Source organism: Hyperoodon ampullatus (assembly GCF_949752795.1).
Source record: "Hyperoodon ampullatus genome assembly, chromosome: 16".
In the NCBI taxonomy this organism is placed as follows: Eukaryota; Metazoa; Chordata; class Mammalia; order Artiodactyla; family Ziphiidae; genus Hyperoodon; species Hyperoodon ampullatus.
The window spans coordinates 51,962,978-52,035,066 of NC_136929.1; the positions used below are offsets into that span (position 1 = coordinate 51,962,978).

Consider the following 72,089-nt stretch of genomic DNA (forward strand, 5'->3'; position numbering starts at 1 on the left):
CCAGCACATCTCGGGACCCCGCCTCTATGAATGGACTAACTCAGACCCACTGATTGTTGTAGGCATCAGACGCTGATCTTGGATAGTCCAGCAGCTCTCATTAGATGGCTCCTGGCTAATCCCTCATTCCCAGATCTAATGAAAGGTCCTCTCCCAGGGCCAACTCACTCCCACCCCTCATGGCTTCAGTTGCTGCCTAAGCTGCCCCAAACACTTGGCTTCAGGACTTACCCTATTTTCAACTGTTCCCACCTGAACAGGCTTCAATGTCCCTACCACCACTTGAGTTGTCCTTACTCTCAGTGTCACTACAAGAGTGAAGGGAAATGATTGTGTGCCCTCTCTTCGGGCAGCCTGCCATCAGTCAAATAGCCCATTATTAATTAGAGCCATTCACAGTGACCCTATAGTAACCAGGTCAGTTTCACCTGGTCACTCTGATTAAATATCAGATGGGGCTCTAGTTCAGGTATTCAGAGGTGTATTTGGAAATATCTAAGCAATGACCAATTTCTTCATGGTTTAATTTCAGTGATTGCCTCCACAGAAACACAGCAAGAGGCCCAGCCAAGACCACTCAGGTGTGGAAGTCCAGCAATGGTCTCCTCAAGCCACAGGACCCTGTACCTCAGGTACTGGAAGGCATCCACCCAACCCCCACTGATATGCACAGAGAGGTGCTGCCCCATCAGCAGCTCAGCTTTTGAAGCTAAAGAAAACATGAACCGTAGAAATGACATGATTTCTCTAGCAATTTCATCCTCTGCTAGGATAAAAACCAGCACCACCAAAAAGGAGATTTTTCAGCCTCTGTAAGCCTCAAAGACAGGAACCTGATTGCTTACACGACTCACTGGGGCTGACTTGCAGATGCGTGGTGGCACTTGATCCTAACAGCCTCCTTCCCAAGTCACAGGCTGCCTCCTAATGAGTGATACCAAGTGTACTGTTAACTATATCACTTTGTTAATTGTTCAGTCTAAATTAATCATATGTTCGGAAATTTCTCTTGTTTTTCCAAAGGCTCTTGTTACAGCCGACGTAAAAGAATCAGGGTCTCTCTTAATGAGGCCATAACAGTATTCCGTTTTTATGTACTGCCCTACCGCCTACTAGCTCAGAAGCTTACTCTGTCCGCACAGGCAGAGGGAAGTACAGGGTGAAGCAATTGCCTGTAAATATAATTGCTGTAGCGATTTAACCTGGTTCAACTGGCTGAAGGAATATTTTCCACAAATAGCAATTTAAAATCTGAATTATATTCATAATGACCTTGGCTCTCAGTGCTTTCCTGGTTTCATTAGATCTCAGCACCTCAGAATAATAATGCCAACGGACCATATGCTTCTTTCTAAAAGTCCTTTTGCTGCCTCTGTGCCAGCCAAAATCAAATCTCCAGGAAAACTTCTTCTCCCAAAGGGTGCCAAAAGGAACCATCTGAAGCCAGGGACGGTCTTCCAGATTTAGGCAATGCCTGGGACTGGATTTCAGGATAAGCCAAACAGGTGACCCTTCGCTGCATGTGATGTGAAGGAGGCCAGATGAGAAACCCCAACGAAAATATCACTTCCCTTAATTTAATGTGATGCTGAAATTATAGAATTACTTGAAGGTGTTTTAGTCTCCAGGACAAAGAACACAGGGGGGAAAACCTGGGGTGAGGAATCAAGAAACCTTGATTGAAGTCCCATCTCTGTCCCTTACTAGCTGTGTGACATTGGCAAGTTGCTTCACCAAGCTGAGCCTTGATTCCTTATATGTCAATAGCAATAGTACCAACTCCATGTTAACCCTGTTGCAAGCATTAAATGGAATTGCCCTTGTATTCATGGAACATCAGAAGCAACTCAGAAATGTTAACTCTCTTGTTTTTTGATGACAATGGCATCAATATTGTTATTACAAATTAGTCAAGGCAGGGTAAGCAGTTAATCTTGACTGCCAACTCATAGGTGAGGAGATTAGCAATAAGGAACTAGACCAATGAGATTTTATAAGCCTAGTACCCTGGACAGCTGCCTTGGTGGCAGACAGGTCAGGTCCAGAGGATGAAGAGTACTATCTCCAAATATCTCCCAACCCTAAGATTTTGCCTAAGGTCTGAACTCTCAGTACCGTTTCAGGGACAGAGTTGAACTATTTCTACCCCAGGTCACTTGTACTAACCACTCCCCTCTTCCTGTGGCCTACTCCAAGACAGCAACAATAAAAACAACACAATCAACGGAGGGGAGGCTCTGGTGGATGGAGGATCAGAGATCTGGGGGCAGTGGGGGAGCAGTAATCCAGAGGGATGGTGGGCCTTGCACAGCTTCTGAGGAGTTTGCAGTGGCCCCACTGCAGAGCTGCAGGTGAAAAGTCAAAGGTATAACCCCATCAGGCTGTGGATCATTGGTGCATATCTCGGTTGCTGACCTTCTCCCGTCAGTGCTCTCTCATTTTGGCCAACTTAGAGAACAGAAGCCCAAAGGGGGGAAAAGGCAGAACAGAAGTGAAAGGAATCCAGATTCCAGATTCATTAAGTACTCGGTTCTATCACTCATGTTATTTTTAAAATATGGCATTTATTATTAGTTGTACACTGGAACCAAATGTTAAAGATACAAGAAATTGTCACATAGAGAGACATACCAGAAAAGGCAATTACAATACAGTGTTTAAATACTGATAAGATAACACAAGGTGCTTGGGAGCATAAAGGAGGGACAGACAAAACAATCAAGAAAAATGTTCCTGTAAAAGCAATGTCTCAGCCAGCACCTAAATGATGGTAGGAGATAGCAGGAGAAGCTGGAGGATCAGAGGGCGCCAGGGAGATAGAACATGTATTTGAAGGACCAATAAAGTGCTCACTGCCAGAAGCACCAAAAGAATTTCACTATTCAAAAGCAGAGAAAAAAACTCTAAAAAAATAATAAAGGCCACATGATGTAGAACCTTGTAAAGTGGAAGTATATCATTGCTTTCTCAGCCTATGGAAAACAAATCAGAATGCAATTCCCAGGCATCAATCAGAAGAGTCCAGGTTTTGCAGTGGCAACAAATAATCTCCAAAGCTCAGTAGCTTGGTACACAAACATTTACTTCTTACTTCTACCAAATGCCCAGCTTGGAATTAACAGACACATGATTGGGGAGGGGGCTTTCTCATTGTGATCACTTTAGGGACTCAAGCTGATGAAAGTTCCACCGCCAAAAATTCTTCAGAGTGACTTAGGTAAGGGGAACAGAACATAGCCATTCAGATCAGGTTCTTAAAGCTTCAGCCTAAAAGTGACATTCATGTTTCTTTGGCCAACACAAATCATATGGCCACATCCAACTTGAAGAGGGCAGAAAAGAGCACCCTACCATAGGCTGAAAGGGAAAAGGACCGGATATGCACGGTGAACTGCACTAATGACATCTATGCCCCCTTGATCCTTCCTCATGGGTAATTATAAGCTAATACTTCCTTACATTGGGTAGAGTAAATAGTTCTTGCCAAAATGCTCTCATAAAACTACTTGAACCACACCGATAGTGAATGCCATAGGCTAACTCAGCCAGCTGCCTGGAGGACAGAAATAGTTTCCAAACAATTCAAGGAAACTCACAGAACATCAATTCCAATGGATCGGTTTGGCTATGATGGACCAATACAGATAATGGACTTCACACTTCACAAGTTAGAGGCCACCAAAGCACTTCCCGAGTCCTTGCTCTCTTCTTTGATCACAGAGCCTCTTTGTGGAGAAGCAGTTCCAAATACCATAAAGGAAGAATATGCATAACTCAACCCAGAATACCATGTACTGTAGAATGGCCCACTTTCTCTTGAGCACCAAAGTTCATTCTCATCACTCTGTTATTATAACTCCAAACTATTAAAAAACCTGCTGTAGTGATGACTAACTTCACAAAAGAAATAAGTAACCCAAAAGATTGTGTTTGGTAGGTACATAAACTCATGCATAAATGACTGGGCATTTGAAATGTTAGAAAAAGAAACGAGTGCTCTAACATGATTTTCCCAGGAAGAAATTAGGCTGTGACAAACACCAAAACCTCCCCCTGCTTTCCCTCTTGCCAAGATTTCAGACGGTAAATCCAAGTTCAAGTCCAGCAATTCTTCCTGAATAAAACTGGAATCCAGAATCTTAGCCTAGACCCAAACACTTCACTGAGGTTTCCATTTACCAACTGGCCCTGATCTCAAGCTGTGAGTCAGAAAAAAAAGAAGAAAAAGTGCTCTCAGCCAGTGGCCTGCCCTCTGAAACCTCATGGGTGGCTTGGAGCAGTCTTCATTTCCTGCTTTCTTCCCAGGGTGATTTAGCCTTTGGTATTTCTAAAGGTTTGGGAACAGAGATAAAAATTATCTCTCTTCCTGCCCATTTCTCCATCAGTTCGGAGCTATATATCTGGGGTCCAAGACGTGTGTGTCCTCATTCTAGATATTGAATTCTGTGTTCACCTGATATATCACTTGCTTGCTGCATTTCCTCACCATTTTTTTTCTTTCTCTCTTCCTCCTTTTTTTTTTTTTTTCTCCTCCATTTGAGAGAGGCTGCCAGGCCTTTTTAGAGCACAAAGACAGAAATGAATCTAACTTGAGTATGGAGGCTAATCTCTCTGGAATATTTAAATGAGATAAATGACACCGGTTGGAACAGCAGTTCCCTGACATGTTGGAGTGCCAAGAGCCACGCAGAGCTGTCACTCAGAAGGATGACTTCTCAGCTGCCATCCCGCTGTCCTGCTGTCCTGCCACCCCCCAGTACCGTCTCATGAATGTGTATTTGCTGCAGGAGGTGAAGAGACAAGCCCATCCATACTGCTTGTGACCAAAATCGACTAAGACACAGGTGTTCCCTTCAAAGGAGCTAGCACACTCTAACCCAAGGTTTCAGATGAGGCATCAAAACTGTGGCAGTGTTGTCTTCCACAAAATGGATGTGGCTCTGTATTCACCGTGAATGCTCGCAGTAGCCGGCAAAGCTGCCTCGGGTACACCATCCTTCTAAATTGGACTATTGTATTCAAGCTGTCATTTTTCATTTTTAAAACCAGGATCCCTTCAGGTAATCAGTAACCTTGAAAAGAACTGAACTCTAAAGCACAGGTCTGCCGGATGTCCTCTGGGAGCCTGGAAAAGTTGGTGAAAAATACAAACATCAGTGCCTACACTGGCACTCCTCTGCCAACTCCCTTGCTATCTCCTTCCATCTTCGCCTTGAATGCTTCACAAAGTTTAGACAGGTTTAGGTTATCACTCAAACACTGCGACTCACACTCGGGGAAATTGTTCCTGTAATGGAGTTCTCAATTTACTGGCCAATTTCACCTTGATTGGGTGTCACTGTTTGCTTTGCTAGCCCTTCAGCTTGCATTACATACTCTAAAAATGTGAAACATTTTCAAATGTTTTAAATATCACAGATAATTTTATTCCGCTCATAATCTCCTCCTGGAACAATAAACAAAAATAATTTTTCTAAAAGGCAACATTGTTCTCTGTGCTTGTCTTTTCATAAATAGCTAAAATCTGCCACCTTCTGGATTTTCCAGGACGGCTAAAACGTAAACTAGCCTTATTTTCTGGATCCCCTGCTTAGATATTCTTCAGCTATGTAGTGACACTGCCATCTAGTGGGCATTTCCCAGACTATTCATTCAGCAGAAACATAAAAGAACATGGGTTTTTTAGAGGGATGCAAATATTCATTTAGTGCAATTTAATCAAATTACAATTACTAAAAGAAAATGAATCTCACACAGCATATTGATATTTGAAACTAAAAGTCAGCAGTTATTAAATAAATTTGCAAAAGGAAGATAAAAGGAGGATGTGTATGCTCAAATTAATGCAGCCTTATATGAAAAATGCAATTTTACTTCAAATTGAACAATACACATATTAGAACCATAGTAACTTCATTCATCCTCCACAGTAACCTGAAAGAAGATGGAGAAATTGAGCTATTTCTCAGTCTTTTTATCTCCTTTGTGTGAAGAATAGATTAAAACATACTGGCTGTCTAATAGCCCTAAGATTGTTAAATATGCAGATACTTCTGCATATTTAACAATGTCTAGGCTCTGCACTTGACCTCTTCCTGGAATTTCCTCCATGCCGGAGGAGAAACCATTTTGCAGAGCGCTGGTGACCATGACTCACAACGTGTTCATTACCCCACCTCATCCCCAGGAATCTGGCCGCAGTGAGAGCAGAACGTAGGATCAGATGGGTCCCTGCTTGTGATGTTTCAAGGATGTAATTTCATTGCTCTCTCCTCTCATACGTTTTGAAATCTCCCCAGAGTCCTCCTTTGGTGAGATGAAAAGGTTTGGTTGGGGGGGTTTCCCCCCAGTGTCAGAAACCACCTCTGCAGCTGCAGCTGTGAGTTCCATTTGGGGGGTTGTCAGGAATTTGACAAACTATCTCAGTGGCTGTAAATCTACTTTGTGCTGAAATTCAGTGAAGTGCCAACTGTAGATTCGCCATGTGGTACCAAATTTAGTTTCAGAAAATCAAAACCGGTTTAAAGTTTTCTACCGACTGAAGGGAATGGGAACCACACTATCCCCATCCTTCTTCGTTCCTTCTTTTCCTCCCTTCAAGGCATCTACCCCACCTCCTCTTCCCATGGGCTCCAGTCCTAAACAAGGACCCCGAATCTCTGCTCTTCACTGTGACTATTTGATGCTGGAGGTGAGCAACTGATTTTGATGCTGGAGGTGAGCAACTGATGGGCTTGCCCTTTATAGATGTACAGATAACCTCAGGTCATTGGTCAAGCCCATAAAGGTGGCCCCAGAGAAGGCTTTCCCCTTGGTGTCAAGGGTCTCATTAATCCTTATTTATTTTGTTTGTTGTTTATTGGGGGGGATGAGGGGAGGTGGAAAAGGATTGAGGTTGAACATGAAAAATAAGTTGATCTGATCACCCCAGAGAAAGAAATACCACATCTGAAGCCAGCCTCCAAGTTCACAGCACTTTAAAACTTGGCACTCCAAGCAGCAGAGGCCTGGTCTGGCCCAACTCCCAAGCTGTTTGGGAACCAGAGCAAAGGATTTCAGTAATGCTTCTGGCTAGGATATTATTAGCAAGACCATCTCCAGGCTGATATTGATCACAGAGGAACTACTACAGGGTATTCATTCCTCTCTCTCCTTCCTCTCTCCCCATGGCTATCCCTAGATCAGATTTAAAGGGGGATAAAAGTGCCAGCAGACTGGGCTAGGGGATGAGCAAGGGGGCTCCAGGGCTTGGGTGCCATTCTGACTGCACATGAATGAGGTTTTGAGTGTTAGCTTCTGCCTGCTAGCATCTTCCCTGAGATGGCTTGAGCTTTCTGATCTCCGGGGCCAATGTCTTCACAAAGCTGCTTAGCTTATCAACCCCTCCAAATAGAAAAAGAAAACAGAGGTCCGAATATTATTTCAGTTCACTAAATCTTAGACGCCACTCCAGCTCTTAGCTATCAGATCAATCAGCTGTTACAATAGACATTAGAGACACAAGCTCGAGGCAAGAATGTGTTCTGTGGACAAGAAACCACAAGAGCCCACCCTACAGTGGGCTGAGCTAATGGCAAGGAGATGATTTAGGGCCTTAGAAAGTGCTTTTGCTGGAGACGCCATGAAGCTATAGAAAAACGCATGGCTAATGTATAACATACATACACCCTGATCATTCTTCTACGCCAAACTCTGTGCTAAACACCAAAGATTCAAAAGAGCCAGGAAGGTTCAAAGGGCTCTCAGGCTAGAAGGAGCCACAGCACTTATATAACTAGCTGTGGAGCAACAGGGTAAATAGAAAAAGTCAAATCTATGGGAGTAAAAAGGACAAAGGAATTCACTGTTCTGGGAAGGGTCAGGGAAAACCTTACAGAAAAGGTGACATCTATAGGGGCTTGAGGAACAAGAGACGGGAAGGGAGGTGATGGCAATGCAGGAAAAGGCTCCGAACAAAGGTGGGGAGGCCTGGGCGACCGTGCAGGTCCAGGGAACTGAGCGGAGTCCGTGATATGGGTGTTAGGCCTGCAGCAGTGGGGTGGTCCTTATTGGTTGGAAAGTGTCTTGCCAAGAAGTAGGCAATGGGAAGCTGGCAGAACTCTTTAAGCAAGGAAGCACTGTAGAGATGAACTTTGGCAGTGGTGATAAGAAAGATGAAAGAGGAAAAAAGAGACAGACAGACCAAGTAAGAGGTTATCGCAGTGGTCCAAGTGAGAGATGGTAAGACCCTTAACTGTGGACAAAGAATTAGAAATGAAAAGCAAGACAGAGATTTGGGAGAGAAATCTGAAGCCAAATTTAAAGAATCTATTGGAAATGAGGGAAAAGGGCAAGGTGACTAACTTGGGTAGAACGGGCGGCAGGGGCGGTGATGTCATACCTTAAGAGTCATAATGAATTTGAGTTCAGATGTGATGAGCTTGTAGGGCGTGTGGGACATTCATTGGGAAACTAGAATTAGAATTCTGGAGGCCAGGTGAAGGGTTGATAGTACAGACTTGATCCTAGAAAAACATCATCTAATAAGGGCATGAATCTTTGAGTGTTTTGTTCACCAGTACATTCCACGCCCAGAGCAGTGCTTGACACGTAGTAGGTGCTCAGTAAATATTTGTTGAACAAATGAATGAACTTGATGATCATCAATCTGTGGGGGTAGCTGAGTGCACTGGAAGTGGGTGAAATTTCTGACAGGGTGGAGAGCAAGGATACAGTGCAATCAAGAAGGGCCTAGTAAGTACATGGAGGATAGCTTCAGGAAGCTTGCTGTGAAGAGGAGAGAGAAAGGGCTCTCCCTTGAGGTTTCTTTGAGATAGGCGCCATGTAGGGTTCATTCATCAGTGACCTAGCAACCACAGAATTCCATCAGATAGTTCAAATAAGAGACTTAAGGATAAGGCTGTTTGTAGAGGTCCAGGCACAATAAATGGGACCTTGAGGAGGGGCATGGCACCAAGAGCTGAAGCAGCCGGAAGCCACTGACATCCCCGGATCTGAAGAGGCAACAGGAAGAAATAGCGTCGCCAGAAAAATGGAGCCCTGAAGCAGGAACCATGAGGCTGGAGCTGTAGTGGTGGAAGGATAGAGCCATCACCAGACCGTGGTGCCAAAGCGGAGACTCAGTGGGGGAGAAAAATCCTCATCTACCTTTTCTCCCACCCTCTAATCTCTTGCCAACACTTCCCATTGGCAGAACCCAACTGGTAACCAAAGGGCAAGGGTGGGGTCAGCCTTCTGGGGGGCAGAGCAGGACTGGGAAGAGAAGAAATGGGACCTGGCAGGAGAGGGGGTCATGCCAGGCCTGATGGAGAGTTACCAGCACAGAGACTGAAGAAAAATAGCCAGGAAAGATGGAGAGCTTGTAGGTACCGGAATGCGTGGAGATCCTTGCTGGAGTTCGGGCACCTTCCTATGAGGTGGCAGAATAAGGAGGGCAGGGGGTCAAGATGAGGGAGATTTGATGACCCCAAGCACATGACCCTCCTAAGTGTTCTTCTCCAGACTCCAGAAGTAACTGCTGCACTGAGATCTCCCTCCTGGTGTCCCAGATGACACTGATACTGTGAGGTAAAGGCATTTGGTTCACCCGGCTCGTTCCAGGCTCCCCTCTGGGTGTATTCTAAAAGGCTCTCCCGTCCTCTGATACCACTACTGCCTGCTATCTCTCTAGAGCCCACACAGGCTGTATCTTCAGAGTGAGACAAGGACGAAGCAGGAACCTCCAAAAGCCACTGCAGATCTCAAAGCTGAGGTTCTACTAGCTTTAAGCTAGTCGATCCACAGCAAACATCTGTCTGAAGCCCAGAGTGCCAGATGTGGAAGCAGGTGCCCCGCTTCAGTTGCTTTAGATGTCCTGACAAGAAGGCTAGAAAATCACTGTATCGCCATTCCTCATTTAGGGATGCAGGAACTGAAGCTGAATATTATTAAGAAAGTTTTCCAAGGTCACCCTTGCACAATCTGGCTGCAGAGCCCTTGCTTGGAGCCCTTTCTTTCATGTAACTCATATTCACTGAGCACCTAGAATGTGCCAGGTACAGCTGTGGACACTGGGATATGAAAAACGAACAAGGCAGACATATTTCCCTCCTTCCCAGAGTTCACAGTCTAGGTGGGGCGGACAGACTGCAGCACGAAAGCAAGCATAAATCAATGTGAGCTTCTCCGATAGTGATCAGGCTCTTTTCCCAGAGCCTTGCCGGAGCCCTTGGACACACTCCGACGCCAAACTCCAAATATCCATGATCACAACACAGAACCCTGATTGTTAAGAAGGCAACACACCCACACAGCAGGCCCGTCTGCTGTGTTTGTGCTGCACCTCCCCACCAAGCCCTTGAAATGTGTTAAATCATCACTGCCATTCCACTGCGAGCGCATTTCTCTTTTATTTTAATCCTATTATAGAAGTTTTGATAGCAACCTGCTGTTAGAGTACATCTAACTATGTTAAAGCTCCCCGGGCCCTGAACATGAAAGAACCTCTTCAGAACACACGCTAGGACAGTCTACCTTGTTAGCATGGAAATGAAAATTAAAAGCTGCTCTGGGGCAAAGAGGTGGAGGCAGGTGTCCTGACACCAGCACTGAGGACCATCTCTCCTTGTTCTCGCCTTCACGCTTCGGGTGGTGGAGGCCGGATGGTGAGGATCCTTTTCTGTATTCTGCTCGGTGCCTGGTGCTTGGTTTCGAGCCCTGATGACTAGTAATAAAACTTGCAACCCTTGTAGCTAAAGGTCATCTCTGTTGCTTTTATGCCCCGGTTGCTTTTTGGTGCAAAGGAATCAGTAGCCAGGATAACCTACAGGTTCCCTCCTGAACTTCGGTGGTGTTTCATTAATGAAATGGAAATATATATAATTTAAATATGCAGGCGAACATCTCCCTTTATCCGCAATTATGCAAATGGGAGCAGCCCCGGCGTGGCCCAAGTAACAGCTTCCCAGAGAATATTGCGTTCACAGTCCTTAAATGAAGTTCCACTTGTGGGTTGCCACAGGAATGTGTATTTGGATTAATTATTTCATTCCAGAGAATAACAATACTCAGGTCACCCTTTCTTGGCAGTACAAATTAGAACATATCCAAGGCACCAGAGCCTTCTGGGCCTCAGTGTGCGTGCCCAGGAGAATACAGAATGGATGCTGTAAATAAAATTAATAATTGAAGTCCATCTGAATATAAGATGGATAGACGTATTGGTGGTGGTGGTAGAGGTGACGATCATTGGCCAGCCTTCACGTGTTCTGAAAGGCCAACCCCTGGGAAGATGTTATGTAACAATCAGGTTCTCCTGGAAGGATGATGCCTTTTTTTTAGGATGTTTTGGGCCCGTGGTCCAATGTCAGGTCTCAATGTATGTTCAGGAGTCAATACAAAGAGTTAGAATCATTAACATCTTCTAAATATTGCTTATGGATTCTTTTTATACTAAGAACAAAAGTTGCACCAAGGAGATAAGAACAGATTGTTTTCAACAGAGTTTGGCCAAATCATCTCTATACAAGTGTGTGTGGGTGTGTGTGTGTGCATGCAACCATAAGATTCCTCACTGGTATGGGAGGATACAACTCATCCCCTTAAAGAAAAACATACTGAGTCAATCCCTCAAACCGGGTGTTATATATTTAACAGCCACCCAAGCATGTGGCCTTCAGAAAGGACCCTGGCCTTACCAATATATTTGTCATGAACACAAGACCTGCGTTTGCTCATTCGAGGCTCTCCTGCAGATGGGAGCACCTATTTACTTAATAACAAGCTCTCACTACTAATTGCACTTCAGGGACCCTGGGCTAAGTGTTAGTAATTCCTAGAAGAGAAAGGTATGGCCCCTGCCCTCAAGGAGCTCAGAATGTAGTAGAGGAAACAAAACACATGCAAAACCATAATACACAATAGAAAGCATAACTGCCCTAATAAGCTTATGCACAAAGAGTTACAGCAGTTGAGAAGATGGAGAATTATTTATAGCTGGAGGAAACAGAGAACTCTTCATGGAAGAGGTTGGATTTTAAATGAGGCTTGAAGAATAGATGGGATTTAGACATTGTTATGGACTGAATGTCTGTGTCCCCTGCAAATTCATATGTTGAAGCCTTAACCCGAACCCCCCATGATAGTATTTGCAGGTGGGGCCTTTGGTGGGTAATTAGACGTTGATGAGGTCATGAGCGTGGGGCTGCCGTGACGGGATTCATGTCCTTAGAACAGGAAGAGCCCAGAGCTCTCTCTCTCTCCACCTTAAGAGGACACACAGCAAGAAGGCAGCTGTCTGCAAGGCAGGAACCAAATCTGCCGGACCTTGATCTTGGATTTCTCAGTCTCCAGAATCGCAAGAAGTAAATACCTATTGTTTAAGGCACCCAGTCGATGGTATTTTGTTCCAGCAGCCCTAGCAGACTAAGACAGATGTGGACCATCAGGAAAATGAGCATCCCAGGAGAAGGACCAATGGAAGCAACAACACAGAAATGGGAAATTATGGGGCAGATTCAGAGAGCAGTTCAGCTTGTCTGCATCACAGGACACGTGAAGCCTGGTAATCAAATATGCAACTGGGAAGATAGATTGGGGTCAGATTGTGATAAGCCATGAATGCCAGGGGAAGGCATTTGACCCGACCCTGGAGAACGTGGAGCACAGTCAAAAATTATTTCAGTGAGAGAGTAACATGATCAGAGCTTCAACATCCATCAACTCAACCATATTTTCACCTTACCAGGTAACGGTGGCAGCGAGCTGGCCCCAGAGTGCCAAGCTCAGCTGCGTAAGGTCAGGCAGGGGGTTGCTTGTGTCCCCGCGCCTGAGACGGGAGAACTAACTGCTTATTCAGGCTGTCAGTCACTGAGTCACTCAAAGCACCCTCTGCGTGGGAACGACAGTGAACACTTCTCCTACGTAGTACTTAGCAGCAGGACTTGCCCTGCCCCACAGCTGTCATCCGGGACCAGGACAAAGAAGAAACTTAAGAGGATCTGAGAGAGGAGTCTGTAGACATTCCCATTTTTACTGGCTGTTTCCGTGAGCTTGGCTGACCGTGCTGGTCAATGCTGATTTTTTTCTGCATGAAATAGAAAAGCAGAACTCTGTTGATTTTGTGTTTTATGGCTGATCGATGGGGTTCAGAGTGAGGGCTTTGAGACATGCCGAGGGGGAGGAACCGTGCTGCTTTTGATGGCCTCATTTGTGTCGCGTCTTCTTCTGGGAAAGAGGAAGGTCAAGGTGAATCCCTCTTTCAGACTCAGATGACTCCGGCGACGTCACCCCTGGGCAGAAGAGGCAATGGTGCGGGCGTTTCCAGCCGGGCCGAGCGAGGCGAGGTGACATTTAAGGGCTTTGAAGAAAAGCTGCACTTTTAGCAGAGGGACCCCAAACTGCACCTGCGTTTCTGCAGGCTCTTCACTTGCTTTTTATATCCTTGCAGGCTGTCTCTGGAATTGCTGAAAGGTGGAAAATCTGCACATTCCTTAGGCATTTGGAAAGACAGCCAGGGCGGGGAAGAAAGTGGTGAGAACGAGGCTCTCCAGGAAGCAGGCCGTCAGCCAATCCTCATCATCTTGATTTCTGTAATACCATCACTAATAATAATAGCTGTTAAACAGCCTCTGTGCTAAATGCTTTACTTATGCCCAATCGCATTTGATCCCCGCAAGAACCTCTGAGGAAGTAATGATTGCTTCTATTTTATGGAAGAAATCAAAGCTCTGACAGGTTAAGGAGCTGGTCCAAGGTCACACAGAAATAAGCCACAGAACGAACGTGAGCCCAAACCCTACGCTCTTAGTAACTGACCATGCTGTCTCCTCCGCCTTACTCTTCTCACCTGTGTTATGGGGCTAACCATGATAAGGATCAAAACCAAACTCAGAAAAAAAAAAATACTCAGCCACAATGTGCGTCGACAGGCCTTGCCAACCATGAAGCCTGGCAAATATACACCACCACTGCCCTTGAGTCACTCTGCTCTCTTCTGTCAGGGACATGGAGGATTTAGATGTGAATGTGCTTCCAAAAGCCAAAGGGTGTTACCAACTGAAGTGTTAATATCATGAACATTTCAAGAGTTGGGGAGCTTGTCCGCTCTATGATATGCAGGAGTCAGGGAAGCAGAAGAGAGGAGGGCCTACCCTGGGATCCCCAGAAAACATTTGACTAGGGAAGGAGGCTAAACGGCCTCATAAGCAAAAGCAAGAGGGAAGAGACACATGCAGAGATCCATCTGCTGCATTTAACAGACGGAGCAGAGACAGATGCGTCCCTAACCCAGCATCGCCCTTCCCTTCCGCCAATGGAAGCTTTCTCCATTGTTCTGCCCCCTGCACGGTTTGCATGGAAAAGCAGCACAGCGTGGACATCATTAAAAGTATCATGACTGGAGGCTGAAATGAGGCACTGATCGTCCAATTAGGCAACAGATTTCATAAACAAATGCAATTCATTCTGCCTGCAGCCTGACATCGCTGTCTGAGGACCACTGCTGAAAATAATGTGTCTGCCTGTGTTCTGCTTAAGCTTTCGGATGCCGGAGAGCCCCACTAAGTCACGGGGAAAGAGGTCTGCAGATGGCTTGCTGCAGCCAAGCAGCAGTGAATGAGCCCCCGCCCCAAGCATCAGCCCCCTCCCTGCCCCCAGAAAGCCTCTGAATGTCCCAGTTGCTGTTAAACCGCCATGGCTACAAAGCCACCGGTGCAGCCAACCGGAGCAATGGCCTCCCGAAAAATGACAGATTTAAAGCAAGAAATACCGCGCACTTGCTGGAGGCGAGTTATTTTAATATAATGCCGAGATGACAGCTCTCCACATTTAATCATCAGACTCCAGACTTTTTTGCCACGACATTAGAATCTTTCACAATTTGGGAGAAGGCTTCTTTTCCACCCATGCCTGACAGTTGCGTGTTGGCAAGAAATGTCTGTAAACTTCTCCAATTATTTTTAATAAAATGTAAATGATTGCCTGCATAAGCCCTCTCTTTCCCAGCTGCTCCCGCCCACAGCCAAGGGTAGCAGTTGGCCATGCCTTCCGGGCAAGGCCTCTGTGGCTTTGTAGTTTTCCTCGCGGTACTAACTTGCCACTCAGAAGGCTTGCCTCTCTCTTTGTCACCTGCTATTATGACCATTTCTTTTTTAATGGTGTCTGTGATCAGCATCTGTCAGAGAGACTGTGCATTTGATTATCTGCTCCTAAGTGGACTGAAGCAGCCGGATGCCTCCCAATCACAAGCTCAGCTTCGTCTCAAGGTCTGGCAGCCATCGAGAGGGACATTTGCATAAGTCTCGAATTTGCTAATTCTTACAAGGTCCCCTAAGGTAGGTCTGTACCGTTCTCACACCCGTTTCTTCCTAACAGATGAGAAGCAGGAAGGGTGACACATTATATCTTAATTAAAGATACACAGCATGCTAGGAGAACAGCCAGGACTCATACCCAGTGCAGAAGCGACTGTGCATTTCTTCTTTCCCAAAACTTTCAGTGGGTGTCTACCATCTGGAGGCCCTGAGGATGCAACAATAAATAAGACCCAGGTCCTTCTCTAGAGGAATTAACAAGGTAATAGAGCAGACAGACAGGTGAATAGATAACGTGAGCACATGTGAAAGGCAACACAATCCAGGTAAGCTCAAAGCACCACGGAAACGCTTCCACGACTTAGTGTGCCTGTGGGATTGGGTGTGGACTCACAGAGACGACAGCTGAGCCATGCCCTGCAGGATGCTCAGGTAGGGAGGGGAGGAAGTCTTCTGCCTGCTGACAGATAGAACCACACAAGCTAAAGCAGGAGACATGAAATAGCCTGGAGTGTTTCAAAAGCAGGGCATCACAGGAATAAAGACGCAGATGTAGAGAACAGACTTGAGGACATGGGGAGGGGCAAGGGTAAGCTGGGACGAAGTGAGAGAGTGGCATGGACATATATATACTACCAAATGTAAAATAGATAGCTAGCGGGAAGCAGCCGCATAGCACAGGGAGATCAGCTCGGTGCTTTGTGACCACCTAGAGGGGTGGGATAGGGAGGGTGGGAGGGAGACGCAGGAGGGAGGGGATATGGGGATATATGTATAGGTACAGCTGATTCACTTTGTTATAAAGCAGAAACTAACACATCATTGTAAAGCAATTATACTCCAATAAAGATGTTAAAAAAACAAAAGCAGGGCATCTTTGGGGAGGAAAGAGTCCAGGCCCCTGAATGGAGGGAATATCCGGGAGCTCAGCTGCGAAGGAAGATGGCGATCAGAAGGTGGATGACTTTAGTGGTTTTCTAGTTACTGCTGACCTAACGCCTGTCCCAAAGGAGGCTGGAATAAGTTCTGGTATGTCAGCAACCCTTCTCCCCTGCCCCAAGAAAGGGCAACCCAACCCACGGGGTGAAGTTGCTACTATCCTGTGTGATAAACCAACCAGGGTGCCTTCAAAGGGCAAAACAGCCACTGAGACTAAGGAACCCACTGCTGGCACCTGAGTAAGCAGGAGAGAACTCTGCTTTCCTTAGAGGAACCTACAGACACTCAGCCTCTTCCCGGGCTCTGTTCAACAATTCCTCCCTGCCCATTAGTGCTTGGTTCACCTTCATTCACAGCCTTCTCTTTAACTGGAGTGTGGGCCTTTCAGAGAGAACGGGGCTGTCATTAGTTCCCTGTCCTTATCTATCACCTGAAAGAGAAGCGCTGATATGCCTTCCCCAGAGGAGGGATGAATGGCTTCCAAGGAAGCAGTGCCCGGAGCCCCCAGAGCTGCCACCTCCCTCCCATCTCATTTTCACCTCTTTCTGAGGTGCAAAAGCTGGGATTTGAGAAGCAGTGCTCTTGATAATAACAGAAGGCATTTTGCAGATCTGGGTTAGCTTCTGGATTGTATTCTGGGTAAGTAATTAGTGCTTCTTTCCAGCAGCCTGGCCTCCAAAGCTCCACTCACGAGAGACAAGTGAGGGGTGTTTCAGTCCTACTAAGGGTGTCCCCAGAGATTAGCGACATTCCCCACTCTGTCACCAGCCGTGTTTGACACTGGGCACCTCGCCCAGCACCCCCAGCAGTGCTAATGGGCAATTCACGTACGGGGCCCTCTCAGGATGCCTGGGCAGATCCTTGCTTTGCAAATGCAAAATAACATTCTCAACAAAGCACACGCCTGCTTCTGGGCGATGTACATGATCCAGCTCTACAGCCTCTCGCACCTGTGCTGTCTTTGCAAGTTCCCTTCCTTCCCTTTCACTGTGCTAAATTGAGATATAATCAAAGCTGAAAGAACCCAACTCTTTTACATGAGCTCCACTTCAAAGGAAACATACAATCTCGTGAGGTGACTGTATTTATTCTGCCACAGCTCAGGATGAGCACCACCATACCACCTCACTGCAGGTTCCAAATGACAAATTTTGAGGGCTATTGAACACGCTGAATGTTTTCAGAGCAGATCCGTGGAAAGTTACTTAGTGCAGCTGTCTCGGTAATTGTGATACATTAGAGGAGTGTGTGGTGCTTGGTGGCCTGGGCGGTGGGACAGCCTGGGCTTGGGATTCAACACCACAATCTGTGAAACCAGCAGGGAGACGGCTGCCTGACGAGCATCCCGAGCCAGGGTTTGCAGCTTAATCTTACTTGGTTCAGTGGATTTGTTTCCCCTATTAGGAGGTCACGAATAGAGAGCGGATAGAACCAGAGTTATGGTGATGCCTTTGAACCAGCCTGGCATGCCTATCAAGTGGGCTGCCCCCCGCTTACATCCACGTGTCTGGAGAGTTGAAGGCAGGATATGTGCACCCTCCAGGGTCCTTCTTAGTCTGGAAGCAACTAGAGTGTTCCCCCTCAACCACCTTCACGGCCCCTACCACCATGGCTGCACCCTGCCCCTTGGCTTCACGATCCGACATATCAGCCAGGCTCCTAGACTTAAAAGGGATTTAACATTCTAACACACACAAGTTTTTTCCTTTAGTTCTTCATTCGGCTATGCATGTGTGAATGCCCTTGTGCTCCCTAATTGACTCAGGGAAGGGCCTGGCATGGAATAACAATAACAATCAAAAGTGACCATATAGCCCATGCTTACTAACTATGTGCCAGGCAGACACCAAGTGCATAACTTGTAATTGCCTTTTTACTCATAACTACCCTGTGATAAAGCTATGATTATTATCCCCATTTTGCAGATAAGCAAACTGAGGTCAGGAGAAATAATTAAGTAGACATTAATGACTGCAAAACTGTGTGTTTTTATAACAATACAATGACAATGGTGGTAGTGGCCAGAGTTATTAAAGGAAATTATCTTCTGGAGCAGAGGAAAGAACTCAGATTTCAGAATCAGATAGTCCTGGAAATCCCAACTCCACTACTTACTAGCTGTGAATTTTATACCATTTTCTAATGTATCTGGGCTTCAAAATAATTACATCTATGATTGATTTTTGTAAGCATTGCATATTAAAAAATATATGATGGCTTAGCACAGAGTAGGACCTCAAGAATACACACCTGTCCCTTTCTCTGTCCCTATCTCAGTCCCACATCTTATGAGCCACAGTCCTCCCCGCATCTACCAGGCATACATTCCAAGACCCCCAGTGGATGCCTGAAACCACCGGTAGCAATGAACTCTACATATATAATGTTTTTTCCTATACATACATACCTATGCTAAAATTTAATTTATAAATTAGGCACAGTAAAAGAATATCTGAATTGCCAGCATCAGTACTCTTGTGCAGTGGGGCCATTATTAAATAGAACACAAGCCCCAGGATAACACAGACCGTCAGTCTGATAACCCAGATGGCTACTAAGTGACTAACAGGCAGGGCAAAGCGATGGTTCACGTCCCAGGTGGGATGAGTGGATGGCAGGAGATTTCATCATGCTACTCAGAACAGCAACTTAAAACTTATAAATTGTTTATTTCTGGAATTTTCCACTTAATGTTTTCAGTCTGCAGTTGCCTGTAAGTGAAACCACAGAAAGTGATACCCTGGATAAGGAGAAACTACTGTATTGCCTGCTGAATTGCTTGTGGTAACCCAGAGTCACTTTATGGTTATATCTCATTATTAAGATGTAAAAGTGAAAGTGGGGCAGGGTTGGGTATGGGCAAAATGCCTACACTCATCTCTACTCAGAAAGGGCGTAAAATAAGGGCATGAATCAACAAAACGCCTAGAATGATTATCCGTGCATAAAAAATTTTTACAGGGGAAAGCCTTAATTAACCAGGACCCAACTGTGGAATCCGTTAGCTAGTATTTCTTCTCTCTTGGCCTAAAGAATTATGAACCAAGAACAACAAAACAAACTTTCCAAAAATAGAACAGAACTGAAATAGAATAGAACGGTCTTAAAATAGCTACTTCCTAAAGTAATGAGCTCCCTGTCACTGGACATATTCAAGCAAAGGCTGGACAACCAACTGTAAGAGATGTTGTAAAGGAGATTAATGCATAAGCCAAGTGTTTGATGAAGTCAGTGATTTTTAAACTTTTTAGCAGCAGAACATAAAAAAGATAAAAGTCGAGCCGCTTGGGGTGAAGAGAGATGGGAAGCTCTGATCCCACCATGAAAGGGCCGAGGAGTCCCTGTGAAGTCTTAGGACTCAGGAATTAAGCCAATAAGAAAAGCCAGCATTTGCACAATATCTCGCAGTTTACAAAGACTTCCTGTGCATGCAGGTTATCTTTCAAGAGTATGTTACAGGTGAAGTGCAGACTAATACACATTGTGCTTTATGGGAGTATACACTTGATAGCCCAAGTAAGGTGAGTGTGATGTGATTAATTTGTAAGCAGAGGGATATCTTGCGGGGTGGGGAGGGGTGCGGTGCGTTTTCATTGCAAACCCAAAACAGGCAGAAGTAGTCTCCTAAAAAGAAGGAAGAATCTGGAGCCAAGTGACAGCTTGGCACTCAGCTTCCATATAGGTGAATGTTCCAGGGCCTGGGCACTACCAGAGAAGCGTGGAAGGTGCAAAGCCCTAAGGTGAGAAAAAGCACAGACAGGGGCTTCCCTGGTGGCACAGTGGTTAAGAATATGCCTGCCAGTGCAGGGAACACGGGTTCGATCCCTGGTCTGGGAAGATCCCACATGCTGCGAAGCAACTAAGCCCATGCGCCACAACTACTGAGCCCACATGCCACAACTACTGAAGCCCGCATGCTCTAGGGCCCATGATCCACAACAAGAGAAGCCACTGCAATGAGAAGCCCGTGCACAGCAACGAAGAGTAACCCCCGCTCACCGCAACTAGAGAAAGCCTGCGTGCAGCAATGAAGACCCAACGCAGCCAAAAAACAATTTAAAATAATAATAATAATAATAAGCACAGACAGAGGCTCTAAAGATTCCAGGATCCAAGTTGGCAGGGAGATTGAAATCATTAAAACTAAGGATAACATCTAGATTTTTGGCTTCAGTAACTAAGGAGTTGGTGGTCACATTATTGACATGGGAACAACTAACAGTATCAGTGGAGGGGGCATTAAGAATTCTATTTTTTTCTTTTGACACTGAAGTGTTTTATTTAGATTGTTAAAACTAGAAATATAAGATGAAGAATTCTATTTTGGAAATATGATAGATCAGATATCTATTAGGTACTCAAAAGTATAAATGATATAAGATTCTTTCTTTCTCTTTCAACCTACTTAGAGGCCACCTTCCATAGGATGGCCTCCAAGAGTCTTCATTTTTGGATGCGGGACAAAACTAAGGATCCACACGCAAAGTGACTCTGAAATATACGCTGGCCCCATAGCCAAGCTCTTCCTATAGACACAGGTACTAACAGGGGATGGACTGGAGGCTTAGTTGAGGACTTGAGGTTGCTGAGTCCTCTTACAGCTGTTCGATTCATCAGAGGTTCAGTTTCAGGGGGATCATGCCAATCCCAGGGCTGCTAAACATCAGGCAGCCCCCGACTGCAGCCGTGAGGCTAAGGTGGTAGCATGCTCAAAAGCAGCCGCGGCTTTGTTCTTACAGAAAAGCATCATAAGCTCAGCTCATAAGACTCATCAGCCATATCCTTTCCCATTGCTATTCATGCGTAATTGAGCAGGGTGCCAGGGACCGTCTGCCTAACCGTGAGATTATGATGCAGAGATGCAAACACATCCCATTAATACATAAACCCAAACTCGTCACTTGGAACGTGGAAAACTTCCTGCGAAAGGGTCGAGGGATATGTCTTTCTGACTAAGAAAAAATGTTATTTGAGGTATTTGGAGCAAATGTATGTGTGGAGTGTTGAAATATTCCCAGCACTGCCCCCGACCCCCGTTTTCTTTATGCTCGTTTTCAGGATGTGAGTCCATATGAATGAAGAGCCATAATAGAAGCCACTAATGAAGGAAGATTGGTGCTTCTAAAGGGCATCACCCCCAAGAAGCTCTGAATTAAATACAAGGGAGGAAATGAACATTGGGGTGCATGTATCTTTTTGAATTATACTTTTCTCTGGACATATTGCCCAAGGGTGGAATCGCAGGATCACATGGTAACTCTATTTTTAGTTTTGTAAGGAATCTCCATACTGTTCTCCATAGTGGCTCTACCAATCCGGAGAAAACTGTAATTCAAAAAGATACATGCACCCCTATGTTCATAGCAGCACTATTCACAATAGCCAAGACATGGAAACAACCTAAGTGTTCAACAGATGAGTGGATAAAGAAGATACGGTACTTATATACAATGGAAATAATGCCATTTGCAGCAACATGGATGGACTTAGAGATTATCATACTAAGTGAAGTACGCCAGACAGAGAAAGGCAAATATCATACGGTTTTGCTTATATGTGAAATCTAAAGAAAGAAAAAAGATACAAATGAACTTATCTACAAAACATAAAAAACAAATGTATGGTTACTAAAGGGGAAAGGGAGGGGAGGGATAAATTAGGAGTTTGGGATTAACATATACACACTACTATATATAAAATAGATAACCAACAAGAACCTACTATATAGCACAGGGAGCTATATTCAATATTTTGTAATAAAGCTATAAGGGAAAAAATCTGAAAAAGAATCTATATATATACATAAATATATATTATTGAATCATCGTGCTGTACACCTGAAACTAACACAACATTGTAAAGCAACTATACTTCAATTAAAAAAAAATAACAAGGGAGGAAAATACTGTACTTACTCCATTCTAGGAGAATAAATTGACCAGCCTGTTGAAAGACATAAACCCCGTTCATGTGAAAGTTGCAGACACGTATCTTCATGGTTATCTGTGGTTGATTTGAAGTTATTTATCAAACCAAATCAATCCAACTGATAACCAGACTACTGCTTTCACCAGAAATATTTCAGATTTCTTTTCTACTCTCTTTCAAGATGTAAGCTCCTTAAACTCCTAAGTGATCAAGTTCCTCATGACAGAGGATTATTCATTCTGATCCTTTTACAATTTGGAACTTCAATGAAATCTTCCCATTTGTCACCTGTTTAACCCAGCACAGATTTGACGCCTCTCAGATTAATTTTGGTGATGAATCCGATTTCAAAGAACATTCATCCAAAGTTGAACCCATGCACCTGCTAATGTATTTCAGTACTTTTACTAATAGCTTTAGAGAGCTTTTTAATTTATATTTCACTGTATATTAAGATATCCTCCTTCAGCTTGCCTGCATCTCCGTGAGAACATTTTTCATATTTCAGATTGACACCAAACACTAGAACTAAATGGATGAGATAATTTTAAATATTATGCAAATACCCACGCAGGTCAGGTATTTTAATATTTTCTCATCTCTAATTTATTTCTGTACTTGTTGAATGTGGCTTCTCATATGTCCTTTTAAGTATCTTCTTAATTTTAATGACATTTTAGAAAATTATTTGAGTCTGTTCTGTGTGTAGAAGTTTTTATGAAATGCGAAAAGGCCATGGGGGTAATGAAGTAGAAACTATTCTGGTTTGGAGTTTTTAGCACAATAAGGACACATAACGCCGCTATCAGTATGTTCACTGATCTTGGGCAAATCACTTAACCTCTATGTAAAATGGATCGAATGGTGCTCAGCTCATCACCATCCACCCAACTCTCCCAAGACAAACTTCAGAGTCATCATCTCTTCGGTCCTCTCCCATGTGGATCAATGGAGCCAAGGGAGAAAGATGCTGGGGGATCTGCAGCAGGGGCGGGGGTGGGGGGCGTTGAGGATGGGACACAAGGATTATTAGCATCCTATAACTTCTGTCCAAGAGGAGGGGTATGTTTCCAAGAACTACTCTTTGAGTCACAGTAAATACAGCCTTTAAGTTCTCTACCAGTTCTCCTGTCCCCACTATTTTTCAGCTCTGCCCACATTACTTCATCCCTATGGTCCCTTCCCTGGCTCAAGCCTGTATCACCCTGATGGCTGCCTCAGCTTCCTACTTGGTCTTCCTGCCGCAACTCTCTTCTCCTAAAACCATCAGGTTCCTTCAGACCATTCACCTGCCAACAAACAAACGCACCCTTAGTGGCTTCCTTCCTTACAGGAGAGTCAGTTCAATTCAATAGTAGTTTCTTGAATATCTCCCAAATGCCAGGAACTTCTCAGCTACACCATGAAAGACCTTCAAAAGCTGCTTGCTGGACCAAAGTTGAGAACCAGACACACAGGCACAAGGCAGACACCCACTCACCAAGTATCTGTTTTCATTAATTTATACTTATTCAAAGATTTTTTTTAATTGACCAAAGAAAGGGGAAGAAAACAGTGCATTAATAATGGTGCCTGTGTGATAGTTGAAGAGATAAATTCAGAGGAGGGAATGAGACGGCAAGTCTCTTCCCTTTATGGGCCCTAATGAGGGGAGAGTTTAGGATATAAGCCGAAGTGTGTTCAGGGGAGTCTATAAGATTCTGGTCTTGAGAAACATAGCCCCATAGACAGCTCTCTCTCTCTCTCTCTCTCTCTCTCTCTCTCTCTCTCTCTCTCTCTCTCTCACACACACACACACACACACACACTCACGTGAAATGGAGTAGAAAAGACCCTGCTCTATCCCCACTCCCCATTCCCAGTCACAGATCATGGGACATGTTTGTGTCCCTGAGAGTTGCGTGTGGTCACCAGCAGAGGTGCCCCAGCTAGGCAGAATGTTTTGATGGAGGCACGGTAAGCAGTGGAAAACTCAAGAAACCTTAATGAGAACACCGGAGCAGAAAATGGAAGCAGCTGATCCTGAGTCCAGATGAGATAGATGCCTTGCTAGGGGGGAGGAGGTGCTCAGAAATACCTGGGGGAGACTTTGGGCATATCCTAAAGGATAAGATAGCAGTGAAAAGCCCCCAGAATCAAGACAGTAAATGCTAACGCGACCCCATTATACTCACCAGCAGGTAAGGTCTGGGACATCCCCACGGGAGGATCATCTTCCTCCACACTGCATCTCCAGCATCTCGTGGATAACCTGTGTCCCAGGGACCTGGACCCCTGTGCTCACATGCTTCTGGGTCTTCTTCCTAGGGCACCTTTCCCTTCCCCTGTGGCTGGTGACATCCCACTCAGCCTACAAGGTACCTCATTTGCCAGCCCCTCCATGAAGTCCTCCCTCCACCCCATATCATCACTCTTCCCCCAAAACCGCTAGGCAGAATCACTCATTCTCTCCACTGCGCCCCCTACCACTTGGTGCATACATTGCACTTTTTAATTATATTCTTAGTCACTGTTTTTATGGCTACTCTCCCACTAGGTTCAAAGGCGGAAGCCAGATTTATTTCAATGTTTTATGCAATCAAAGGGCAACCTGAGGCCTGGCCCTATACATATCCAGTTTTCCCTACTTCCTGCCCCAAAGCCCAGGGTTCTGCACCTCTCTGTCCTGTTGCTTCCCACATTCTCTTAGGTTAATCCCCACTGGGACTCTTAGCAAAGTCACCCCCCTCCTCCATGAAACTGTGATGTCCCCAATGCCCATTCAGTGGTTGTACATGACAGGCACTCAGTGACCATTTATTAAATGAAGGAATTCCTTGAATGACTAAATGACAGGACAAATAAGAAGTGGAAAAAAGAATATGTGCCATGTTTCTTCTTGGCATGAGTTTCTGTGAACATTCATAATAACTAATAAAGTTTCAGTGAGAAAAAAATGTATTTGTTAAAAATGAATCCCTCTCATGCTTTTTTAAAAGCAAATCAAATGCCAGCTTTGTGGTTTTGTCTGTGTGACCTCAGGCCAGTCACTTTCCCTTCACTTATCTGTAAAGAGGAGATTCATCCCTTGGCTAGAATTTATTGAGCATTCCCTCTGTACAAGGAATTGTGTTAACCACTTTAATTGCATTGTCTCACTTAATCCTCAGTAATTCCATGAAGAGTTTAATTCCATTCAAGAGTTTAAATAATCTGCTCAAGGTCACACAGCTAATAAAGCCCTAGAAACCGGAGCCTAGGTGTTCCTGATGTCCATGCCCAAATGCTCAAATTCCCCTATCTCCTTTAAGATGCCTTCTGTCTCTAACTGTCATAAATTCTATCATGTTAAGAAACATCTATGGCCTCGAACATCATGTGCCAGACCAGTTGTGAGCCCCTTTCCTCCTCCTACAACTAAATAAGTTTGTGAAGAAAACATATCCTATTGCATGATGTTTGTAAATTAATATGCGGTTTACTCCTTTGTCACACGAGGGTCACATATGGAACACCAATGTTTCAATCTTTCCTTGAACATGCACTTTGGAACTGCCTGTGCACATCCAAAATGGGTCATTAAAGAGGGAACAGGTGGGAAAAAAAACATGTGTTCATCAAATAGATAAATGGATAAATAAAATGTGGTGTATACACACGATGGAATATTACTCAACTCTAAAAAGGAAGGACATTCTCGCACGTGCTACACTGTGGATGAACCTTGAGGACATGACACTAAGTGAAATAAGCCAGTCACAGAAAAGACAGACTGTATTCCACTTGTATGAGGGGGCTTGAATAGTCAAACCCATCAAGACAGAAAGTGGAATGGTGGTTGCCAGGAGCTGGAGGAAAGGAGAATGGAGAGTTGTTTAATGGGGACTGGGTTTCAGATTTGCAAGGTGCAAAGTGTTCTGAAGATGGATGGTGGTGATGGCTGCACAATAATGTGAATGTACTTAACACTACTGCAGCATACACTTAAAAATGGTTAAGATAGTAAATGTGTATTTTACCACATTTAATGTTTAAAAACATTAAAGAAAAACAAACAAGTATACCAATTACTCAAAACAGGGGGGGATAAAAGCCACCTCCAAAACTCCGATGATCATCCTCTATTTAGCAGGAAACAGCTATCATTTGACAGAGCTGTGAGAGCTTGGATAAGGGGCAGGGGGGTTTAGATGGGGGATAGATCCTCACAGAAGGAATCTGGGCAGATGCAGGAGTAGCAGGAAGGCCTCAGGGAGGAGAGATTTTCCCAGGTTTGGCTTTTTATGTTTTTTTAGAATTAATCAGTTACTGAGGTACCTGCAATATTATATATATATAAAAAGGTAATTGGTTCAGGAACTACGTTTTCTTTCTAATTTTCTCTTTTTCTCAGTAAATAACTAGCTGTGTGACTCTGAGCAAGCCACTTAACCTCTCTGGATTTCCATTTCTTTAAGTAAAATGGGAGAGAAGGGGACATGATGGCATTTAATTTTCCTCCCAGCCATAAAATCCTGATTCTACAACAAATTACCCTGTTTCTACTCCCCTCCCACCGCCAAACCAGCCCCATCACCACAAAAAATACAATTTAAACTTATCTTTCTTCCTTCCAATACTTCAAATTTTCCTCAGGCAAATTGTCTCCTTAAATGGAAAATATTTTTCTACATTGTGAGAAGTATGGTTTGGGGGGCTTTTTTTTTTTTTTTTTTGGCCTAAGATGCATTCTTTTCATTAATACAACCACATACTTTGTTTCAGTTTCAATGATAAAGAGAATCACCAAATTATCTCCCTGCTCACATTCCTCTTCCTCCAAAGTCACCAACTACTTCATTACCCTGGAGACTTGCTTCAAGAAAGAAGGAGTGTGATAAGATGAAATGTTTTTCTTTCTAAACTCTTTTGTAACTTGAAAGGAAATAAATTGTACTAAGAAATCCTTTCACTTATGGCAGTTTTTGCAACAGAACTAAACTTTCCATGATGAGAAGCCAAGCATAAAGCAGTATTAAATCAGGGTCAAATGTCAATAAGGCTTAGCAAGTGCAAATGCTCAGGGCAACCCCTGAGTACAGCTCTTCTCAATCTGAAGACCTGTGAACTAAAGACACAAATGATCTGCCCCACACACTCAACATACAATAATAATACCAGAGTATTATAACTGTGATAGACACTGTCATTCAAAAGTGGGGGTCAGAGGGGCAGGGTGGGGGACATAAGGGAAAAAGAGTCACATAGCAGTCACTGGTCCAAAGCAATTCTGAAATTCATTTGGGCATATATTGCCAGTTCCTTGATTAGGGCTCAGTTCTGGGAGTGGTTTTCTAAGGCTCTTGGTTCTACCCTCTGGAATTTTGTCTCCTCTCTCTTGGTTATTATTGCAAGCTTTCTTTTGCACAAGAAATGATCCATGTTTGCAAGTAAGCAGCAGTCTCAGCATGCTTCCCGCCTACAAAAGATTAGGGACCCAGAGTCTTTCTTCGTTTTGAACTACGTCCATCCATTATACTCCAAGCTTATGATGCTTCTGTCAATACAATTCTCTTAAAGATCTTTGGGCTTCCTATGAACAGTAGTGGGATTCACTCCACTAGACAAAACTCCACTCAGAAATCTTTTTGATGTAGGCCCCAGTCTGGCTTATGCTGAAAGTCAGGGAGCTGAGAAATAACACCCTTAAGATTCTAAGAAAATTTTTGTCTAATGCTAATGGTCTATAAAGTGCACCCTTAAATCTTTCTGAGGGGCTTCCCTGGTGGCGCAGTGGTTGAGAGTCCGCCTGCCGATGCAGGGGACACGGGTTCGTGCCCCGGTCTGGGAAGATCCCACATGCCGCGGAGCGGCTGGGCCCATGACCCATGGCCGCTGAGCCTGCGCGTCCGGAGCCTGTGTTCCGCAACGGGAGAAGCCACAACAGTGAGAGGCCCGCGTACGGCAAAAAAAAAAAAAAAAAAATCTTTCTGAAATCTTAACAATGTGCCTATAGCTGTGCCCTTAAGATAATCTTTATCCTGAGATCAGGTCTGATAGATATTGAGAGCTTTGCATTATGGAGGCTGAAAATAAGATACAGTTTTATTTTTACCCTTAGTAAGCTCTGGATCCTTTATATTTTCTCTGATTTCTGCTTGAAACTGAAAAAGTTCCTTCTTAGTATCTTTCTCTTTCTCACTCTTGTATAATATTTTATCATAACTGGCTAAAAATAACCAATTAGCACTTTTGACATTCTTTCTGAAAATCTCCTTATGCAGGTTCCCTATTTAATTAGGTACATTTCTTATTGTCCATGTTACACCAGGCAACACTTACCCTACATTTTCTGCCACTATGTAACACGGGTTGCCTTTCCTCCAGGCTCTAGTAATAGCCCCTTCCCTGTCCTTCCAGTTGCATCAACAATTCCTTTGAGGATCTTCCAGGCTCCTCCTACCTTTGAGTCGCAAAGCTGATGCCACGTGTTTTAAGGTTTTGTTTCAATCGTATCCTACTTCTAGGTATTATTTTCTGTTCCATTTGTCTATTACTGTATAACTGACCAGCCCATAACTTAATGTCTTAAAGTAATTTATTCCTAAATCTCACAGCTCTGCAGATTGACCAACTCCAGCTACACAGTTCTTGCTTGGGGTCTCTTGCACAGTAGCAGTTAAACAGTGGCAGGGCTGAAGCCATTTGAAAGCTTGGCTGGGCAAGATCTCCTAATGACCCATTCACTCTTACATCAGGCATCTCAGATTCTCTTTCTTTCTCTCCCTCTCCCTCTGTATCTCCCCCACCCCTTGTCTCTTTCCTAGAATATATCTTCCAATGCCTCCCCATGTGGCATGATTCTCTTATAGCATGGTGGTCTCAGAGTAATTTCACATCTTAACAGTGAGGTTCTCAAAGGGCACATCCCAAGCGTGAGTGTTCCAAGAGGCCAGGTAAGCAGCAAGACTTACGCCTGAGCCTCAGAAATCACACAGTGTCAAAGCAGATGTGCCCTATTGGTCAAAAGTGAGTCGCAGGGCTCACTTTTTTTTCAAAGGGGCAGGACAAAAATACTAGGGGGCACGATTCATTAAAGGCACACCTTTGGAGACTAATATGGTAAAACCATTGAAAAACAAAGAGAAAACTCTAAAAAACAGTCAAATAAAATATGACATATTACCTTCAAAGGACCAAGGAGGACTAATGCTGGCTTTTCAAAACTAAAATGATAGCATCCAGAAGATAATGGAATAACATTTTTAATTTTTTAAATTTATTTTCCTTTTTTTGTGGCTGTGTCAGATCTTAGTTGTGGAAGACGGGATCTTCGTTGTGGCATGCGGGGTCTTTCATTACGGGGGTCTTTCATTACGGTGCGTGGTCTCTTCGTTGTGGTGCTCAGGCTTCTCTCTAGTTGTGGCACGCATGTTTTTTCTCTCTAGTTGTGGCGCTCGGGCTCCAGAGTGTGCGAGCTCTGTAGTTTGTGGCATGCAGGCTCTCTGGTTGACGCGCGTGAGCTCAATAGTTGTGGCGTGCGGGCTTAGTTGCCCCACGGCATGTGGGATCTTAGTTCCCTGACCAGGGATCGAACCCCCGTCCCCTGCATTGGAAGACAGACTCTTTACAACTGGACCACCAGGGAAGTCCCAACATTTTAAACTTAAATTCAGTTATTTGCTGATAGAAAATAACTGCCAACTTGGAATTATATATCTAACAGAAATAAGCTACAAAAATGAAAAAAGTAAAAAGATATAATTTACAATAGTATCAAAGGACATCAAATTCCTAGAACTAAATCTAAACTATGTGCAAGACTTTGACACTGAATAAGAGATATTTTTTAAAGACTTACAGATTTAGTACAATCAAAATTAAAATTCAAGCCACTGCTTTTACATAATTCACTGGTTCTTCTCATGGAAGTGAAAAGAGTTAAAAATAAATGAAGTAATCTAAAAGAACAAAGCTGGGATCTTATTCTACTATATATCAACACCTATTATAGAGTCAGGGTGGTAATGATGCAGGAATAGACAGACTGACCTATGGAACATAATAGAGATGTCAGAAACAGACCCACACATACATGGTCCCCTGATTAATAACAATAGCAAAGAGGCAATTCAGTACAAAAAGATTTATCTTTTCAATAAACAGTCCTGGGCCACTGGATATCCATGTTAGGGGAAAAAATACATGACCTGGTTTCTCCTTACTGCTTATAGTGAAATGTGAGAGAAGAGAGATAAATTACAGGAATTGTCAGGCAAAACGGAACCAGAAACTAAAGATGTGGAAAATCCTCAGTCTATTCATATTGCCAAAAATGAGAAAGCATGCTCTGAATAGATCACCACAGGTGTGGCTGGACAATCACTCCATAAAGAGATTGTCCAGCAGCCAGCTCAGTAGAAGCCAGGAATAGAGATGGGATTATACCAGGAGAAACACTGCCAGCATGGGCTAAAGGAAACAGATAATGGACAAAAGGAAGGAAGGAAGGCTTTTGAACTTCTGGGATTCCACAGGATGGAACAATAGAGCTATTTAGCTGTGAACATGCCTTATCCCTCAAGAAAAGGGATGAAGGATCCGGAAGGTGATTCAGAGATGGGCAGGACTGCCACTGCCACTGAAGGTCCAGAGAGCACAGGCCCAGGGTACAGGGCTGTCTTCTCCTTGGCTTCAGAGGGCCAGGCTGTTGCCACTAGTGCCTCAGAGACAGGCTGCCACCCAGAACCTTGGAGGTGGGGTCACCAGCCAGAGCTTCAGGGGCAGAGCTGCTACCTAGGACTGTGGAAGGGACAATGCTGCCCCAGTGGGCTCAGAGGGAGGAGAATCAAGCCCAAAAAGATTATTCTTTTTCTTTTTCTTTTTTTTTAATTTTCATTATTCTTTTGTTTTCTTTTTTTAACATTTTTATTGGAATATAATTACTTTACAATGATGTGTTAGTTTCTGCTTTATAACAAAGTGAATCAGTTATACATATACATGTATCCCCATATCTCTTCCCTCTTGCATCTCCCTCCCTCCCACTCTCCCTATCCCACCCTTCTAGCTGGTCACAAAGCACTGACCTGATCTCCCTGTGCTATGCGACTGCTTCCCACTAGCTATCTATTATACATTAGGTAGTGTATATATGTCCATATATACACTACCACTCTCTCACTTTGTCCCAGCTTACCTTTCCCCCTCCCCGTGTCCTCAAGTCCATTCTCCAGTAGGTCTGCTTCTTTACTCCCAGCTTGCCCCTAGCTTCTTCATGACAATTTTTTTTTTAAGATTCCATATATATGTGTTAGCATACAGTATTTGTTTTTCCCTTTCTGACTTACTTCACTCTGTGTGACAGACTCTAGGTCCATCCACCTCACTACAAATAACTCAATTTCATTTCTTTTTATGGCTGAGTAATATTCCATTGTATATATGTGCCACATCTTCTTTATCCATCCATCGATGGACACTTAGGTTGCTTCCATGTCCTGGCCATTGTAAATAGAGCTGCAATGAACATTGTGGTACATGACTCTTTTTGAATTATGGTTTTCTCAGGGTATATACCCAGTAGTGGGATTGCTGGGTTGTATGAGGCAAGAATATACAATGGAGAAAAGACAGCCTCTTCAACAAGTGGTGCTGGGAAAACTGGACAGCTACATGTAAAAGAATGAAATTAGAACAATCCCTAACACCATACACAAAAATAAACTCAAAATGGATTAAAGACCTAAATGTAAGGCCAAACACTATCAAACTCTTAGAGAAAAACATAGGCAGAACACTCTATGACATAAATCACAGCAAGATCCTTTTTGACCCATTCCTAGAGAAATGGAAATGAAAACAAAAATAAACAAATGGGACCTAATGAAACTTAAAAGCTTTTGCACAGCAAAGGAACCCATAATCAAGATGAAAAGACAACCCTCAGAAAGGGAGAAAATATTTGCAAATGAAGCAACTGACAAAGGATTAATCTCCAAAATTTACAAGCAGCACGTGCATCTCAATATCAAAAAAACAAACAACTCAATCCAGAAATGGGCAGAAGACCTAAATAGACATTTCTCCAAAGAAGATATACAGATTGCCAACAAACACATGAAAGAATGCCCAACATCATTAATCATTAGAGAAATGCAAATCAAAACTACAATGCTATATCATCTCACATCGGTCAGAATGGCCATCATCAAAAATTCTACAAACAATAAATGCTGGAGAGTGTGTGGAGAAAAAGGAACACTCATACACTGTTGGTGGGAATGTAAATTGATACAGCCACTATGGAGAACAGTATGGAGGTTCCTTAAAAAACTAAAAAAGGATTATTCTTTAGCCTTAAGATCTAATGGAATTTTGCCTTGCTAGGTTTCAGACTTGCTTGGGATCCATCATCTCTTTCTTCTTTCCAATTTCTCCCTTTTGGAATCTCAAGCCTCACCCATATCTGATTTAGATGCTAGTTAGCAGAGACTTTGGACTTGGAGTTGATGCTGGAATTGGTCAAGACTTCTGGAACTGCTGGGTGAATGTATTTTGCATGTGAGAAGGACATGAATTTTGTGCTAAAATATTCATTCATAGCTGCACTCTATGTAATCAACCAAAATTGGCAACTACCCAAAGGCCTATAAATAGTAAAATGGAGGGACTTCCCTGGCGGCTCAGTGGTTAAGAATCCGCCTGCCTGTGCAGGGGACACAGGATTGAGCCCTGGTCTGGGAAGATCCCACATGCCGCGGAGCAACTAAGACCGTGCACCACAACTACTGAGCTTGCACTCTAGAGTCCGTGAGCCACAACTACTGAGCCCACATGCCACAACTACTGAAGCCCATGTGCCTAGAGTCCGTGCTAGGCAACAAGAGAAGCCACAGCAATGAGAAGCCCGCACACTGCAACGAAGAGTAACCCCTGTTCGGTTCAACTAGAGAAAGCCCACGTGCAGCAATAAAGACCCAATGCAGCAAAAAAAAATTTTTTTAATAAATAAATAATATTTTTGTTAAAAGAAATACATAAAAAAATAGTAAAATGGATAAATGAATATTGGTAGATCCACACAACAGAATGCTATAAAGGTTAGCATCCACTCTTTATAACTGAATGCAACAATGTCAATGAATCTCACAAATATAAATGAGTAAAGGAAGTCATCACAAAAGAGCATCTAACATATGATTCCATATACACAAAATGCAAAAACAGTCCAATGTAATCTATGATGTTAGAGTCAGGAGAGCGGGCATGCTTTGATGGGAATAGACTGGAGAGGAGCATGAGGGCTCCCGGAATGCTGCTCACGGTCACGTTCAGTTTCTTGATCTGAGTGCTGGTTACACAGGTGTAATCAGGTTGTAAAAATCCATTGAGCTGGATGCTTATTATGTGTGCACTTTTCTGTACGTATATTATACTCTGATAAAGTTTTTCTTTAAATGAAGAAATAAAAATGTTTTCAGATAAATAAAATACAGAGAATTCAGAGCCAGCAGGTCCAGAGTAAAATAATTGTGAGTTTTTCAGGCAGAAGAAAATGATTCTAGGTGGAAAAATGGAAATGAAAGAAAGCATGAAGAATAGCAGACTATAAATAGGTATGTAAAACCAAAGAAATATTGACTGTATAAAACAATAAGAATAGTATCTTATGAAGTATAAAGTACATGTAGAATTAAAATACATGATAATAGCACAAAGGATAAGAATGGGATCGATGCAAAGTATTCTACATGCTTACATTTTCCAGGAAATGGCAAAAAAAAAAGTACTAATTCATAGTAGATTCTTATTAAGTCTAGTATGTATGTTATAATCCCTAAACACTAAAAGAAAAATAAAACAAATTATAGCCAAAGGCAAGTAAATAAAGGGGGAAAATGGAATAGTAATGTTCAAAATTGCTGATTAGTTAAAAAAAAGGCATGAAAGAAGAAAAACAAAGAAAACAAATAGTAGACTCAAGTACATTAAATAGTATTTATATCAACATAAATGAACTAAATATTTTAAGACTAAAATTTCATTTAGTTTCATTATTTAACAAGCATTTCCTGAAAGTCTACTGAAGTCAAACAAGATGCTCACTGAAGCCCTATACAGAGAGAGAAGGGAAAAGTTGCTCTACTTTCTCTTTAGATGGGTTGCATAAGGACCAGACTTTTGATACTCCCTAACTTTACCAGATCTGAAGTACAAAAAGAAACAGGAGAGGAAGTATGAGTAAAACCAGGTCACAGTGTATATTTTCCATGTCCCAAACCACCCCAGCCCAGGTCCACACAAAACTACACGTGAGAAGTTATCTTACCCATCAGAGTCAACCATCTCTACTCTCCACGACAGTGGGAAATCCATCATCTTCCCAGGCTGCTATGGACTCGGGTATCTGAGAAGGGAACTCACCAAGCAAAGAGTAGATGGCTACAGAAGAGACAGCTCTGACAGACAGCTGCGCCCTCAACTGTCCCCGAGCTCAGCTGTCTCTTTCCCCTCAGGGCAGAGCAGATGCTTAGTAAGAAGGAAAGCTCTGGAAAGGGCTTTCCAAGTCCAGTCAAATGTGGACAAGCTTTAGGGCTGAGAGAACATGTATGTTCTGACCTTTTTCTCATAAAGTAATTTTAGTAACGAAAACTATGAAACATTTTTTTTCACTAAATTGTTCTTTGGTTCACTTTAGAAAGCATGGGTTCCAGCTCAGATAGCTGTTTAAAAAACAGCAGCAACAACAACAAAAACTCGTGGCATAAAACTGGATTCTTTCAGTTTTCTGTATATTTATGGTTAAATGGAGTCTATAAATGTGACTCTTGTAGTCAGTAATCTCGAAGCTTTTTTAAAAACACAAAGTTTAACATCTAGCTCAGTCATTTTCCAAGGTTATCTTAGTCTTTCTGAGGGAATGTGGGCAGTTGATTGCATGGTATTGTAAGTATGACAGTTAGGATCCCAGAAGAAAAAATAGTAGCCTTAAGGGAGCAAATTCATATTAAGAGAAGAAAGACTCATATCTACTCCCTACCCCAGTTTATTCCCCATCTCCAGGAAAAAAAATTAATAGAAGCTGCAGCTCCAAATTTTGTACCAGTTGCTTGATTTATTTGACCACTTTTCTTTTTTTTTTTTTTTTGACCACTTTTCTAACACACTGGTTTGATCAAATCACAAAAGAAGTCAAATTTATGTGTTTGACTTTCCCCACTCTCTTATCCTAGTTTCAACATGAGAAAAGTGCAAGTAAGTTGGGGAAAAAATGAACACTATTCAAGGGGCAAGAGAGAGAGACAGAAAAGATTCAGATAATCCACAAATCTGTAATAAGTCTCAGAATTAATGAATGTAAATTATATATACATTGAGCTAGGTAAAGACTGGGGGGCACAAAGATATATAGATATATATATATATGTATATATACAAGGGCACACTATCAGTGGAGGTGTTATAAAGCTGCTCAGATATACAATGAGCTATCTTAACTTTTAGTTGTCATGCACTGAGCATTTTCAAAATACATGTTTATAATTTCTTAGCTTACAAAGGTTTTGTTACCTTTAGAGAACATCATAAAAATAAGTCAAATGGCATTACCATAACCAGAAAGAGGAGGGCAAAAGAAAGTTAAATACCTTAGGCCCTTTATACTTGTAAAAGTAATTTTCTTTTACGTTAGAAAGCTAGCGTTTTGTGGATTTCAGAAAAGGGGAATGGGTTGCAAAAGGGTTAAAGTCACCTCAAAGAATCACTGAATTACAAGCATAACCCCTGACCAGGCCACTAACTGTTTTCTAGTGTTTTACGTAAAACTCAAAATTGAATTTGCCAACAGACATGGAAAATTAAATTCCCTTGAGGAAGTTGCAAAGGCCTACATTTTGCTACAGGAGAAATAGAACATTAATGGAAGTTGCACAATATCTGTCTTTTTTAATCAAAATCTCAACAGGGCCCTGAACAGTAGCATGCCTCAAAGGAAGCAGCACAGAGAGAGGAAGCAAAGCACCCCTTTGTGCAAACCTGCCGAGTCTATTAGGAGCATGCATGATGGATGAGGGACACGCAGGCAGAGGACAGATCACATCTTTGAGTGGTTGAACATGCATTTAGATTGTTCATCCGCTCCTGGTGATTTGAGCAGAGAAACTACTAAAATGGGTTTTTAAGTACTTTGCTTTCTAGACCTATAGACCTATAAAATGAAGAACTAACAAGCTAAAAGAAAGGCAGTAAGGCAAGGGGGAACATGCCCTGAACCCAGAAGATGTGGTCTGGCATTGAAGCTCCGCCACTCACCAGTACTAGGACTTGCCTAAGTAATTTAACCTCGATTTTCTTATGTGTAGAAGACAGTAAAACTGCCTGCTTCACAGGATTGAAATATCACTGTACACGTGAAAAGTCTGACAGATATTAGTTACCACTACATCATCAGCTGATGCAGACATTTAATTAGGAAATGAATTGGCATGGCCAATGCAGGGCTGGGGGGTGGCATACTGCCTGGGGAATGACCAGCAGGCTGTCCCCTAGGAGACCCCAGGGAATTGCATTCATTATCTTTGTCAATTTATCATAATACAGTGTCCAGCCCTCAAAGAGGCAGATTCAAATCCCTGATTTTTCAGCACTATGAAAATAGATCTTTTTCTGAATAGCAAAAATCACTTCAAGCAACCTCATGGTTCTGATGTATAAAACCAAAATTGCAATCTAATTAATGAAAATTCTACTTTGCATAGGAACAGAATACATGCTTCCATAGGTCCAGCCCATTCTCTCCCTGAAAACAAGCTTACATGGAAAACCAAACCATAGGCAGGAGGAAGGTTGCTTGGGGATAAGAACTCAGGTGAGTAGGTAATCAGCATATTTCAGGTGTCCATCTCTTTATAGGCCCTCAGGTGTAATATGTCCTCAGGGCTATCTGAGAGGTGGGCTGGCTCTGGTGATCAGGGCTTGGGGTATTGTATATATGGCTGTCCCATCTCCATTTTAGGGGAGGCAGACCATTAAGGCTGGGGCAGGGCATATAAGCAGGAAGGTGGCAGGAGATAGAAGTGAAAACTAAGCATGGACTAGAGCATATGCCATCTATAAAATATGTCTACCAAAATATCTATGAATGTCTGTGACTGCCTTCTGGGCCTTACGTGGGAGAAGTTCTACAGGTTTTCTTGGCTCCAGGTTGGAAAGAAAGTACCTTTCAGGCTGCGTGCTATCTGGAAGACTCTCTCCCATTACTTAGAAATGCCTATCAATCATCTCCCCAGCTACAGTGGCCTGAGCTAGAAGCTGATCATCCACCACTTTATTACATCATGCCTCTTGCAAGGTATCACGACAGCACCATGGGCTGACGGGTTTGCACGAGGTGCAGAGCAGGTGGCCTACAGGCTCAATTAAATGGCACATTAACATTCACCAAAGCAGAAAAAAGTGGGCTACCAAGTATTTGTGAGTTTTCCAAAGGATTCTTGAACTAAAGAAACAGTGCATTTATTATTACTGGGCTCTAACCTTTCCATCTAAATGCCCTCATGTGCCTGTCAAGTTCACTGCTGGCTTGAAATATAGCCAGAAGACAAAATGATCGACTGGTCTAACTTTCCAAGAACTACTGTAAAAAAATGTTTCTACTAAAGGGTCTTTTTTTTAAAATCAGAGGCTCATACCACTGTCAAAAATATTGTAATCCACAGGGGACTTTATTATTGTTCACCTACTTGAAAAGTTAGTTTAAAAATAATAATAATAGCCAACCAAAAGGGAGAGAAAAAAAAAAACTAATTGCACCAAACAGAAAGGAAAAAAGAGAAAAAATTAGGAATATTTGGAATAACAAACTACATCCATTTAAACAAGACAAGAGGGAAGTGAAAAATGTTTCTGATGGTAATAATAAGTATTTATTAAGTGATAACTATGGGCAAAGCATTGCTCTAAGCATTTTATATGTACTATCTCATTTAGCTATTACAAAATCCATATAAAGTAGGTATTGTTATCCCCATTTCAGGTGAGGAAACCAAAACCAAAGAGATTATAGTATTCGTTTTGAGAAAGAAGACAATTTTCACTGTTCCTTTAGGTCACTTTTTATAAGAATAGTAACATTCGAGGACAGGGCAAGATTACACATTCTGTGTTACGCTAGGTCACAAGGCATCACAACTTGTCAAATCCTATACAAATCCCATCTGACCAAGGCAGCATGGATTGATCTTTAAGAAAACCAGGCACATTGTGGAAACCTGTTCTGTAATATACGGGTCAAGTCATTACCCTAAGATGTAACGCTGCATTGTCAAGAGTTCAAGAAAGCGAAACTGGTGGACTGAGTTCTGAGGAGAGCTGCTGTTTCACTTCCACTCTGAAGGCCAGTAAGATATTCTCTCATGTTGCTGGGCAGCGGCAATGAGGTCCAGCTCCCAGTTAGCCATGTATGTGATCATGAGGGTTTATCAGGATGTAACTCCATTGTAAGTTGAGGAAGGAGACAGATCCAAAATAAATTATCTCTACAACTTACATCAAAGAGTGTTCTGCCTATGTTTTCCTCTAGGAGTTTTATGGTGTCCGGTCATATATTTAGGACTTCTAAAACTATGTTGAATAAAAAGTGGCAAGAGTGGGCAACCTGGGACTTCCCTGGTGGCGCAGTGGTTAAAAATCCACCTGCCAATGCAGGGGACACGGGTTCAAACCCTAGTCTGGGAAGATCCCACATGCCATGGAGCAACTAAGCCCGTGCGCCACAACTACTGAGCCCATGTGTCCCAACTACTGAAGCCCATGCACCTAGAGCCCATGCTCCGTAGCAAGAGAAGCCACCGCAGTGAGAAGCCCGCGCACGGCAACAAAGAGTAGCCCCTGCTCGCCGCAACTAGAGAGAGCCGGTGCACAGCAATGAAGACCCAACGCAGCCAAAAATAAATAAGTAAGATAAATAAATTTATTTAACAACAACAAAAAAAAGAGTTCAAGAAAGCTTGGGAGAATTCAGTTAGCCTGTTAAGTCAGTCTTGGTCCAAGCTTCCAACACCACATTACAAAAGGGCTCCTCTGTACAACATCCAACAATAGGAACCAATGGACCTTAAATCGAGATGAGTAAGAGTCTGAAAGAGGGTGATAGGACAGGCAGCTGGCTGAAGTTTCTCCTCCCACTACAGCTAAATACTTCATCTGCCTCAAGCAAGTGAAATGACCAGCCCACACCTAATTAAACTGCATAGTGATGGTGCTGTGCCACCTTTACAGCATGACAGACACATAGCCTCACCGGTAGTCAGCCACAGAAATCAATAGCTGACATTTGCTCAATGAAATACAAATTGAGATTAGCTAGCTTCACTTTTTATTCAGCAAATTCAAGTCTGCAATCAATTCCTGTGCCTATGTAGACTATGGAAATTGGTTTTAAATGGATTTGTTTCTTCCTTAGCTAATTACAGTACACAAGTAAATTCATAATCAATTGCTACCTCTACTTTTACTGTATACATTTCCATGAGCAAAATAAGTCTGTCAAAGATGGATATTATGATGGTCTTTACAGAGAGAAGCTGCTAAGTGCTCCACATACATTGTAATATATCAGCTAGTTAATGTTAATTTAAAAGACTGTCTTATTTGTCGAACAAATGTGAAACCTCCCCTGTGGTTATTAGTTAAGCGTATAAAAAGTTCTCAGTTTTATCAAGAGCCTACTTGGAAAAATAGAGCTTCGCAGAGTGTCTGGCACATTATAGACAGTGCTCAGACAATATTAGCTGTTATTGATGTAGTGGGTGGTGTACAATGGGTAACACTGGAGTCAGGAAACTTGAGGTTCATATACTAGATCCATCACCCTTTTGTTTGGGTTTTCAAAAATTCATTTGTAATTGAAGTATAGGTAATTTACAATGTTGTGTTAGTTTCAAGTGTACAGCTAAGTGATTCAGTTATCATATATATGTGTATATATACATACACATATGTATATATATATTCTTTTTCAGATTCCTTTCCATTATAGGTTATTATAAGATATTGAGGATGGTTCCATGTGCTATCCAATATAGGTCCTTGTGGTTTATTTATTTTATATATAGTAGTGTGTATATGCTAATCCCAAACTCCTAATTTACCTCCTCCACCACCACTATCCCCTTTGGTAACCATAAGTTTGTTTTCTATGTCTGTGAGTCTGTTTATGCTTTGTAAATAGGTTTGTTTGTATCTTTTTTAAGATTCTACCTATAAGTGATATCATATGATATTTGCCTTTGTCTGACTTACTTCACTTAGTATGACAATCTCTAGGTCCATCCATGTTGCTGCAAATAGCATTATTTCATTCTTTTTTATGGCTGAGTAATATTCCACTGTATAAATATACCACATCTTCTTTAACCATTCCTCTGTCAATGGACATTTAGGTGGCTTCCATGTCTTGGCTATTGTGAATAGTGCTGCTATGAACACTGGGGTGTGGGGTGCATGTACCTTTTCGAATTAGAGTTTTCTCTGAATATATGCCCAGGTGTGGGATTGCAGGATCATATGATAGAGTTACAAAATCATCACTCTTGACTCACCAGTTCTACTCCTGGGTATATGGCCAACAGAAGCAAGTGTTACATCCACCAAAAAATGTGTAAATGAATTCACAAAAGCCAAAAACTTGAAATCACCCTAATGACCATCAACTGTAGAGAGGATAAATAAATTGTGGCAAATTCACAAATCAAATACTACACAGCAGTGAGAAAGAATGAAAAGCATGGATGAAGCTCACAGACATAACTGTGAGCCAGGCTGTACTGTTCCATTTATATAAAGTTCAAGTATAGGAAAAAGTCAGATGGTGAAAGAGGTTTGAATAGTGGTTTCTCTGGGAAGAGTTATTGCCTGGGAAAGGTGCATGAAAAGGAGCCATCAAAGAAGCTGGAAATGTTCTATTCCTTGATCTGGGTGGTGGTAACATGAGTGTATACATATAAAATTCCATCCAGCTGTAAACCTAAAATTCATGCACTTTAATGTTATATCGTAATTCCTTCACTGACTATATGACCTCAAACAAATCATCCTCTCTAAACCTCCATTTCCTCATCTATAGAATGGGGATGATAATATAACTACCTCCTAGGATAATTATGAGGTATAAATACAATAATTCATGTAAAGCATTTAGCATGGAGCCTTGTATACAATGAGCATTTGATAAATGTTGCCCATTGTGGTCTCTCACTGAGAATGCAGTCGTCAACAGGCAGGATTCAGGAGTTATAAATTGCTTGAGGAATCATACTTAAGGTAGAAGCTAACATCACAAATGCATGTGAACCTGGTTTTAAGAAAAACAAAGACATCTAATCCTATGTTTATAAACTTGAGGGAAAATTTTAGATTCTCAGCTTCTAAATATTGTTTCCCATAGAATTCATTTACATAACAAATTACTCTAATGAAGTTGAAATACTATTCAACGTAAACCAAAAGATGGGTGTACATTTCACTTTGAAGGTATGTCTCATGTAATTTTAGGTACACTCGTTTATATTTGCTCCACTCTCGCTGGGGCCTAGACCACCGATTCTGGAAAGCTGATGCTTGGGGCCACATACTAACTCTGAAGACACCACAGGGCCTGGAAACTGATTTCTACAGCAGTGATTTTCTATGGAAGCCCAGCAGCCAAAGGAGTTCAAAGGACTTTCTAGCGTCTCACCTGAGCGTAGGTAAAGAATGAATTACTGATCATGAAAATGGCTGAATTACTTCTTGGGCAAGTTTAGGAATAACAGCAGGTTGATCTTATCATGACCATTGCTGCAAAATCTCTAAGGTTATAGGACTGAATATGAGGACTACAAATTTAAGGTGCTAGCTAGAATAGCAGAGGAGCCTTTAGAAATTAGAGTTTCTGCCTGCAGAAAACCGTGTAGTATTGGGAATTCTTTTTGTTTGTTTTTTTTAAACATCACACTGCCACAACTTGTGGGATCTTAGTTCCCCGACCAGGAATTGAATCTAGCCCCAGCAGTGGAAGCGAGGAGGCCTAATCACAGGACCTCCAGGGAATTCCCGGGAATTCTTGTCATTAGACATTTTTCAAATATTTTATAATAAATAATATAATGTGTCCACCCATTTTTAGATACTTCTGTGAACCAATAAAAGACATGTCATGAACCAGGGAAGCGTGGAGAACAATGAAAACACAGTCACCCTGTAAATGTGCCAAGCAACGATGGTGGGTCAGTGGCTCCCTCAACAGGTCCAGCCCGTGGACGTGGTCCTCCAGCCTGGCCCTCCTTCTAAATCCACTAGAACTGTGATAATGGAAAGGTTGTACAGCTTCTCTGCCCAATACCGTGGCCACTAGCCACACATGGCTAATGTGACCAAGGAACTGAATTCTTCATTGTATGGAATTTTAATTCATTTAAATTTAAGCAGCCACATGTGGCGAGTGATTATTGAATTGGGTGGACAGTTCTTGCCAGTCAGATCTTGATGAGCCCGGACCCTTCCTGTTGGGGAGATACTAGCGTCCTGCCCTTGCAGACCCAATTCTTCCCACGGTCTGAGCCAATCTTGAAGCCAACAAGACATAATCCAGATCCTTCCATCCCATCACCCAACCTTGCTGCCCCTGGATCTGGTCAGCTGTTCACCTAGCCTGCCAATCACTGCATTGGGCGTTTGATCTCTCCTTTTGTCCCTGGTCTTCTGCCTCAGTGTCTGCGTAGCTTCTTGTTCACAGCTAGGGGAAAGAGTCCTGCTGGGAGCTCAAACCCAGATGACTGAGGCCTTAAAACTCTCTCTAGGTCCTGCCATCCCTGCTCCCTGCAGCCCTGCCTCAGATGGAGCTGCGGCTGTGAATGGGCTGAGTGCCCAAAAGCACAACATCACCAGTCACCTGTATTTGGTTTTCACCCATTACCAGAATCTGCCACTGCTCTACCCACTAAGCACCAGGCAACCCTCTCAGATGTTAGGCTAGAGAAATGATTTGGGTTCCCCCAGCCCAGTGGTGCCCATCCACAGCTTCTTCTTTCTCCCCACTGGGCCTATGGTTACAGCTGGGGTCCAGATTCTTCATCCAGCCTAAAGTTATTCAAAGTTAAATCATGTTCGCAGTAAAACTGTAAACACTTAACTGTATATGAACAGCTAGATGAATATTTTATTTACATTCATAAATGATCCTAGAAAATAAAATATATGTTCACTTATTATATTTGTGGCAATAAAAGGCTCTCATCTAGAACTCTTTGGTAAAATAGCATGGATTATATAAAATCATCATGTACTCTGACATTGACTATTATCGTAATTTAGGGAAACGTCTGTCAAAACCAGGAGGCTCGTGGGTGCAGCTTGACTTATAAATACTTGACAGAAACATAAATGTGTATATTCCCCAGATGTAACTGTCTATATGAGTTGCAGCATTTCAGAATGAAGGGGTTATTTCTGAGGCATGTGAAGGTGATTCATCCACTGAAGGATGATTTAATTCATCATTCTGTCCAAGAAGTGTGGAAGGTGGCCCTGTTGGCCTGCAGGTTTGAACTCTGTCATATACACTTGGCCGCCAGCACTTGGGGAGGCATAGGCTTGAAAATAACGTCCTTTGAGTTCTTAGTGTTCTGGCTGGAAACCCATATTTCTCAGCTGGGAAACGTGAGGGCAACGGGTACTTGAAGAGAGTACAATCCTGTAGCTATTTTCATGATGTGATGAAATGCCTAGATTAACCTTTCAGGATCCTTAAATGTTTTTTGTTCTGAATGATCTGAAACAACTTGGAAATAAAGTGAAATAGTTTTAAATGTTTTAAATAACCAGAATGCTACATAGCGATATACTTAAAAATGCAAACAGCATTCAGTTGTCCAGAGACCGGTTTTCTAGCTGTTTATTTTCTCTTCCTCTGGATTTTCTACCAATGACTTGTACCTCCACCTGCTGGTGCACTGAGGAAATGAAATGGGAATAAAATCCAAGCAAGTAAATTAAACGATTTGAGAGAATCTCTGATACAGGTTTGGTGGGAGAAATGGTCAGAATTACAGTCTAAAATGAAGTTTCTGAAGATTATCGGGTTACGGGGGCAGGGGGGTCGTGCTGTGATGAATTGGGAGATTGGGATTGACATATGTACACTAATATGTATAAAAGGGATAACGAATAAGAACCTGCTGTATAAAAAAATAAATTAAATAAAATTCAAAAAATTTTTAAAAAGAGAAAAAAAAAGATTATCAGGTTAATCCACTCATCTTCTGTGTTAACTATTAAAAGTGAGATGCAAAACACAATTTAAAATACCTGCGATAAACATCTTATCTCCAGCTGTCAACATGTAATTCAAGTATCTTGCCATCACCCGCGTGGCATCCTTTCAACACTAAAAGTTTTACAAGAAAATGCAGCAGAGAGTTGAAGTATAAACCAAATCATAAATCAGAACAGCTCATGAAGTCAAAGACAGAAACATCCTCAGAAATGTAAATCGGTCCTAAATCTTCAGCAGGCTCATAACATAAGTGTGTAAAACCCTACTGAAACTACGCTACAGCAGAACATTTTAAAAGCATGGACTCCAAAGCCAGACTTCCAGAGTCGGAAATCCAGCTCTACCCCTTACAGCTGGGTGGCCGTGATCAAATTACTCCAACAAGTCTATGCCTCAGTTTCCCCATGTGCGAAATGGTGTTAAATGACAGTACCTACTTAATAGCATTATCATGAGGATTAAGTGAGTTAATACTTGTAAAGCACCTAGAACAGTTCCTGGCACATGGTAAAACTTGTATAAGTGCTCAATAAATAAATAAAATGTAGCTGTTGCATACTGGTAGGAGGAAATGTGATTGTTATTACCGAGACACAAGAAATGGTATTTTCTCATGCTGAACACATTGCCTTGATCACATTATTGTTTGCTAAAACTACACCTTGAGCTCTCATGGATTTAGAGAGCTTGCCTATTATTACAAAGAGGAAACTGAGATAAGGCAAGAATAAGCTGGTAATTCCCTAAATAGTGAATAAACAGTAGGAGTTCCAGGAATTCGATTTTTTGTTTTTTGGTTTTTTTGGAAAAGGCTTATTTACCATTAAATGATCTGGAAAGATACATTTACTGTAAAATCTTCAAGTTTTAAGCTGACACTAAAATTTTCCACAAAACAAAGCAGCACAATGGAACTTGTAAAAACAACATTATTTTACCCTAATATAAAATGTGATATTATCATCTGAAATAGTCATACAGTTGCAATGTATATTCTGGTTAGACCACACCTTCATTCATCCATTCAGTAAAAAAAATGTTAGTACACATTTGATGCCAGTGATCAGCATGGAACAGGGAACAAATAATAAACAAACAAATATATAAAATAATATGAGGCAGTGATAAATGCTATGACGGAAAATAAAGCAGGGTGGAGAGTGGCAGTGACAGTGGGGAGAAGCAATCTGCAGTTAGGAAGACCTCTTTGAGGATGGATATTTGAGCAAAGAACTAAATGAAGGCAGAAAGCAAACAATATGGATATCTTGAGAAAGAGCTTACCAGGCAGAGGGAACAGCAAGACCCTGAGGTCTGAAATAAAGACACGCTTGGTCAATTCAAAAAAACAAGAAAGCCAATAAAATGACCTAAATTATCAAGGGGAAGAGTGGTAAGAAATCAGATGGGAGAAGCAGCCAGGAGCCAGATAATACAGGACTTTATGGGCCATGTGTGGCTTGTTTACAAACATGGCCTCAAAATTCTTTAATAATTTTCCAATGTAGACATGGGGTCTTTGTCCCCTTCCTTTGAATCTGGTAGACTTAAGATTGCTTGGACCAGTAGAATATGATGGAAATGACTATGTCTTTCTGAGCTTGGGTCATAAAAGAAGATGGGTCTTTGTCTTGTTTGTTGGAGCATTCACGTTTGCAACCGTAAGCTGGCATGTGACTTTCTTGAGGCCGCCATGCTGTGAGAGAATCAAGTCACATGTACAGGACACATGTGGCCCCCCTTCCCACCCCCAAGTCTGCAATCCTAGAATTTCAGTCATCCTAGATACCATGCCAGACACATGACTGAATAAGCCTTCGGATGATTCCAGCTCCCAGCCATCACATCTTCTCAGCTAAAGCCTCAGAAACTGAAACAGACACAAGCTATGTCCCGTCCAAAATGGCCCAGAGAATCCATGAGCATAATATAATGATTGTTGTAAACTGCTGCATTTGGGGCTAGTTTGTTACCCAGCATTCATAACTGGGACACCATGATAGGGATTTTGGATAAGTGAGAAATCTTTGGAGAGTTGATTAACATAATCTGATTTATGAAGTAAAAGGATCACTATAGTTCCTGCAGGGAGAACAGACTGCAAGAGGGCAAGCATGCAAGCAGAGAGGCCAGTTTGGAGCCTATTGCAGTTGTCCAAGCAAGAGATGATAGTGCCCCAGCTAGGGCAGCAGCAATGAAGATAGTTGCTTGCTCTGTCCAAAATCCTTTGTGTCATTCTTGATTTGTATCTTCCCACACACAACTTCCAATCCATCAGCAAATCCTATTGGAATTACTTTGAAACTATATTGTCAATCAAAGCTCTTCTCACTAAGTGAATAGAGGTGTCATTTCCAGAGCTACAAACATTAGAGGAAGAGTGGGTTTGGGGAACAGAAATCAAGAGTTCAGTTTTGAACATGTGATACGTTCATGAAACGCCCAAATGGAGATGTGGAAGAAACAAGTAGGTATACGAATTTGGAAGTCAGGAGAGAGGCTGTTTCCGTAGTACTATGTTCAACTCTAAGTGCCTCATTTTAGGAAAGATATATACAAACTAGAGAATATTCAGAAGAAGGGGACCAGGATGCAGATACTTTTAAAAGCCATACCATGTAAAATAAAAAATGTTGAAGGAACTAAACATAGAGTGGGCAAAAGTATCTATGATGGTGAAGAGGCACTTGAATCAGTAGGACATACCATCAAGACTCATCTTTGAGAGACTAAACATCTAATGCCCACTTTTGTGGAGACTAACATAAAACACCTCAAAATTAACTATGCCTTTCCCCACAAGAGCTACCGTTCCAGAACCAGACACCATTACAGAGATTTTGACCTCAACACTACAGGAGATGGACTGAATAGCATAAGGCTGTATTGGTGTAGGATTCACTGAACAGAGCAAAGCCAAACAAAACCACATACCCCTCAAAAATAAATAAATAAAATTTAAAAAGAAATATCAAAAAAAGAAAAAAAATCTATCCCCATATGTTCCCAGCAAATGACATACTGGCCTATATGAAATTTACCTATTCATATGCTGTTCCCTTCTGGAATACCCACAGGGGCGAAGTATCCTTAGTGCTCGTGACACTAAGTTATTTTAGTATTAATAACCACAATATTCTGATTTTTCAGTATTTTCATCTTTTGCATTAATAGAGGCAGTTTAGTAGGGTGAGTAAGAGCAGGAAATCTGGGGCTTCCCTGGTGGCCCAGTGGTTGAGAGTCCGCCTGCCGATGCCGGGGACACGGGTTCGTGTCCCGGTCCGGGAAGATCCCACATGCCGCGGAGCGGCTAGGCCCATGAGCCATGGCCCCTGAGCCTGCGCGTCTGGAGCCTGTGCTCCACAATGGGAGAGGCCACAGCAGTGAGAGGCCCACGTATCGCAAAAAAAAAAAAAAAAGCAGGAAATCTAAAGCCAGAATTCCTGGGCTAAGATCTTAACTCCAACACTTGGGCAAACTACTTAAAGTCTCTGTGCCTCAGTTTCCTACCTCATTAGATTTATCATGGGGAATACATAAGTCAATAAATGTATTTCAAATACATAGAAACAGCTATATAGTCAGTGATCAAAAATATCAGCTCTATTCAGCAGCACTCAGCGTACTCCCATCTATGAATGTACAGTTAAGACCCCTTGTTTAGTTTTTTTAATTATGCATTTGGGCATATAATATTATGACTTTGAAAGCAAGAACTTCAAAGTCACAGGTGTGAACTTACCCTCTTGCTTTGCAATCCTTCCAGAAGGTGCTTTCTTGATATCAGAACTGTTGTCACTCAATTCACTGTCTCCTTTTCCACTATCTCTCACACTAAACTCATCTGGATTTGAATGTGTCCTGGAAGTGAAAAGGAAAGAACTACTCTGTTATCCATAAAAATGTACAAAATTTCTTAGCGATAATGATAAATACTCTGCAATTACCTTAAACTTGCAGCAGATTTATCCTCTCCCCACAGGAATGGGGAATGAAAAGGACCTGAGACGGAACCCTGCTTAAAAAGAGGTGTGAGGGGGGGCTTCCCCGGTGGCGCAGTGGTTGGGAATCCGCCTGCCGATGCAGGGGACACGGGTTCGTGCCCCGATCCGGGAGGATCCCACATGCCGCGGAGTGGCTAGGCCCATGAGCCATGGCCGCTGAGCTTGCATGTCCGGAGCTTGTGCTCCGCAACGGGAGAGGCCACAACAGTGAGAGCCCCGCGTACCGCCAAAAAAAAAAAAAAAAAAAAGAGGTGTGAGAGCAGCAGTTAATAATATTTCACCCTTAGATATCAGAACTGACAGAGCAGGCGCAGCATCCCTCATCTGCAGTGCTGCAGGAAGACACCATTTAAACCCTGACGGAAAGGGATCCGAGCTGGACCCATAAGGAAGTTACCAGGGGCCGAAACAGCAGGAATAGACATGGACCTCCAGGAACACATGAGCATCAGGCCTCCTCCTGCCCTCATCTGTGGAGAATTTTTCCTCTCAAATAAAAAATAAACAAGTCCCGAAAAATTAGCCACTTGAAGTCCCAAACCTGATCAGGCACTGAATTTTCATAAAGCTCCCAGCGTGAAAATTTACTGAATGCTAACGAGGACACTAAGAGAGCTGAGGGTGGGCTACCTGGGCCCAGGGGATCCCGCTTCTCTTCGGAGGCGAGGGGCATAAGGACACCGCACTGTTCCCGCACTGGGAAGTCTCGGCAGACTCGTTCTCCTGCGCCTCTGAGGAAGTGGAAAGCCGCGGTGTCTCCACGAAGAAGCTTGGGTCGAACCTCCCAGGATCAGCCCCTGATGTCCTGCAACAGGGGCAAGTCTGGCCACTGCTCTCATGGCACCTGTTGTCTGTGCTCACAAAGCCTCTTCCTCCGCGTCCTAGCCTTGCCTGAGCAGGAACAAGTCACGGTGACGATGGCCACCGGCGGAAGGCCGCAGCCGCTGGTCAAAACCGCGACCACAACCGCGGAGAGGTCAGGGTGCCGCCCTGCTCCATGAGCTGTGCGCCGTCCCGCGGGTCCCTCCCATTCCTGGTTTGCCGGCGGAGGCGGCCGTGGCACCAGCACCACCTCTCCGCCAGGTGGCGCCGAGTGCGCGGGCACGAGGAGCAAGGTGGCCGTGCACTACCCGACCGGCCGGCCTCCGTCCAGCACCACTACGGTCGCCGTCAGCGGGTCGGCGGGCTGCGGGGACAGGCGGCACTGCAGGGACAGCTCACCCGTGGCCGGCTGTAGCGCTAGCGCCCCGGAGCCGCAGTCGCTGCGGAGCAGGATGTAAGTCAGCTCCGCGTTGAGGTCTTGATCCGCGTCCCTAGCCTGAAGTCGGGTCAGCAGGTAGCCCAGGGGCGCGTCCCGGGGCAGAGGGGCCTGAGCTGAGTCACTGACGAGTGGCGGGGCGCGTGGTCCTTCTGGTCCTCCTCATGCAGCCGCACCACGGCCCGGCCCCGGAGCGGCGGAGAGCCGCCGTCGAGCGCCTCCAGCCCCAGCCGCAGCTCAGCCAGTTCCTCGCGGTCAAAGCACCGTCGTGCGTGCAGCTCCCCAGTGACGGGGTCCAATGAGACGTAGGTGGACACGGAGCCTCCAGCAGCCGGTAGGTGACCTGGCCGTTGCGGCCCAGGTCCGGGTCCCTGGCGGACACCGTGGCCAAGTAGGCCCCGGGCGGGTTGTTCTCACGCACCGACACCTCGTAGACCGGCCGCGTGAAGAGCGGCTCGTTGTCGTTCTCGTCGCTCACCCGCACCAGGTAGGGCCGCACGGTGCGCAGCGGGGGCGCGCCGCGGTCCTCGGCCACCAGCGTCAGGTTGTACTCGGCTATGCGCTCGCGGTCCAGCGACCCCGCGGTCACCACCAGGTAGCTGCCCGCGTAGGCCGGCTGCAGCCGGAAGTGCTCGTGCCCATAGAGGGCGCAGCGCACCTGCCCGTTGGCTCCCGAGTCCCTGTCCGAGGTGCTGACCAGCGTCACCAGGCTCTCGCGTGCCGCCCCCTCTGGCACCGGCGAGATGGCTCCGGGCTCTGGCGTCCCGGGCCCGGTCGACGAGGTCGCGTCCGCACCCCCGAGAGCAGCGGCGGCGACGGCGAAGGGCGAGGCGACAGGCGCGCCCGGGGCGGCCAGCGGGGTGATGGCGATGTCCGGCGCGTTGTCATTGACGTCGCGGATGCACACGATGACCTTGCAGGTGGCGGCGCGGGGCCCGGCGCCCCAGTCCTGTGCCCGCCCGTCCGAAAGTGTCCTGGCGCTCGTAGTCCACGGGCCCGGCCAGGGTGAGGCGGCCCAAGCGCAGGTCGAGGCGGAAGAGGCGGCGCGCCTCGGGCGGGGTACAGGAGCCGAAGGCGAACACCACGTCGCCGTTGGGGCCCTCGTCGGGGTCCGCCGCGTCCAGGTCGAGCAGTAGCGAGCCCACGGGCGCGTCCTCCGCCAGCTCCACCTCGGCCACGGCGCCCTGCGGGAAGGCCGGGCTGTGGTCGTTCGCGTCCAGCACGCGCACACTGAGGGCGGCCGTGGCGGAGCGCGGCGGGCGGCCTCCGTCCTGGGCCACCAGCTCCAGGTTGTAGGCGGCCTGGCTCTCGCGGTCGAGCTCCTGCAGCAGCACCAGGTCGGCACACTGGGCACCGTCAGCGCGCGTCTGCAGCTCCACGCGGAAGGGGCTGTGCGGCCAGGCACACGCTCTGCAGCCCATTGGCCTCCACGTCCTCGTCTATGGGCACCTCCAGGGGGATGCGTGTGCCCACGGCCGCGCCCTCAGGCACCTCCTCCGGGATCTGGGCCCGAGGAAAGCGTGGCTCGTGGTGGTTGACGTCCCTCACCTCCACTTCCACGTGCACCAGCCGGAACTGCTCCTGCCAAAAGCTGACCACTTTGAAGTCCTGGCCGCACAGCCGCTCGAGGTCCAGGCCCAAGTCTCCGAGCACGGTCGCCCTCTTGCACTTGGATCAGCGAGCTGTTGAACTTAATCAGGCGGAACTGGCCTGACACCTCGCGCTGGGAATTAAACAGGATGTGGTAAGACAGAACACCGATGAAGGTGCCGAGGGCTTCTTCCTCAAAGGTGAGGAAATTGACAGTTTCGGTGCAAGACCCTGACACCAGAAGCAGCAGCAGCAGAAGCAACAGGGACCCCAGTCCAGCCCTGTGTAAAGTGTCAGCGGGGAATCTGAGCCTCCAGTGAGACATTCCTGTTAGTCAAAGGGAAAGAAAAACACCAACAATCCGAGTCTCTGAGCTCAGACTTGCAGCCTTCTCAAGGCCTCCTGAGTGCACAGTCAGGAGACACTTGCCGTCTTAAATACGTTTGATCACTAAACCCTCTCTGCTATGTAATCCCTTTTCTCTGCCTGGGGCCCAAGCACGCTTCTTCTCAACCCTACTGGGGAGGTTACATAGGGAAGAGTATGCAAATAAGCATCCATCTGGACCAATCCACAGTCTCCCGGCCTCTGGGTCATGTTCTTCCCTTGAAAGAGCTCACAGAAGGGCCTGGAGAGCTGAACAGTGGCCAGGGCAGTACAGGGGGTCATTAAGATGGCTACAGAAGTTTACACTATAAAAACGCACCCTGCTTGCTTTGCTAGTGTGCCCGAATCTCACTTTGAGAGTATGCGCAAGGGACCCGCAGTGTCTTTATTTCTTCCTGAGCACACATAGTCCTCGGACAGAGGCACAATTACTCTTCTCCTTTACCATTTTGAAACAAATGCATATATGCATCCTTTGCCACCCACGGTTATCCATCTATATTGGGTTATCATTTCCTGTATTGAAAGATTCTGGCGGAACAGCTTCTCCAGAGTCAGGCAGTCTCTAATCAGAGAAGGACTGTTTCCCAAAGTAATCATTTCTGAATAGCTTTTCCCAAGCAAAGAAGCCATTAATGATGAAATTACAGCCCCTTCATCTCCTTTTATGTCAGTAATTACTTATACATGAAGACTTGGTGTCAGTCAGGGAGGTTAGTCAACCACAATTCACTGCAAGGGAGAGTTAAGGGTAAGAAAAAGATTTAGGGAAATATATTGCAGTCAGTCTTGTTAAAAATTGCTATACACCAATTATTTTTTAAAAGCCCTTGGCTGAAGAAAACCGCAGGTGGCCTGATAGGCTGAAGGCTAAAGAAACATTAAACCATCTGTCTGAAGCACAATAGTCCTATATTAAGTTCTCTTTATGTGTGAAGTGTTCTAAATGCTAAACAGTCCCACATGTTAATGATGACATTGTTCCTCGCGCCATGGAGCCGTCATCAAGGCAGAGTGTTCTTTAACCAGTCATCTTGAACAAAATCAGTGAGCAGGCTGAGCTATTAATATGCCCAGGCTATTCTTGGCTCCTACATGATCTGTAATGTTATTGATTCCTGCAGAGACATGTCAGTAAGTGACTATTTTTTTTCCTTTCACTCTTAAGAGGGAGGTGCACTTATTTTAGCACCAGGATCTGTGAACCCAGTTCTGAAACTGAGCCACCATTGATGAGATAATTAATTTCCAGGGGTTTTAATTTAGTGGAGCATTTGGCAAGGACTCTAATTATAAGTACCAGTAACCGATAGAGAAGTACAGTGGGGAGCATGACTTGATTTTCATCAGGTACTCTGAGATCCTAAAAAGAGAAAAAGCTTCATTTTGTTTACTTTAGATATTTTTAATTTAATTTTTTATTGTAGTATACTTGATTTACAATGTTGTGTTAATTTCTGCTGTACAGCAAAGTGACTCAGTTATACACACATAGACATTATTTTTTTATATTCTTTCCCACTATGATTTATTGCAGGATATTGAATATAGAAGGACTGGGAGTTTGTGATTAGCAGAGGTAAACTACTATATATATGATGGATGGGCAGCAAGGTCCTACTGTACTTCAGATTTTTAAAATTTTGCCTGATGAGGCATTTGTCTGAGGAAGGAAACAACTCTGCTTCAGTTTAGTGAGACTAGATTTCTTTTTTTTTCTTTTTTTAAAATTTAATTTAATTTATTTTATTTATTTACTTTTGGCTGTGTTGGGTCTTCATTTCTGTGCGACGGCTTTCTCTAGTTGCGGCGAGCGGGGCCACTCTTCATCACGGTGCGCGGGCCTCTCACTGTCGCGGCCTCTCTTGTCGCGGAGCACAAGTTCCAGACGCGCAGGCTCAGTAGTTGTGGCTCACGGGCCTAGCTGCTCCGCGGCATGTGGGATCTTCCCAGACCAGAGTTCGAACCCGTGTCCCCTGCATTGGCAGGCAGATTCTCAACCACTGCGCCACCAGGGAAGCCCGAGACTAGATTTCTTGTTGGCCAGTATCCTCAATGGTATTAAGACAGTTTGCCTTCTTTCTTAGAACTGAGTACTCCAAGGAAGCATCTGGTTATTCAGTCTTTGGGTCTCAGGGAAAACAAGAGGATCTGATCCCTTTACCCAATTTCTTCATTCCTAGATGCCCCTTATCGGAAGACTGAAAACTGATTCAGCCCATGCATTTTAAAAGGCACATGCTTCCATGCACTTTAGCCAGGAGAGGGACCCATTTCATCACAGTCCAAGTCTTGTCCCTTTTCTCTCTCGTGGCACACAGTCCCTGCCAAGCCTGGCTCTTGCCAGTCTTTAGCGTCATTCTTGCTGTTCACGATCAGAAAATCTGCTCAGTATCCTGAAAATGAAGAACAGTCTATGACTCTATCTACCGAACATCAAAAGACCCAGATAAAACATTTTAAAAGTCAGGCAATCATACACATTACTTCCACAATGCTAAACATCTGGCTACTTAATGTTTGAAAACATCCACCTATGATGCTTAAATGCTTGATTGCATTTTCCCCACTTCGCCTCCAGCTGTTTAGCAGCAAGGAGACCATCTATGATAAGGAATGTGCTATATTGTCAGAGATTCATTATTAGCGTTAGCTTTGTTTCCTAGTAAACAACCGCATTATTAAAACACTGCTTTATGAACGAAAGACAGCTGGAGTTTCAAGAAAGAGACATTTTCTGAAGCAAAAATCAGTTCTGTGCCAGTAGCTTGACAAGCTGAATAATATAGAAACTGTATGATCTGTCCCCTTAGGATGTGTCATCGGGAAGCCATGTTTACAGCCTTGAGCCCATGGTACTCTCATGTTCCATTCTGTTGGCTCTGTTAGATAAAAATCTGTCTCAATATTAAAAGCATTGTGGCAGAAATTTGCTTTATGTTGCTTGTTTTCCCATTTGCCAGCATATTGCCAAACTATACTACCACCACTACAGGAGGACCAAAACGTGGATAAAGCAGCAGTTTGGTCCTCTTGCTCAGTTTGGTTTCAAAAGAGATGAAAGGGGGTGGGGGGATTTGGTTGAACTCCCTACAGTGTTTACTTTTGTTCCTAAAACAAAAGCACCAGACATGCTAGCGTTCCCCCAAAATGCCAGAAAACCAGATCTGTAAAACAGGATTTGCATTCTAATCATTTTAATAAAAGACTTTCTCTTTTGCTGAACAAGTAACTCCAGTGTGTCCCCTACACACTAAGGCACGCTGGACAGAAACTAAGATAACTTTCACCATAAACATGAGGGGAAATGGTCCCTAATTCAAAATAGTGCCTGTGCCTTTGCATATTCACCTTTTCCTATTACATAAAAGTAATAACATGTTTAGGGGAAAAAATGAAGCCACGGGAAAATCCCTAATGTAAATATTTGCCTAGATTATGGTGTCCACACTTCAGAGTAAGCATCAACTTCTATAGAACCTTGAACTAACAGTTCCAGAAACAGTTTTTGTGCCATTTAGAATAAATCACTCTATGTACTATGTGAGACCCATTTTCATTTCTCAACTGAACAAACATTCTGGAGAAAAGATTATAATGAGCAAAACATTATCAAGTGCAATGTTGCTGTCTTAAAGCAGCAAGTTCTAGAAATTGAAGCAATGAAGACTGTTTGAAAGAAAAAAATACCAACCTAACAACTGGGGGTTTTTTTCCTATTTTTAAAATCATACCTTGAGAAAGCTAAAGTCATTCTTCAGCAGAATGAGCCCCCCAAATTGAGAGTAACTGTTTTAAGTGTTCGCATAAGAAGGGTCATTATCTCACATTCCTGTTACCCCACTGACCCCATTAGGTCTTGACTCTGCATTCATTTCTAAGAAAAGTCATCAGCAAATTGCTGGTCCTTTCTGGAAAATGATTTCAGGGAAAATAATTCAGCCCTGAAGTCAGCCAAAATACTGTCTACAAGCGTAGCCTAGAAACAAATGATATTTATCAACTATTTAAGTGCTTGAACCTAGAGAAAATCACAGGGAACCACTATAGAGTATCAACACTAATCATAAATTCCCCTTAACATTAAACGAGGATTTAAATGACATAATCTTCACTTAGAATAAAATTTTCCCATAGGATCATTATGTTAATAATGATATTATCAAAACTATGTAATCTTAAAATATAACATAAAACTAGTTTTTAAACTGCTGATTTTATTAGCCTAGCTCTATGAAGGAAATTAAGTCAATGAATAATGAAAAATATTTTACCTTTTTGGTTCAGGGATACCTCAAACCCCAACTGAGCCAGAGAAATTGACTTTGGTACTTGACTTCGGTCATTGGCTCAAGGACCATGCTTTGGAGTCTTACCACTCTATAGGAAAAAAAAAATATGTGCCCCCCTCTCAAGAATGTTGCAAAGCAAGAGAAGAGTAAAAGAATATGGGCTAAGGAGTAACTTTTCATCTGTGCCTTATTTTATCTTCATCTCTCTTCCTCTCACCTGAACCTCTCTATTCCTAATCTAAAATAAAGCTTGTGACCACCAGTAATCAGAGCACTTTGGGGTCCTTTTTTTTTTGGCTGCATTGGGTCTTCATTGCTGCATGCAGGCTTTTTCTAGTTGCGGCGAGCAGGGTCTACTCTTCATTGTGGTATGCGAACTTATTGCAGTCACTTCTATTGTGGCGTGTGGGCTTCAGTAGTTGTGGCACGTGGGCTCCGTAGTTGTGGCTCACGGGCTCTAAAGCGCAGCCCCAGTAGTTGTGGCACACAGGCTTAGTTGCTCCGCAGCATGTGGGATCTTCCCGGACCAGGGCACGAACCCGTGTCCCCTGCATTGGCAGGCAGATTCTTAACCACTGCACTACCAGGGAAGTCCCCACTTTGGGGTCCTTTATCAACAGATATTTTATCAAGTATTGGTGATGCAATGTAGCTCACAGCCTTGTAGAAGAAAATACTTAAATGTTAAAAAAATAAAGCCATCAGAGTTCAGAGAAGACACAGTGCCAAATGACATGGAGAAAGTTATATCAAGTGCAAATAGGAAGAGATCTCAGGTTTTACAGAGATCTCAGAGTCAGCCAGAACTGCCAGGGATGTAGAGAACCCAGGAGTGATGTTTACAAGCTACGGAAAAAGGCAGGCAGAGAGCCTTTTATGGGGACTAAATATACCAGTTGGTTGGAATGGATGGCTTTAGGACGACAAGCTTGAATGGGTGGCACATTTGAGGAGGACCTTGATGTAAGCTAAAGAGTTTAGACACTTTTAAAGCGGTAGTGAGAAAGTATTGAAGTTTGTGGAGAAAGAGGTTTTTGATATGTATTCTATTACAGTAGTTGTCCCTTACCTAAGGGGGATTTGCTTCAAGACCCCCACTGGATGCCTGAAACAACAGATAGTACTGAACCCTACTATATATACTGTGTTTTTTCCTATACATATATCCCTATGATGAAGTTTAATTTATAAATTAGGCACAGTAAGAGATTAACAACAATAGCTAATAATAAAATAGAACAATTTTCACAATATACTGTAATAAAAGTTATGTGAATATGATCTCTCTCTCCTTCTCTCTGTATCAAAATATCTTATTGTACAAATTTAATGCCTTTTCTATGCTCACTAAGCACTTCTCATGCACTGTAGCCATAGCTTTTGCAGTTTGAGATGCAACAGCAAAACTAGCACAAATTTCTTTTTCCTTCTTCACAATTTCATGGATAGAAAATTTATTCATACCATAGATCTTAGCAACCTTAGCATACAGTTTTTTTTCTTTCCTTATTAAGTGGGGCAACTTTCACCTTTTCACTTAAAGCAAGCACTTTATGGCTTCTCTTTTGCATATTCAAATTGCCAGCTTCACTATTCTGGCCCTTTGGGGCTATTATGAAGTAAAATAAGGGGTACCTGAACACAAGCACTGTGATACTGACAGTCTATCTGATAACCAAGGTGGCTACTAGGTGACTAAGGGTCAGGATACACTGGACAAAGGGATGATTCTTGTCCCGGGTGGGATGGAGCAGAACAGCATGAGATTTCATCACCCTACACAGAATACCATGCAATTTAAAAACCTATGAATTGTTTATTTCTGGCACCTTCTATTTAATATTTTCAAACTTCAGTTGACCATAGGTGACTGAAACCAGGGAAAGTGAAACCACAGATAAGGGGGTGGAGATAAGGGAGAACTACTGTATGATAAATAACGTAGACGATTGCCTTTCCTGAACATTGGTGAAATCCTCAAAAAGGACTGGGTTTTTTTGGAAGCTTTAAACCATGATCCAGCACAATGACTGGCTTATCATAAATATTTGCCAAATAAATGATCAAGGCAGTATGATATGGTGTACAACTTCTGCCTACCTCAAAACCCACTAGGTAGCAGAATGAATTAAAGAGAAGATAGGAAGCAAGGAGAAGACCAATTTAGGTGCCTCTGCAATTATATACCAGATGTTAAAGGCCTGAACAATGACTTTGAAGTATTGGGTGAGAACCTAAGAAACACCGAAAAGGAAAAATTGGCAGGATTTCATGGCATATAGCTGTAGGGCATGCAGAAGATGGAACAAATAAGTGATTCTAAAGCTATTGGATGGCTTAAGGAATAGTCATATTTCTTAGTGCTCTCAAATATTGAGCAATATGGTATTCCCAAATAGAATTCCCAAAGGCCCCTGCTACTTACCAGCTGAATGACCACACACAAAAGACTTTATCTCTACAAACTTCAATGTCTTTAGGAAAGAATGCTTACTTTGAGGGATTGCCTTGAGGTTTAAGTAAGAAAATGTGGGAAGAGCAAAAAGTCCAGTGCCTACCATTTTCTGAGGTCTCAAAAGACAACTGAATCCTTTGTTAGGGGCACTTGCATATCACATACCTTTATTTAAAGGTATATTTCTTACCCCCATTAGGAATTCTTCCAGGCATTAATCATGTTTTCATCAAATTTGTATCCTGGAGCCCAGGACATTGCCAACCACAAGAAAGGGGCTCGTGAATATTTTGAAATAGTGTGAGGGTCCCACCACCCAATGTCACTTCTGTGTAATTCTTACCACATTACATCATCTGAATTCTAAACTGGAAAACCTGCTAAAGGATCATAAGATCCTTGGAACTTGTAGATTATGTGAGACTTCTGCAATAAGTGAGACTTATGGAATAATATGCAAGACTTGGTGCAGCCCCAAGTAACAAAACTGGTTTCTTGAGTCATTTTCAACACTGTCCTATCAGGGCACATTGGACATTCATTGTTTTTGCCTGTTCAGCATCCAGTTTTCTTTTGAGAAACCACCTCTTCAATAAGTCAATCCATGTGAGTAAGGTATGATAGACACCCCCACTCCTGGTACTCAGCTCACCACATGACCCAGGCTTAGCCAGATTAAAATAGCCCATCCTCCTAGCTACAGTGATTGACTCAGGTACGTGCATGTTTCCCAGTTCGGGCCATTCAGGGCCATTAAGCATCAGCTCCAGGATTGTTGCTACTATTACTAAGAAAGGGCTATTTTTTTTTCCTCTGGAGTTGCTGAGCTAAGAAGATGTAAGCTGGATATGAGCCACTAGGTTGAGAGTGCTTGCCTGAGTGTAAATTCAACATTTAAAAAAAAAAAAAAAAAAAAAACTGAAATGACTCTGAGCACTTAGATCCAACCATGCCTGATCTCCCACTGGACTTTTCATTTAAGTATAACAGCAAGTTCCCCTTTTATATCCAAGAAAATTAGCAGCTGGATTTCTGTTATTTGTCTCCTAAACAATCCAAACAAATTCCAACAATGAGAAAGGAATTCTAAGTAACAGACTCTAAAATGAGTAATTGTCTGAGGGGATCCAGGGAGGAGGTCCATGGAGACCTATCTATACACTAAGTCAAGAGGTTGCCCTGCTCTCTTGCTATGTGTTTGCACAGCCGCTGGCAAACCATTACTCATATTTTGGGATTCGGATCATGTGTCTACTAAAGCCAGAGAATAGGATTGGAGGGAAGGGCTTGGCTACATTTATTTTAAAAAAGGATAGTCTCCAGTTGAAGATAGTCCCTCTGAGAGCAGAAGGGGAAGAAAGTATAATATCACTAAAAGAGTCCCTTTTCTGACTGAGGCCAGTAATCCAAGAAGGTTGAAAGTTGGCAAGTCTTAAGGGTAAAAAAACAAAAAATTCTGTACCAAACTAAAGTTAGTGCAAAAAAATCAATGGCAGAAATAATCAGGAAGATAACATTGAGGTCTCACAGAGCCTTGAGGTCCCCTGTCTCTCTCAAACTCCCCTTAAGTTTGGAAGATCCAAGTTAAGAAAAATTAAAATCACCTCATGGCAAAAAAGTCATCCCTTGAGATGCAGCTTGGAAGCAGAGGGACATGTATCAACTGTGATTCCCACCCCCAAGAAATTGTTCTGAACGACCCTGGGGAGGCCCAGGTGGAAGTCATTTATGCTGAGGGTTAAAGGCATGAACAGAACATTCAGGGCTGTTGCTAGGAGATGGAAATCCCTGGGCTGAGAAGTAAATTTGAGCACTGTCTTCAGTTTTGATAGTGGAGTTGATCAAATGCAAGTAAATATTAAACTATTACCTGGCAAACAAGGGGCTGAGATTCCTGAACCCTCAATAATAAATGGTAAAGCCCCTGGAATATCATCTCAATTCCCAGCTCAGATGTGGTCACAGAGGAAAAAGGCTAAGAAAGAGCATCTTTGTGACTAGGATCCGGGGAGGCCATCCTGGGCAGTCTAGGAACACACATCACAGTCAGCTTAGGGAGTCCTTGCATCTTCTGGCAAACAGCCTACGTGCTGTGGACAGTGACCACTGAGCGTGGTTTTCCCTTTTCTAGATGAGTGTTTTAAATTGCAGTTATTTGTCATTGATCTGTTGGGGAATGTTAAGTATGTCAGATAAGTATTCAGATCATGAGCAGTTGTTATACCCAACCCTGACTGAGAGCAGTGCAAATCTTCCCAAGATTTGACTTGTTACAGGACCCAGTAATTATACCTTATATTAAGCTTCCTTAGGGAACTGATTAGGTCACCAAGTAGTGATTTATTTTAAAATAATTTTTCTGTATGGTATGGAGCGGGGGCTGAGGTTTATTTTTTCTCATATGTTGTTCCAGTACATTTAGTGAAAAGAGTATCCCTTCCCCATTGAATTATCTTGTTGCTTTTGTCAAAATGAACACATATGGGTCTATTTCTGACTGCTCTATTTTGTTCCAATGATTATACGTCTACCCTTCTGACAGTTCCATATTGTCTTGACTACTGTAGCATTTATGGAATGTCATGAAACCAGATAGTATAAGTCTTCCAACGTCAGTTCTCTTTTTCAGAATTGTTTTGACTATTCTAAGTACTTTGCATTTCTGTGTACATGTTAGAATCAGCTTCTCAATTTCTACAAAAATGACCTCTGCAATTTTGGTTGGAATTTCATTGAATTTATGTTTCAATTTGGGGAAAATGAACATCTTTATAATATTGAGTCTGCCAATCCATAAATATGGTAGATTTCTTTATTTACAATTTTAAACATTTCTCTTAGAAATATTTATTGTTTTCAATACACAAGTCTTTCCTGTCTTTTTTCACGTATACTAAAAAGTATTTTATGTTTTTTGATACTATCCTAAATATTTTTTGATATTTATTTTTATCTCTTTGTTACTGATATACAGAGACACAGTTGATTTTTTTTACTTGGATGTATCCTGAGGACATTAATAAGTTCATTTATTAAATTTAGTTGACTCTGCTCATTTGTTTTTTTTTAACATCTCTATTGGAGTATAATTGCTTTACAATGGTGTGTTAGTTTCTGTATAACAAAGTGAATCAGTTATACATATACATATATCCCCATATCTCCTCCCCCTTGCATCTCCCTCCCACCCTCCCTATCCCACCCCTCCAGGTGGACACAAAGCACCAAGATGATATCCCTGCGCTATGTGGCTGTTTCCCACTAGCTATCTATTTTACATTTGGTAGTGTATATATGTCCATGCCACTTTCTCACTTCATCCCAGCTTACCCTTACCCTTCCCTGTGTCCTCAAGTCCATTCTCTACATCTGAGTCTTTATTCCTGTCCTGCCCCTAGGTTCTTCAGAACCATTTTTTTTCTTAGATTCCATATATATGTGTTATCATACAGTATTTGTTTTTCTCTTTCTGACTTACTTCACTCTATATGACAGACTCTAGGTCCATCCACCTCACTACAAATAACTCAATTTCATTTCTTTTTATGGCTGAGTAATATTCCATTGTATATATGTGCCACATCTTCTTTATCCATTCATCTGTCGATGGACACTAGGTTGCTTCCATGTCCTGGCTATTGTAAATAGAGCTGCAATGAATGTTGTGGTACATGACTCTTTATGAATTATGATTTTCTCAGTGTATATGCCCAGTAGTGGGATTGCTGTGTCATATGGTAGTTCTATTTTTAGCTTTATAAGGAACCTCCATACTGTTCTCCACAGTGGCTATATCAATTTACATTCCCACCAACAGTACAAGAGGGTTCCCTTTTCTCCACACTCTCTCCAGCATTTATTGTTTGTAGATTTTTTGAGGCTAGGCATTTTGACTGGTGTCAGGTGATACCTCATTGTAGTTTTGACTTGCATTTCTCTATTGATTAGTGATGTGGAGCATCCTTTCATGTGTTTGTTGGCAATCTGTATATCTTCTCTGGAAAAATGTCTATTTAGGTCTTCTGCCCATTTTTGGATTGGGTTGTTTGTTTTTTAGATATTAAGCTGCGTGAGCTGCCTGTATATTTGGGGGATTAATTCTTTGTCAGTTGGTTCGTTTGCAAATATTTTCTCCCATCTAAGGGTTGTCTTTTCATCTTGTTTATGGTTTCCTTTGCAGTGCAATAGCTTTTAAGTTTCATTAGGTCCCATTTGTGTATTCTTGGTTTTATTTCCATTTCTCTAGGAGGTGGGTCAAAAAGAATCTTGCTCTGATGTATGTAATAGAGTGTTCTGCCTATGTTTTCCTCAAAGAGTTTTATAGTGTCTGGGCTTACATTTAAGTCTTTAATCCATTTTGAGTTTATTTTTGTGTATGGTGTTAGGGAGTGTTCTAATTTCATTCTTTTACATGTAGCTGTCCAGTTTTCCCAGCACCACTTATTGAAGAGGCTGTCTTTTCTCCATTGTATATTCTTGCCTCCTTTATCAAAGATAAGGTGACCATATATGTGTTGGTTTATCTGTAGGTTTTCTATCTAGTTCCATTGATCTATATTGCTGTTTTTGTGCCAGTACCATACTGTCTTGATTACTGTAGTTTTGTAGCCTAGTCTGAAGTTGGGGTGCCTGATTCCTCCAGTTCTGTTTTTCTTTCTCAAGATCACTTTGGATATTCAGGGTCTTTTGTGTTTCCATATAAATTGTGAATGTTTTTTGTTCTAGTTCTGTGAAAAATGCCATTGGTAGTTTGATAGGGATTGCATTGAATCTGTAGGTTGCTTTGGGTAGTATAGTCATTTTCATAATGTTGATGCTTCCAATCCAAGAACATGGTATATCTCTCCATCTGTTTGTATCATCTTTAATTTCTTTCATCATTGTCTTATAGCTTTCTGCATATGGGTCTTTTGTCGCCTTAGGTAGGGTTATTCCTAGATATTTTATTCTTTTTGTTACAATAGTAAATGGGAGTGTTTCCTTAATTTCTCTTTCAGATTTTTCATCATTAGTGTATAGGAATGCAAGAGATTTCTGTGCATTAATTTTATATCCTGCTACTTAACCAAATCCATTGATTAGCTCTAGTAGTTTTCTGGTAGCATCTTTGGGATTCTCTATATATAGTATCATGTCATCTGAAAACAGTGACAGTTTTACTTCTTCTTTTCTGATTTGGATTCCTTTTTTTTCTTTTTCTTCTCTGATTGCTATGGCTAAAACTTCCAAAACTATATTGAATAATAATGGTGAGAGCAGGCAACCATGTCTTGTTTCTCATCTTAGTGGAAATGCTTTCAGTTTTTCAACACTGAGAACAATGTTGGCTGTGGGTTTGTCATATATGGCCTTTATCATTTTCAGGTAAGTTCCCTCTATGCCTACTTTCTGGAGAGTTTTTATCACAAATGGGTGTTGAATTTTGTCAAAAGCTTTTTCTGCATCTAATAGGGTGACCATATGGTTTTTCTTCTTCAATTTGTTAATATGGTGTATCACATTGATTGATTTGCATATATTGAAGAACGCTTGCATTCCTGGGATAAACCCCACGTGATCATGGTGTATGATCCTTCTAATGTGCTGTTGGAGTCTGTTTGCTAGTATTTTGTTGAGGATTTTTGCATCTATGTTCATCAGTGATATTGGTTGTAATTTTCTTTTTTTTTTTTCACGGTACGCGGGCCTCTCACTGTTGTGGCCTCTCCCGTTGCGGAGCACAGGCTCCGGGCGCGCAGGCTCAGCAGCCATGGCTCACGGGCGCAGCCACTCCGCGGCATGTGGGATCTTCCCGGACTGGGGCACGAACCCGTGTCCCCTGCATTGGCAGGCGGACTCTCAACCACTGCGCCACCAGGGAAGCCCCAGTAATTTTCTTTTTTAGTGACATCTTTGTCTGGTTTTGGTATCAGGGTGATGCTGGCCTCGTGGAATGATTTTGGGAGTGTTCCTCCCTCTGCTATATTTTGGAAGAGTTTGAGAAGAATAGGTGTTAGCTCTTCTCTAAATGTTTGATAGAAAACACCTGAAGCCATCTGGTCCTGTGCTTTTGTTTGTTGGAAGAGTTTTATTCACAGTTTCAATTTCAGTGCTTGTGATTAGTCTGTTTATATTTTCTATTTCTTCCTGGTTCAGTCTCAGGAGGTTGTGCTTTTCTAAGAATTTGTCCATTTATTCCAGGTTGTTTATTTTATTGGCACAGAGTTGCTTGTAGTAATCTCTCATGACCCTTTGTATTTCTGCAGTGTCATTTGTTACTTCTCCTTTTTCATTTCTAATTCTATTGATTTGAGTCTTCTCCCTTTTTTTCTTGATGAGTCTGGCTAGTGGTTTCTCAATTTTGTTTATCTTCTCAAAGAACCGGCTTTTGGTTTTATTGATCTTAGCTATTGTTTCCTTCATTTCTTTTTTATTTATTTCTGATCTGATCTTTATGATTTCTTTCCTTCTGCTAACTTTGGGGTTTTTTTGTTCTTCTTTCCCTAATTGCTTTAGGTGTAAGGTTAGGTTTTTTATTTGAGATGTTTCTTGTTTCTTGAGGTAGGATTGTACTGCTATAAACTTCCCTCTTAGAACTGGTTTTGCTGCATCCCATAGGTTTTGGGTTGTCGTGTTTTCATTGTCATTTATTTCTAGGTATTTTTTATTTCCTCCTTGATTTCTTCAGTGATCTTTTGGTTATTTAGTAGTGTATTGTTAAACCTCCATTTGTTAGTATTTTTCACAGATTTTTTCCTGTAATTGATATCTAGTCTCATAGCACTGTGGTCAGAAAAGATACTTGAAATGATTTCAATTTTCTTAAATTTACGAAGGCTTGATTTGTGACCCAAGCTATGATCTATCCTGGATAATGTTCCATGAGCACATGAGAAAAAAGTGTATTCTGTTGTTTTTGGATGGAATGTCATATAAATATCAGTTAAGTCCATCTTGTTTAATGTATCATTTAAAGCTTGTGTTTCCTTATTTATTTTCATTTTGGATGATCTGTCCATTGGTGAAAGTGAGATGTTAAAGTCCCCTGCTATGATTGGGTTACTGTTGATTTCCCCTTTTATGGCTGTTAGCATTTGCCTTATGTATTCAGGTGTTCCTATGTTGGGTGCATGTATATTTAAAATTGTTCTTCTTCTTGGATTGATCCCTTGATCATTATGTAGTGTCCTTGTTTGTCTCTTGTAATACTCTTTATTGTAAAATCTATTTTGTCTGATATGAGAATTGCTACTCCAGCTTTCTTTTGATTTCCATTTGCATGGAATACGTTTTTCCATCCCCTCACTTTCAGTCGGTATGTGTCCGTAGGCCTGAAGTGGGTCTCTTGTAGACAGCATATATATGGGTCTTGTTTTCGTATCCATTCAGCCAGTCTATGTCTTTTGGTTGGAGCATTTAATCCATTTATATTTAAGGTAGTTATTGATATGTGTGTTCCTATTACCATTTTGTTAATTGTTTTGTGTTTGTTATTGTAGGTCTTTTCCTTCTCTTGTGTTTCCTGCCTAGAGAAGTTCCTTTAGCATTTGTTGTAAAGCTGGTTTGGTGGTGCTGAATTCTCTTAGCTTTTGCTTGTCTGTTAAGGTTTTAATTTCTCCATCAAATCTGAATGAGATCCTTGCTGGGTAGAGTAATCTTGGTTGTAGTTTTTTCTCTTTCATCACTTTAAATATGTCCTGCCACTCCCTTCTGGCTTGCAGAGTTTCTGCTGAAAGATCAGCTGTTAACCTTATAGGGATTCCCTTGTATGCTATTTGTTGCTTTTCCCTTTCCGCTTTTAATATTTTTTCTTTATATTTAATTTTTGATAGTTTGATGAATATGTGTCTTGTCGTGTTTCTCCTTTGATTTATCCTGTATTGGACTCTCTGTGCTTCCTGGACTTGATTGACTATTTCCTTTCCCATATTACGGAAGTTTTCAACTATAATCTCTTCAAATATTTTCTCAGTCCCTTTTTTTTTCTCTTCTTCTTCAGGGACCCCTATAATTCGAATGTTGGTACATTTAATGTTGTCCCAGAGGTCTCTGAGACTGTCCTCAATCCTTTTCATTCTTTTTTCTTTATTCTGCTCTGTGGTAGTTATTTCCACTATTTTATCTTCCAGGTCACTTATCTGTTCTTCTTCCTCAGTTATTCTGCTATTGACTCCTAGAGAATTTTTAATTTCATTTATTGTGTTGCTCATCATTGTTTGTTTGCTCTTTAGTTCTTCTATGTCCTTGTTAAACCTTTCTTGTATTTTCTCCATACTATTTCCAAGATCTTGGATCATCTTTACTATCATTACTCTGAATTCTTTTTCGGGTAGACTGCCTATTTCCTCATTTGTTTGGTCTGGTGGGTTTTTACCTGCTCCTTCATCTCTTGTGTATTTCTCTGTTCTTCTCATTTTGCTTAAGTTACTGTGTTTGGGGTCTCCTTTTCACAGGCTACAGGTTCGTAATTCCTATTGTTTTTCATGTCTGCTCCCAGTGGGTAAGTTTGTTTCAGTGGGTTGTGGAGGCTTCCTGATGGAGGGGACTGATGCCTGTGTTCTGGTGGATGAGGCTGAATCTTGTCTTTCTGGTGAGCAATACTATGTCTGGTGGTGTGTTGTCTGTGAACTTATTATGAGTTTAGGCAGCCTCTCTGCTAATGGGTGGGGTTGTGTTCCTGGCTTGCTAGTTGTTTGGCATAGGGTGTCCAGCACTGTATCTTGCTGGCCGTTGAGTGGAGCTAGGTCTTTGCATTGAAATAGAGATCTCTGAGAGACCTTTCGCCATTTGATATTACGTGGGGCCGGATGGTCTCTGGTGGACCAATGTCCTGAACTTGGCTCTTCCACCTCAGAGGCTCAGGCCTAACACCCATTCTGAGCACCATGACCCTGTCAGGTACACAGCTCAGAAGAAAAGTAAGAAAAAAAAGTAAAGAAAGACAAATAAAATAAAATAAAATAAAGTTATTAAAATAAAAAATAAAAAATATATTATTAGAAATTAGAAATAAAAAATTAACTAAAAAAAAAAAGAGCGTTTCCCTGGTGGCTCAGTGGTTGAGAGTCCACCTGCCAATGCAGGGGACACGGGTTCGTGCCCCGGTCCAGGGTTATCCCACATGCTGCGGAGTGGCTGGGCCCATGAGCCATGGCCACTGGGCCTGCGCGTCCGGAGCCTGTGCTCTGCAACCGGAGAGGCCGCAGTGGTGAGAGGCCTGCATACCACCAAAAAAAAAAAAAAAAAGAAAGAAAGAAGAGAGCAACCAAACCAAAAAGCAAATCCACAATGATAATAAGTGCTAAAAACTATACTTAAAAAAAAAAAAAAAACCGGACAGAGAGCACCCTAGGACAAATGGTAAAAGAAAAGGTTTGGGGAAGTCTGTAGGAGCTCTTCCTCATGTAGATGTCTTTTTGATGTATCTGTGGGGAGGAAGGTGATTTCCACGTCTTACTCCTCTGCTATCTTGAAGCTATCTCCTGCTTATTTGGTTTTTATAGACTCAGTTTTTTCTATCATGTCTTTTCTGAAGAGAAGCAGTCTTACTTCTTTCTTCTCAATCTTTATTCTTTTTATTCCTTTTTCTAGCTTTATTTCACTGCTGAGAACCTCCAGTAAGATGTTGAAGTAAAGTAAAGAGAGCAAATATCCTTGCCATATTCTCAGTCTGAGAGAATAGCATTCAGTGTTTTACCATTAGCTATGATATTTTTAGTAGATATATTTTAAATGTTCTTTATCAGATTTGGAAAGTTCTATTCTAGTACTAATTTGCTGAGAGATTTTATCATATGTGGGTGTAGAAATTTGTCAAATGTTATTTTCTGTATCTATTGAGATTATCATATGATTTTTCTTCTTCATTTTGTTAGCAAGGTGAATTACATATATTAGTTTTAAATGTTAAACTAGCCTTGTTTTCCTAGGATCAACCCCCCATGGTCATAACATATTACTTTTTTTCTAGCTATTACATGATTTGATTTGCTAACATTTTTATTTTTGCATCTATGTTTATGAGAGGTATTAATTTATAATTTTTTCTTCTTGCAATGTCTTTGGCAGGCAAATTAATTACTGTTAGTAAATTCGAACTTGTTAGCCTAGGTTTTAGTCTGTGGAAAGCTCTAGTTATTTCTCATTTCCCATAACTTAGTGAACTCAACATCCAATTTCTGTCTCCCCTGTGGATCTTGTCAAAGCTTAGATGTTTAGGCTTTAATAAAGTAGGCCTAGAGTAGACCTGACTACAAGACACTGTCCTGTCTTCTGACGTATGGCCTTTCTGGTGTCTCAGATGCCTAGGGTGTTAACAAGAACCCTCCTCAGGCTGAATCAGAACTCTAACATCTAGCAATGCTCAACCTCTAGTATCTCTGTCTTGCTCTCAATCCTGTTAATAGTAAGCTTTTGTGATCTTGTTCTGCACATATGCCTTTGGGTCCTCAGTCAAGGATTCACAGGAACTCCTGTGTACACTTCTCTCTCACTCTCTCACCATCCAATATAGCTCCCTCCTCTCCAATGCTCAGATATGCAGCTTCCATCCACTTCAGTTGTCCCAAGCTCTTATCTCTGCCTCTTCAAGTCAACTGAACCACCACCCTCAGCATGGACTCAGCTTTCTGGGCTACAGCTGGAAACCTGTGCAGAGACCTGGATGAACATGGGGAGAAAGGCCCCTTCTCTTGGGGACTGTACCCTTGTTATTCAATACCTGATATTAGTTGTCTCATATATTTGTCCAGTTTTAGAGTCATTTATGACAAAAAGCAGCAGTCTTCAAGGTTTTGTTTTAAATTAACTCTTTGTCTCACAGCCACCAGAGGTAAGGTATCAGAAACTTTAGGATGATGATAAAATGGATTCTTTTATTGCCTTTTATGTGTCACCAGAAGGCCAAGAGACATCTTTACATAGTGGCTGTGTTCCAAAAGCAGCAAGAGATGGGGCAAACCCTAATGAGAAAGTATTTGGTAAGACTCTGCTTGAATCATATTTGTTAGTGTCCTGTTGCCAAAGCAAGTCACATAGCCATGGCCAGTGTCAACATGGAAGAGGATTAATAAAGGGTGAGGATACAGGAAGGTATGATTCATCAGTGACATTGCTGTAACAATCTACCACATGTATTGACATATGCAGTCATGTACCTAAGCCCTTATGCATTGGTGTCATCTTTCTGCAACAATTTTTAAATATCACGATGTGCTTTTTCTAACAGAGGATGAAATAGCCAGTAAAATCAGGAAGATGGACCAGTGATTCCTAAGGTCTGTTCTGCTTTGGCAATTTGACACCAGTAGCTGGGGCTCCATTCCCATAAGTGTAGTTGATAATTATCTAGCATGCACTGGTGAAGGTTGTTTATATCAAACCTTCATTTTGATTGGTGAGTACTTATGCTACAGGGCTGCTAAATATTTACAATATCAACCCTGACCATATATGTTGGTTATTTGCAACATGCTAATCCAAGCCTGCTTAGTACCCTAGACATAATTCGCAGACTCACAAGCTCCTTAACATTTGTCCAAACCCTTTAGCTTATACTTGAAGAAACTGAGGCCCAGAAAGATCAAGTGACTTGCTTTAATTAGGTCATATGACGAGTAAGTGGAAGAACTAAGCTTGGAATCCAGGTCTTTCAATGGTTACACCAGTGCACTCTTTATTAAGCAGTATCGCAACTGAGTTTCATGTGATCAGTCCTGCCTTTATGGACTTTGGTCTCTTAAAATGCTGGCTTAGTTTATATATTTAAGATCTGCATTCTAGCCACAGATTTTAAATGTAAACCTTCCTAATTGATAATGAGAAGATATTTGGAATTTCCTAGTTTTTACTCTTTAGAGAGTTTAATAGGAACATGTCATCACTGCAATTCCACCTCATGGTTTAGGGGTGGGTGGGAATGAGGAAAGAGTGTTATTATAACTATAGATGCAAAAACCTGCTTCTGAATTCTCTCCCACCCATTATTCCAGCAAAAGTATCCCTAAGCCCTAACTCCACCAATCAGCCCTGACACCACCAATCAGCCCTGACACCAAGGAATTTCGGTACCTCTCTTATTGTTTTAATATGACATTCATCCTCAGAAATGTTTGTATCCTTATTTAGTTACCTATTGATGTGTGGCCCAGAACCACTTCAGTCTCAGCACATTAGGATCTGAGATGTTTTTCTCCCAAAAGCAATCATTCAATGTGGGTTTGAACCATCCTCTGAAAGAAGAATCAAGTTGTGCTCTGTAATAGGCTAAAGGGCAAGACACTGAAAATAGAACTATCTTTTGCATCTTATAAAATCCAAGTGAGTCTTTCAGAACAAGCAAAGGAGCCCAGAATAGGAAAAGGTCAAAAACCTGAAGCTGTTTGGAGCCACTTAGACTTCCAAGACCTTAAGATTTCACGTGGTCTAGCCTGTTTGTGAATTTTACAGCTACAAAGGCATGAAAATTCTGTGCAACTACAAATCACTAATAAGTCTGTACAAGAAGACATTGAAAATCCAAATTCATCTTTACCAAGTGAAGGGTATGCTAACAGGAGGAAATATAAACAGCGCATGGAGAGAGACACATAAAAAATGTACTAACACACCAATTCAAACTCTTGTCAAACGTCTCTTTAGAGCTCCTGACAGCAGGAAGCCAATTACTTGGAAAAGAATGAAGTTTGTTTTATGAGCATATTACAAACACAGACCCTTCATCCTAACATCAAGGAAGAATTTTGCTTTTCCAGTAGAAGCCAGCAGCGTTTTGCAGCTGATGGGCTGGTAGTTTGCCTTGGAGTTTAAAGCTATGGGATGAATCAACAGCTTCTTAACTCCCTAACTTAGCTCTGGGTGATTAATCTATGACACTTAATTTGTGGTAACCTGCAACAGAAAACCGGGGCCCTCAGAGCCCAGTAACTCATGCCACAGAGTAACTTTTGGCCTCATGAGCTTCTGAAGGTCTCTAATATGACAAGTCTTCAATGCTTTTGGCATTGGAAGCCTGTGATCACCAGAGGGTTAGGAAGAGAAACACTTCCTAAACACAGGCATCATCTTCCATTTCATAACTTCTGGACATAATTATTATTATTTCATCATGTAATATTCCCTAAGAAGAAACAACTTTTTGAGAGTTTGCACATAAGAAAATGTTTTCATTAAAAGGCCATCTTTGCCCTTATTCTGAACACAAAAACATCTAATTTGTCTCACTTTGTTTATATAGCCCTTTCCTTCATATTTGAGCAAACAGATAGCAGGATTCTTAATTACTCAGCACAGTATGCTTGGTTAAATAATGGTGTGAAGTGCTTCTCTGTGCTCCTAAACATCTGCCAGATTTTTTCCAGGGAAGAGTAACATTTTACATGAATGAGAAAAGGAGAGGACTCAGGCTATTCCACAGATCTTTTGGATGATAGAAATATCACTTCTATGCCTGGCACAGGGTTCAATGTTCCCAATCTTGTTATCATTATTGTCCCAGAAAGCCACCCTACATTGACCATTTGACCTATAAGATTCATGTAAACTACAAAGCAGACACTTACAAAGCCCTGCCATGTCATTTTTGTGCCACAGATACAAAATTCCTTGAAATTTTAATGGGAAGAGACTGAAAAAGAAAGAATCTATTCCATTTCCTTGAGCTAGCACCTTGACTGCTGCAGTTATGAGTTTAGCAC

General features: G+C 42.5%; 1 protein-coding gene across 1 annotated transcript; it reads right to left on the reverse strand.

Annotated features, from left to right (window-relative positions):
* Positions 1–13,469: 13,469 nt before the first annotated feature.
* Positions 13,470–52,076, reverse strand: LOC307064908 (protocadherin-8-like; the record flags this gene model as incomplete). The annotated part of the gene is given in 15 exon segments (XM_079721618.1): positions 13,470–13,566; positions 17,435–17,626; positions 17,727–17,893; positions 42,771–42,891; positions 46,404–46,512; positions 48,173–48,291; positions 48,832–48,920; positions 49,065–49,239; positions 49,565–49,752; positions 49,818–50,014; positions 50,017–50,657; positions 50,659–51,090; positions 51,092–51,346; positions 51,348–51,609; positions 52,022–52,076. Coding segments are annotated over 15 exon segments (3,099 nt in total).
* Positions 52,077–72,089: the final 20,013 nt, after the last annotated feature.